General features: G+C 45.6%; 1 protein-coding gene and 1 pseudogene across 3 annotated transcripts; both read right to left on the bottom strand.

Moving 5' to 3' along the window:
• Nucleotides 1-17512: 17512 nt before the first annotated feature.
• LOC310689326 (vomeronasal type-2 receptor 26-like) lies at nucleotides 17513-50669 on the bottom strand. 2 transcript variants are annotated; one of them, XM_083466892.1, is made up of 5 exons: nucleotides 50545-50669; nucleotides 23944-24768; nucleotides 23564-23791; nucleotides 18880-19006; nucleotides 17513-18726 (listed from the first exon to the last, which is right to left on the bottom strand). In XM_083466892.1, exons 2-5 carry the CDS (start codon nucleotides 24703-24705, stop codon nucleotides 17828-17830), a joined length of 2016 nt encoding a protein of 671 aa, XP_083323018.1. In that variant the 5' UTR covers nucleotides 24706-24768; nucleotides 50545-50669; the 3' UTR covers nucleotides 17513-17827. The 2 variants fall into 2 exon arrangements, with proteins under 2 accessions (XP_083323018.1, XP_083323019.1); XM_083466893.1 differs by lacking the exon at nucleotides 50545-50669 and adding an exon at nucleotides 26030-26495 and having other exon boundaries at nucleotides 23944-24152.
• Nucleotides 46537-50554, bottom strand: LOC310689327 (vomeronasal type-2 receptor 26-like; annotated as a pseudogene). Its single transcript, XR_014530116.1, has 4 exons — nucleotides 49650-50554; nucleotides 49327-49554; nucleotides 48378-48504; nucleotides 46537-47512 (listed from the first exon to the last, which is right to left on the bottom strand). The product of XR_014530116.1 is annotated as a vomeronasal type-2 receptor 26-like (transcript).
• Nucleotides 50670-57817: the final 7148 nt, after the last annotated feature.

The following is a 57817-nucleotide window of genomic DNA, read 5'->3' as shown; positions in this document are numbered from 1 at the left end:
AAAAGATCAAAGACTGTTTATGTACACCACAGGTGCTGCAAGGACTTTGCTGGCCCCAAACTGGAAATTAAAGGAAGTTCCTAAGATTGCGGAATGCCAGACGAAAGTGATTGACTATGTGGAATTAGCCAAACTGACGGGAAGAATTTGGGATCAGGACAATCAGAGATTCCAAGAAAATTGGAGTAAATTTATTGTATATTTAAAAGATAGCTGTACAAATTTAAGGACACTAGCAGGACTGAAGTAACTCCTACAATGTAGATGAAAAAAGTGAAAAGATAAAATACGTAAATGGATGTGATATGGGATACCAGCTGAAGAGAGGGAGGGAAGTCACAAGCTTGGCAGAGCTAAAATGGTTTTGTGTTGATTAAAGTATTGTAAGAAAGAATATGTAAAGTGTTAGCGGAAATTCAAGGGTCCTCTTGGGCAAATGAAGACACCGACCAGAGCAAGTCAGAGCAAAACAGCAGCCAGTAGGCTCGGTCTTTATTTTGAAGGACTGTCGCGACAGGACTCCCACCGCCCACAAGGTGAAGCAAAATGGAAGCCCCGAACAATGGGAGACCCTAACTTTTATTGACCACTAATCCCCTTGACTACACCCCCAGAATTACATCATATATACATCATGATTTTATTAAAGGACAGGAGGAGTCAAGGAGGAGCTTCCCAGGTAATCCGAGTATCCTGACACCTGGCGGAGACCACCTCTCCCCCTCCCCACATGAGTCATTTCCGAAAACAAAGGAATGGGCGAAGTTTCCCTGCCCCCTGAGGGGGATCCGGTCGGGGTCCTTTGTTGGAGTCCGTATTGAATACACTACCGTATGCAGTTTATTGTGTTCTTGATAGCTTTTCGTCTGAGCCCTTCCCGATGGTTATCAAGGCAGCCCCGCCATCCGGAGAAGGGCCGCTGTGTACGTGACTGCACGGTTCAAGGCTTATGGCCGATCAATCCCAGCTCACCCCCCTTTGATAGTTCTTGTAATATGCAGTGAAATAAAAGTGGTCCGGTGAAAATCCATTGTACGGCTGATTTTTGGTGAATTTATAAAGAATATAGTCACTGAAGTTCAAAGTACTTTCCTCTTTCGGAAACAACTTGCAACATTTTGATTAGATCAGTCATGGTTCATTGAACTCGGAAACAATGAATCGGGAGCTGTCAAAGGTGAGGGAACAGACGCTCGCGGCCTGCAGTACCAGCGTGGCCGCCGCAAGGGGCGCTGTCCGATAATGCTGATTGGCTGAGGCGGCCGCCGATTGACAGCAGATCTCGGCCGCCCGGTCTACTCACAATAAGGATAGGCGTTCGCGGAGTGCTGTGGTGTGAAGCTGTCAAGCCGGCGCTTCCTTATTTACGGAAGGCCTTTAAGGGATGGCCCTCTAAAGGGACACCTCTGGGCTGGGGAGGGAAGATGCGTGTACGTGTGAGTGTGGTGCTTGTGCGAACACGTGTTAGTGTGGGGGGGGGGGCGATTTCCGGCGACAGTTCCCCCCTTCGGAGATAAGATTGCGAAGGTAGGAAAACCGCGCAATCCTTCTCTCCGCACAAATCAATAGAAATCTGACATGCCGTACCTAGAGTCCTGGTTCTGGAAGTCCTGCAAGGGTCCCATTTCGATGGGAGTCGGTGAAATTCCTGGAGTCGATGATCTGTAGGTGGCGGTAGATCGCGGGTGAAGGGTAGGAAGACAGGAGCCGCAAGTTTGACAGCACATTGGGAAGCAGTGGATTGCACAGCAGAGGAAAGCAATGCAGATGGCGACAGCGATTAGTATTAGAAGGCCGTTTCCTAATAGTTGTTTTATCCAAGCGGATCCGGGTAGCCAGCTCCAGAATTGTGTGTCAGACAAGCCCTCATGCTGGATATCCCGAAGCCCTTCCGTTAGTTTATGGATGTTATTGAGATGACCTGTGATGTTCAAGGTCTGGTCGGAGACGTGTGTGCAGCACTCGGTTCCGACAAGAGCACATACGCCTCCAGTCGACGCAAGGATGTAGTCCAAAGCAAGGCGGTTCTGTATCGAATTTTGCCTGACCTCTGTCAGTTCCGTCAGAATAGATTGAGTGGCTGCATTTGATTCTTCCATAAAGTTCAGTAGTATGTCTGTTAATTTGAGGATGTCAACATGGTTGGAGCCTGCTCCGTACGCGGGGAAAAGGGCTCGCCCGTAGGTTTCTCCGTTTGCCGCCACATCGGAGAGTTCTGACAACTCTTTTGCCCTCTTATTACGCATCCTTCCGGGGGGAAGTTTTTGGGTTACCCGGATCCCCGGAAGAATTAGTCCAAGGTAGCAGGTGCCCTGGGAGTGGGGGCTGGCCCATACGTAGCCACGGTGGCCGCAAATCCAGAACAACCCTTGGAGGCACGGGTCTATACGACCAGTGAGGAAGGTGCGGAAAAGACATTGGGAAGTTGGGGACGGGTCCCAGAGTTCGGGTAAGCCCATTACACGTTTCCATGCAGACAGTAGGTTGGGATGGGAGGAGGGGTTGCCTTGGTACCATAGGGTAACTTTTCCGGTCAAGGTAATGTCTATAGTGTACTTACAGGTGCTCTCGCCGATGACTTTGTCAGTGCCGCTGAACCTCCGGCAGAGATCACCTGTTGTAGGTCCAGTTAGGTAGATGTACTGGTGAGTGAAATTGACGGCAGTCAGGTTCCAGGACTGTACATCAGCGGAGAGGTGTTGTTGGAGGGTAAGGGGCACTCCGAGGAAGGGCAGGCCGCTGTGGAGATGAGCAGGAGCATTGGCACAGATCCAGCATTCACTGGCGGCTGTTTGCTTTGCGATCTGAGAAATTAGTTTCACATAGGTGTTGGAGTGCCATGTGGACAAAAGGTCATTATTTGTGGGGTTTTCGGATATTGACAGTTCCCCCCTTTGTCGAGGTGCGGTGCCTGCGGGGTGTAGTGGATCCTGACGAAGTAGATAAGTGAGATTTGTAGTGAGTCCGCCGCAACGTTGAGGTCCGGTGGTGTCCCATTCAGTTGGGGGTGTAGTGGAATAATGCCAGCCTTCCAGGTACGCCTTGCCGTCCCAGTTGGAGGCTAGTCCAATATCCCAAATGCAGCAGTATCGTCGGAGGCAGACTCCTTGTAAGATGGTTTGGCGGGGGGCGGAATCTACCCTTTGACAGTAGAATCCGTGGATTATGCGGTCTGTTTGGTGGTTCTGGTCAGTATAAACTGACTCACCGCCACCATTGTCAAGGAGAGTCCAGTTAAGCGTTTGCTGTGGTGTACCATCGGAGAAGAGTACATAGGAACCATTGAGGCAGTGTGCACGGTTCCAAGGGCCGTCTCTGGTGAGAATGAGTTTGCCAAGAGGCGTGTAAGAGGGTGAGCGAATAAAAAGTTCCCATGCTTGGTGTGCTGCAAGGACCGGTGATATGGAGTGTCGAAGGAGGACTCGAGTCTCAGGCAAGCAGAACTCAAAATCTCCAAGGCGGTCCAATGTTCCTCTTTTTACCATATCAACTATTCCGAAGTCTAGATATTTGTGTTCAGTTTGTAATCCAGGGCAAGAAGCATGTGTGATCTTGGTGGTTTGAGAGGAAACGGTGGTGAGAAGAAGGATTGGCAAGGTGAGTATGGTGATGGCCGACATCGTAGCAGAGGTAGTCGAGCTGTCAAACGGAGAGCTGTCAAGTGGGGAGCGGTGGAGCTGTCAAACGGAGAGCTGTCAAATGGGGAGCGGTGGAGCTGTCAAACGGAGAGCTGTCAAATGGGGAGCGGTGGAGCTGTCAAACGGAGAGCTGTCAAATGGGGAGCGATGGAGCTGTCAAACGGAGAGCTGTCAAGTGGGGAGCGGTGGAGCTGTCAAACGGAGAGCTGTCAAGTGGGGAGCGTTGGAGCTGTCAAACTGCACGTGTTTTACGGAGTTTGAGGCGAATTGGGGGTTGGTTGTTGTGGTCGGGTGCTGGGATGATTTCGGAGGTCCAATGGGTTGATGAAGACGGTTGGTCGGGTCCGGTCTGTTGGGCTCGATTCGTGCCCCGATCTGGTCCGGTCTGTTGGGCTCGATTCGTGCCCCGAGCTGGTCCGGTCTGTTGGGCTCGATTCGTGCCCCGATCTGGTCCGGTCTGTTGGGCTCGATTCGTGCCCCGATCTGGTCCGGTCTGTTGGGCGTCCTCTGTATCGGAGTCGTTGTCCGGCGGCCGGTGCGGGGTGCTGTATGGTGAGTCGTCCGCGGCGGGTTCAGGTACGGAGGCAGGTTTACAGCGGGTATGATGTAACCAGGCTGTCTTTTCTGCTACCTTAACGGAAGTCGGAGTGGTTAAAAGTATTTGGTAGGGGCCCTCCCAGGTGGGCTGTAGGGGTATCTTATGATAGGTTTTCACTAGTATCCAGTCCCCTGGTTGGTAAGGGTGGACATTTTCGTCGAGGGGGATGTTTTGGCTTGAGGCAGCGTATTTGTGGAGAAGGATTAGCTGCCTCTGGAGTTGTATTACATATTTTGTTAATTCTGACTCGCCCACCTCTAGTTCTGATGTTGGGTATTGGGTATTATACACTGGAGAGGGTCGCCCAAACAATAGTTCATAGGGGGACAGTTTGAGATTGCCACGGGGGCATGCTCTAAGGTTGTGAAGGACTAATGGAAGAGCATTAACCCATTTGATGTCAGAGTCTTTACAAAGTTTCCCAAGTTGCGATTTTAGTTGCTGGTTCATTCTTTCAACCTGTCCCGAGGAAGGGGGGTGGTATGGGGTATGTAGTTTCCATTTAATGCCAAGGGCAGTAGCTACTTGTTGTATTACATCCGAAGTGAAGTGTGAGCCTCTGTCGCTGTCTATGTGTCGTGGGATTCCGAAGCGGGGTATAATCTCTTGTAATAGGATCTTCGCAACGATGTGTGCGGTCGCTTTACGTGTTGGGAAGCATTCCACCCACCCGGTCAACTGGTCAATAATCACTAGGGCATGCTTATATCCTTGGCAGGGTGGTAGATCTATGAAATCTATCTGAAGACTTTCGAAAGGAACGAAAGCCCATGGCCTGGCCCCTGGTGGGCATCTGGCGGTATGTTTAGGGTTGAAGCTTTGACAAGTATGACAGTTCTTAACGGCAGCCTTAGCGGCAAGGGCAAGGCCTGGGGCATACCAACAACGTTGAATTGTGTCAATTAGTTTGTCTCTCCCCCAATGAGTACGTTGGTGTAGAACTCTTAGGTGTTTAGGTACCCATAGCCTGGGCATTATGAGTCTTTTATCTGGAAAATACCAGACGCCATTTTCTAAGTGGGCTCCCTGTTCCTGCCACCTTACAATCTCCTCTGGGGTCGCAGTTTTGTACATCTCAGTGAAGTTTATATCTGATAGGACTTGTGGTCCTTGGAACTCATTATCTGCAGAGAGGGGCTGAAGTGCGGCTTCTTGTGCTGCACTGTCAGCGCGCCTGTTCCCTGTTGACACTGGGTCCCTGCCTTTTGTGTGTGCTTTGCAGTGCACCACTGCAATAGCCTCTGGAAGATGGATAGAATTCATGAGGCGTTGTACTAGGGATGCGTGGGCGATCTGAGTACCTGCAGCGGTTAAGAAACCCCTCTGCAGCCAGATTTGTCCGGTAGCATGCACTAATCCGAAGCAATATTTCGAGTCTGTGTAGATGGTGATCCTTTGTCCTACCTATCCTTTGTTCACAAGCTCTGATTAAAGCGATAAGTTCAGCCGCCTGTGCGCTGTATTTGGCATGGACGGGTCGGGCTTCTAAAGTCTCAGTATCAGTAACTATGGCATATCCACTCTTTCGTTCACCTCCCACGACTTTGGAGCTCCCGTCCGTATACAGGATGAGGTCAGGTTCTGTTAGAGGGAGGTAATCAAGATCTTCCCGTGGTTTTTCTACATGACGGACTACCTGGGAGCAATCGTGATGTGGGGTGCCATCATCAGGGAGAGGTAGGAGGGTTGCAGGGTTAAGTGAGTTGACCCTTTTTATGGTGACGTTAGATGGACTGAGGAGAATCGCCTCGTATCTATTTAAACGTTGTATTGTAAAGCGCTGGCAGCCTTGCAAGCTGAGGAGGGTAGCAACAGCGTGGGGAACGTTGACTGTTAGATCGTGTCCTAGTACAGTTTCTTGTGCCTTCTCTAGGAGCAGGGCTGCGGCTGCCACGGCTCTAAGGCATCCTACGTTTCCTAGTACGGTCGTGTCTAGTTGAAGGCTATAATAAGCAACAGGCCTGTTCCTCCCCTGGAAGGGTTGTGTAAGGACGCCTGAAGCTACTCCTTTATTCTCATGCACGAATAGGGAAAAAGGTAGTCTATAATCCGGGAGTCCGAGGGCAGGGGAGGACCGCAGTTCTTTCTTAATAGATTCAAAGGCTTCAAGCGCCTCTGCGGACCACTGTAGTTGGTCTGGGGCATTGTCGTGGGTCATTGCTGTAAGGGGGCGGGTGAATTCCCCGTAGCGCGGAATCCATGCCCGGCAGAACCCACTCATTCCGATGAACCCCCGGAGTTGCCTTTTGGTTTTTGGTAAAGGTAATTTGGTTATGGCCTCAATTCGGTCCGTAGTTAGTGCTCGCGTACCCTCCCCTAGGATGTGGCCGAGGTATTTTACTTCCTTTTTGCAGTATTGTATCTTTTTTGGGGATACTTTGTGTCCCTTTTGTGCCAGTATGTTTAAGAGAGTTATGGTGTCATTTTTGCAGGAGTCTAGATCCCGTCCACAGAGTAAAATGTCATCAACGTAAAGCCTGAGGGCGGAACCGCCCGGCAGAGTCACGTCTGATAGATCTTGGTGTAATATTGATGAAAAGATCGCTGGGGATTCCACATATCCTTGGGGCAATCGGGTCCACGTTAACTGCCCAGTCTGCCAGGTGAAAGCGAAAAGGAATTGGCTTTCTGGGTCTACAGGAATGCTGAAGAAAGCGGAGCATAGGTCTATAACAGAGTAAACCACAGTTCCCTCCGGAATGGTGCTTAGGAGGTGATGTGGGTTAGCGACTACCGCGTGCCGGGGAATGACAAAAGAATTAATGAGTCTAAGATCCTGGACTAGGCGCCATTTGACGGGGTTTGTGTTGGGCTTTTTGACGGGGAGAAGGGGGGTGTTGCAGGGAGAGGCGCAGGGGACTAAAACTCCCATCTTCAAAAACTCGTCGATCATTGGAGTTAATCCGTCTATTGCGTCTGGAGGAAGGGGGTATTGCTTAGTACAAGGAAAGGGTAGGTCTTTTCTATAATTGATCTTGACTGGCACTGCCGATTTTAAGAGACCAACGGAGGTAGACTCGGTTCCCCATAAGGAAGGGGAGACGTTATTTAACAATTCGGATGGAAGGTCCATTGTGGTGTTATGAGCTTCCTGTAAGACTCCCTGAAAACTAAAGATGGATTCATTTGGCATGTGTAGATATATCCCTTCCTGGCCACATTGTATGGTGGCGTTTAATTTACAGAGCAGATCCCTCCCCAATAGATTGACGGGGCTAGATGTCAACAAGAAGGTATGTTTAACAGACAACGGTCCCACGGAAACCTTCGCCGGTCGGGAAAGAGGGCAGTTCCGAGGGATTCCATCCAGTCCCATTACGGTTCTGGTTTCTTCCCCGGGTGTCAAATGGCTGTTAGTGAGGGTGGAGTAAGTGGCTCCCGTATCCAAGAGACAATCGTAGGACTGTCCATCGATTTTCATGGTGCAGATTGGGTCGGAAGATGACAGTTGTAAGACGGGACAGAGGAAGGAGAAAGAGGCGGGATCTGCTTCTAATTGTCAATGTGGTTGATACTCGTCCATCACCATTTCATGTGCTGAGTTGATGGTGCGGCTGGCCGGCTTAAAGGGATTCTGAGGATCTTGAGCGAGGTTCCTGGTTCTCGGTTGCGGAGGGGGAGGGCCCGCACGATGCTGTGCATGGGTCATGGGTTGAGTGGGTCCATAGGGAAGGTTTGACTCTCTGGGATTGGGGTAGAGAGGTTCTTGGTAGTCTGGCCTGTAAGTTTTAAAGTCTCTATAGTCAGGCTTTGCAATTTCCGGTAAGAGGGGGCAAAATCTTTTTATGTGCCCTACTTCCTCACAGTTATAACAAATACGGCGGTCTCGGGAGTCGGTTCCCCTCGGTTTGCCTTTGTCTTTAAAAGGGGGGGCCCCTCCAGCATAAGCTAATACTCGTGGGGAATCGGGCTTCTGATCTTTCTTTCTCCGCTCGTCTCTAGAATTAAAGACTGACTTGGCGATGGAAAGAATTTCGGTTATAGTCTTCCCGTCGTACCCCAGATGCGAGTTTAGGGCTTTCCGTATATCTGCCGTTGCCTGGTCTTTGAAGAAGCCCTTGACAATGACTTCATGCTGGGGACTTTCCGGGTCTATCCCACCCCAAGTTTTGATAGCAGAGACTAAACGGGAGTAATAGTCGGACGGGTGTTCTTCGGGTCCTTGAAGGACGGCTTGGACCTTTGTCCAGTTTACAGTTCGCTGGCCAGCAGCTTTTATTCCATCTAGGATGGCCTTCTTGAAAATTTTTAAACCCCAGATGGCATCGTCGGTGTTGTAGTCCCAGTCCGGGTCGTTAAGTATCGTCTGGGCGGTTAATGGGTCCATCGAGGCGGGGCGATTTGGTTGGTAGCCTTCCCGGGTTAGAGCCTCCCCCGCTTTTACTAATATTTCCCTCTTCTCTGCCTCGTTAAAAAGGGCTCCAAGCAACATATGTACATCTGCCCAAGTAGGATTGTGAGTGGAGAAAATGGTGGCCACCTGGCGGTGACACTTGTCAGGATCGTCTCTTAAGGAAGGCATCTTGTCGGACCAATTCATCAAGTCCGAAGTAAGAAAGGGCTGATGAGTAAAGACCATACGGGGTGGGTCTCCTGCCCTGGCTGGGGGTATAGGCAATGCTCGCAGAGGGAAAGCACCTTCTATTTCTCCATTTTGCAGAGCATCCCTGTTTCTAGTTCTGCTAGAGACAGGTCCCTCTCTTCCCTCGTTTAGAAGTTGCCCGTTGAGCAAGGGTCCAAGATCCAAGTTTACTTGGTCTTCTCTCAAGTCGGGAGCATTTGAGGTAAGGGTAGGTGGCGGGGCACTTGACATATTTTGTGAAGGAGCAGCAGCGAGTGGGTCCGCTACACTTGGTCTCAATCCTGCACCTTGGGGAAGGGTAGCGGTTGTTGGATTTGTTGCGTTTTCTCCCGGTCCCGCACCCCTTCCGCCGGTTCCTGTCCTGTCTCCTGCCCCTGGTCCTGGCAATCGGGGAGCCCGTGGTTCGGGGTAGTAAAAAGGGACGAGGGTCCTATCCAATTGTTCCTCCTGGGCTCTAATCTCATCATATGGAGGGGGTCTAGTTGGTTTCAAAACTGCCATCTGACGGGCGATCTGAGCTTGTTGCCGTTGAAATAACTCGCGGGCTTCAACAAAGGCATTTAGGTAGTATAATTGTCGGGGTCTCTCGTCAGCCAAATGAGACTTAAGTGCTTGCATTCTTATGAGATTAAAGGAACCATGAGGTGGCCATTGAGAAGGTGGTTCCAGGTGGTGGGTAAAAGCGACCCACGAGATGTTACAGAGATCTCTCAGTTTGGACTTTGAGAGTCCCTTTCTCCCTCTCAATTCCTTCCAGTTGAGGAGGACGAATTGCAGAGGGGTATCGGAATCCTCTCCGGAGCGGGAAGGCTTCATAGAAGCCTTGTCGCTAGGAGGAGTCCAGTCAGAGTATTTAGAAGCGTGGGCTCCCATTACTCTATTCCACAGATATGGGGTTTGCTAGCGATGTACACTACAGGGGAAAAGAGGGACAGACAAGAGAACACACACACACACGGAGAGGGGAAACAGAGAAAAAAAATAGTATTCTTTCAGTAATTTAGGGACCTCAGTTTGTATCTATTGAATTTCGGTCCTACCTACCATTGATCTGTAGCTAACCTATCATCTGTAACTCCAAAATATCAGCCTTGAACTCACGGGTCTCTCTCTCTACCCGATATACAGACACAACTCCTAAAGTTCCACTGCAGTACTGCTTACACAACTGGTCCTAGTGTGGGGTCCCAATTCATGAGCCACCCCTTCTACCCTCCACGACAGCCTCCTGCCTAGTCTTTGAGACTAAAATCGGAACCCCTACTGGACGCTTGCGCAGTGCAATGCCAGATCAAGGTCCGAGAAAATGATAGTTTGGAAAGGAAACAAACGACCTTGCGTTCTCACGTACCCGGGTCATCCCTAACAAAGGTCGCCAGGCAGGAGGGGCGGCTTCGTTTGCATAATAGACGAGAAAGGAGAGAGAGGGAGAGAGCGAGAGCTTGGATGGACGCCTCTGGACGACTCCGAGAGAGGGACGTCAGAGAAATAATTTAGAGCCACGTTTTCCCGGATTCAATTCCAAGACGGAAAACGGGGGAGAAAAGGGACAGGTAGATTAAGGCGTACCTGGACGACTCCGAGGGGTAACGCCGGAAAACAGTAAAGGGTACCACAATTTCCCCGGTCACACACCGCGTAAGAAATTGAGGGGAGAGAAAGAGAAAGGTTTTGGCGTTCCTAGACGACTCCGAGAGGCAACGCCATACAGTAAAGTTCCGCGACCTCCCTGGCCACTTTCCGAAGGGGAGAATCGGGTTAGAAAAGGGTAAAGTTAGAGCGCACCCGGCCGACTCCGAGGGGCTACGCCAGAAATGAAAGAAGGAAAGTCTGGCTGTCGTGGGGTCGTTACTTTCCAACCCCCCTCCCAACGTGTTTTACTTCAAACCATACTCACGTTCGAAGTTGTCCCCCGCAGATCCCGGGATCCTTTTCTTTTAGCCGGCTTTTACCTCGCCTTTGCTCTCCCTGGTCGGGCTTCTGGTGACGGTTGATTACCGCCCGCAAAGAGGAGGCAGGGAGAGGAAGAAAGGGATCCTCAGGCTAAGGTAGCCCGGTGGCGCCCGATCCCCTCTATCTCCCCTCTCACCTTTACAGGAGAACCAAGTGTCCCTGAGTCGCGGTCGCCAACTGTTAGCGGAAATTCAAGGGTCCTCTTGGGCAAATGAAGACACCGACCAGAGCAAGTCAGAGCAAAACAGCAGCCAGTAGGCTCGGTCTTTATTTTGAAGGACTGTCGCGACAGGACTCCCACCGCCCACAAGGTGAAGCAAAATGGAAGCCCCGAACAATGGGAGACCCTAACTTTTATTGACCACTAATCCCCTTGACTACACCCCCAGAATTACATCATATATACATCATGATTTTATTAAAGGACAGGAGGAGTCAAGGAGGAGCTTCCCAGGTAATCCGAGTATCCTGACACCTGGCGGAGACCACCTCTCCCCCTCCCCACATGAGTCATTTCCGAAAACAAAGGAATGGGCGAAGTTTCCCTGCCCCCTGAGGGGGATCCGGTCGGGGTCCTTTGTTGGAGTCCGTATTGAATACACTACCGTATGCAGTTTATTGTGTTCTTGATAGCTTTTCGTCTGAGCCCTTCCCGATGGTTATCAAGGCAGCCCCGCCATCCGGAGAAGGGCCGCTGTGTACGTGACTGCACGGTTCAAGGCTTATGGCCGATCAATCCCAGCTCACCCCCCTTTGATAGTTCTTGTAATATGCAGTGAAATAAAAGTGGTCCGGTGAAAATCCATTGTACGGCTGATTTTTGGTGAATTTATAAAGAATATAGTCACTGAAGTTCAAAGTACTTTCCTCTTTCGGAAACAACTTGCAACATTTTGATTAGATCAGTCATGGTTCATTGAACTCGGAAACAATGAATCGGGAGCTGTCAAAGGTGAGGGAACAGACGCTCGCGGCCTGCAGTACCAGCGTGGCCGCCGCAAGGGGCGCTGTCCGATAATGCTGATTGGCTGAGGCGGCCGCCGATTGACAGCAGATCTCGGCCGCCCGGTCTACTCACAATAAGGATAGGCGTTCGCGGAGTGCTGTGGTGTGAAGCTGTCAAGCCGGCGCTTCCTTATTTACGGAAGGCCTTTAAGGGATGGCCCTCTAAAGGGACACCTCTGGGCTGGGGAGGGAAGATGCGTGTACGTGTGAGTGTGGTGCTTGTGCGAACACGTGTTAGTGTGGGGGGGGGGCGATTTCCGGCGACAAAAGAAAACAATAAAAATGTATTGGGGGGGGTGAAAAGAAAAAATCTGGTAACCTTATCGTAGAATCCTAGAATTGCAGAGCTTTAATAATAATAAATAATAATAAAATTTTATTTATACCCCGCCCTCCCCAGCCAAGACCGGGCTCAGGGCGGCAAACAACCAATAATAAAAACAAGTTGATTAAAATACAATTTAAAAGATTACGATACAACACTAAAACATTAGGATGCAGCCTCTTCACAGGACGTGAAAGGAAAAAGAAAGAGGGAGGGAATCAAATTGGCTCCAAGCCAAAGGCCAGGCGGAACAACTCTGACTTACAGGCCCTGCGGAAAGAAATCAGATCCTGCAGGGCCCTGGTCTCATGAGGCAGAGTGTTCCACCAGACCGGAGCCAGAGTTGAGAAGGCCCTGGCTCTGGTTGAAGCCAGTCTAACTTCCTTAGGGCCCGGGACCTCTAGTCCAAGCCCCTGGGATGGAGGAATCATAGCTCCAGGTGCTCTGACCTTCATTTATAAACCTCCAAGGAAGGAGAGTCCACAGCCTCCGGAGGGAGACTGTTCCGCAATATTTCCATGTGGACGGAAGCCATGCTCAGTAGACGTGCATATTCCACAAAAGGAATTTGGTTCCCTGAAGGTTTGCGCTTTCCTTTCCAGCAGGGGGCTCTCAGTGCCAGGCTCTTATCTTGCGTATAAGCAGAGTCCTACATTTGCGACAGCCGAGCCTCAAAGAGATTTACATCAAGAGTCTTCCTGCGCCTGACATTTATTAATCCGGCGGCAGTTAACAAACGGGTAATAAGATCTTTATTAGGCATTCCTTGGGCTTCTAAAGAAAAATAAGGTAATCATGCTATTTGGGGATCTGATTGGACTGGGGATTTCATCATCTGGTTTATGGTCTGGAAACCTTTTTCCTAATAGGGAACAGTCTTTAGAAAGCACCAGCAAATGAGGTGCAGGGAGCCAGGAAGATTGCAATCCTGATAAGCTGAGCACACCAGGCTCCCTCCTGCCCAGGAACCCAGAGAGGTTTTATTTTTTGTGGGGGGGGGGGTGTTCCCTCCCTTGGCCAGAAACAGGAGCAGCAGCTTGCAGGGAGAAAGCTCTGTAAAGCAGGAAACTCCATCCAAGAGTCACAGAATCATAGAGTTGTAAGGGACCCCCAAAGGTCATCTAGGCCAACCCCCTGCAAGGCAGGAATCTCAGCTCAAGCATCCATGACAGGTGGCCCTCCAACCTCTGCCTAAAAACCTCCAAGGAAGGAGAACTCTGAACAAAGAGCTGATTCCAGTAAGAACATGCCTTATAGCAAGTCCCAACACTGGTCCGTTGAGCTCAGTATTTATACTGTTATGGATGAACATAATTGCACCCCCTTATAAAACCCATAGAATGCATGTAGAGGGCCTTCTTGGTGGTGGCACCCTCCCTGTGGAATGCCCTCCCATCAGATGTCAAGGAAATAAACAACTCTCAGATTGAAGAGGAGGAAAAGATACTTGCTGAACAGGAGGAGCAGAAAGGAGGGCTGGCCGAAATGCTACAGAAGACAAATGAGAGCTGGGGACCTGTCAAGACGACTTCAGGCTCGACCAAGGTGAAAGCTGGACTATTTGGGACATACGGATTTAAGAAACAGAGCTGGAGCTCCACCTTTAAACAAGTAGACCTGGCTGGAAGAATCATCGCCAGTATTGAGAAAGTACCTTTTCGAGTGTGGGTGTTAAACATAAGAGACTTCCAAAGAAGCCGTCTGAAAGGGACTGAGAGGGATTTGAGAGCCTCGGACGTAAGGTCACCAGGCTAAAAAGATGGACTAATGGCTTTTGGTTTGGGATTGAAACCGGGGAGAGAAGGGTAGGGTTTGGAAGTCCAAAGGGGGCCTGATCTTTATTTTGCAGTGTAAAAATTTTATGTTGTTTATTATTATAAGCATGGGGAATTCGTGGATGGGAACTAGGGTCAACCTTAGGAAAAGTATTTTCTTTTTTGTTTTTTCTTTCTTTCTCTACATATGACTAAGGTATATAACTTAAAAGTTACTGAATAAACTGAACTAAATACAATAATGAACTAAGGGTTAAACCGATTATAAAGAAGTATATTAACAAATTATGGTTAAGACACTAAGGATAAAAACTTGCTGAAAAAATAATTGAAGCTGGAATACAAGAAGGGGAGGTGTGGGGAAGTCATGAAAGGAAGTTACTGAAAATGAGACTTAAAAGGTGGAATCTTTTTTTTGTTTTGTGTGTTTTTCTTTGTTTTCTGTTTTGTTCTTTGTACCTTTTGAAACTTTAATAAATATTATTTTTTTTAAAAAAGGAAATAAACAACTCTCTGACTTTTAGAAGACATCTGAAGGCAGCCCTGTTTAGGGAAGCTTTTGCTATTTGATGTTTTATTGTGTTTTTAATATTTTGGACTCACAGCTGTCCATGTAGGCACAGGTCAATTCTGTGTCCAGGGCAGCTGTCTGCTGGCTCCATCTGGTATGCAGGATGTGACCCTACCTGCCCGCGGACTGTCTCTCCAGAGTGGTACATGCTCTAGTTATCTCCCGCTTGGACTACTGCAATGCGCTCTACGTGGGGCTACCTTTGAAGGTGACTTGGAAACTGCAATTAATCCAGAATGCGGCAGCTAGACTGGTGACTGGGGGCGGCTGCCGAGACCACATAACACCGGTCTTGAAAGACCTACATTGGCTCCCAGTAAGTTTCCGAGTGTTGGTGCTGACCTTTGAAGCCCTAAATGGCCTTGGCCCAGTATACCTGAAGGAGCATCTCCACCCCCATCGTTCAGCCTGGACACTGAGGTCCAGCTCCAAGGGCCTTCTGGCGGTTCCCTCACTGTGAGAAGCAAAGCTACAGGGAACCAGGCAGAGGGCCTTCTCGGTGGTGGCGCCTGCCCTGTGGAACGCCCTCTCATCAGATGTCAAAGCGATAAACAACTACCTGACATTCAGAAGACATCTTAAGGCAGCCCTGTTTAGGGAAGTTTTTAATGTGTGACATTTTAGTGTATTTTTGGTCTCTGTGGAAGCCGCCCAGAGTGGCTGGGGAAACCCAGCCAGATGGGCGGGGTACAAATAAATTATTATTATTATTATTATTATTATTATTATTATTATTATTATTATTATTATTAATATTCTGTTGGGAACCACCAAGAGTGGCTGGGGATGCCCAGCCAGATGGGCGGGGCATAACAAACAAACAAACAAACAAACAAACAAACAAACAAACAATTTACATAAGTGCATTCAGTCCACCATGCTGAAATCAGGCAATAAACCTTCATTTTCAACACAGCCCGAAAAGTGACCATTCAGAAGCCACTCCTTTTGTCAGCCATCCAATCCGAAACAGCGCTAGCAGGCCCTTTAGAGTTAAAATCCCCTTAAGGAAGAGCGGCCTCTACAGGAGTGGCTGTGTAAAGAGCAAATTCTGCCGAGAAAGAGCTTGTCAACACTTCATCCATCACACATCAGCGGGTCCAGTGGAGAAACGGGCCTTGTGGAAATCATCCAATCAGCCCGTGAAACTCTTATCAACGGAAAACACTGTAAATGTTCAAATAAACCGTTTTATTTGTACAAAAGAGTAGAAACTCAGCCTCCAAAGCCATGGCTGGAGTGGTCCTGAGCCCTTGGGCTGGTCAAAGCGAGAGGAGCCATCATCCCCAAAGCACAAGAGTGCCAACTCGGACCTCTCCCTCTTGGCTGCCAGAGGGCAAGGCTGGACCAGATGGACAGGCAGAGAGTCACCCACTCACAATCAGGGACTATTTGCACAAGAGACTGGGCCAAGAGAAATGAACTAACGTGACTGTCATGTAAAAGAAAACAGGAATCCTTGCTTCAAGGAGGAAAGATGAGCAATACACTGACATCTTGACTGAAAGGTGACAAGCCAAGGACTTAAGTTTCTGTCTATCACAGAACCATTTTGTGACATGGCATGGCATTTAAATTGTGTTTTATGGAAATGTTTTTGGGGAAATTGTAGCTTTTAAAGGGGTTGCACACCTTTGCCCGGGGTCTCTTCTTTTCGCTTGCTGGGGGGGGGGTTGCAACAATAAAGATGGGGCTTAATAGCTTCATATACCTGGCTGCAGTCTCTTGGATGGTTCTGACTGGCAAAAGGACCTCCCAAGATCACCAGATCGCAGAGTGGAATGTGCTGTACTCAGTGATCCTCTTTTTTGTGATAGCTTTTTAAATTTTTCATAAATAACCAAAATAAAAACAACAGCAACAACACAACAGAAGATAAAGGGGGTGGGGAATCATATGCGAAATTTTAAAAACCATATTCTTTTTAGTAGACTTCCCTCCCCCTCTTGGTTTCATTATAATAATAAATAATAATAATAATAATAATAATAATAATAATAATAATAATAATTTTATTTATATCCATCTCCAATCATTTATATCCAATCCATCTCTCAGGAAGAAGTCCTTGAGGCAATGGAGATCTTCACAGACTTGGCAACGGGTCAGGGCAGCTCATGTCCTGGAGTTGCACATGTCCGCTCCTCTCCAGGGTTTTCCCCAAGCAAGCAGAGACTGCGCTTGTGTGAAGTCCTTCTCTTCTCCACCCTTTTCCTGCCTCTTCTGGTTCTGAGAGACCAGGAGGGAGGGGAGTTTGTGGCTGCAGGAGGGGGAGCCTGACTCGCCTCTGCCTCTTGGCCTCCCTCTTCCCTCCCTCCGGCTTCAGCTTCGGCCTCTGATTCTGGACTGCCCTCTCCACATACTCTCCCTGCTCACTAAGCCCTGTTACCTTCTCAGCTTCTGACCCCTCTTTTCCTCAGTCTTCTCGCTCTGACCTCCCTTCGTTGTCCCACCGCCTCTCCCCAGGCTCTCAGCCTCCTGCCCTTGATGGTTCCCCAGCTGCTTCCTCCCATCATTTCAGACAGAAGATGAAAATGAGTCAGGCTTTGGGGAATCAGATTCATCGGCAGCAAAGAAGCAGCTAAAAAAAGGAGAGTTCTTACCCATTAGTTTATTCAATAATCACGAGAGACAAAGGAATGTGGTCTCTCTCTAGAAATGGCCCTGCTCAAAGTAAAGTCCCCCCAACTTTGCCTCCCCTATCCTGTGTTGGCCAATCTGAGCCTTCAGCAGCTGATCTCTCTGTTCCACTATCCTCAATGCCTGCCTTGTCTTGTGAGAAGGGTGTGTGTGTCAGGAATGCTTTCCAAAGACACTGAGTCTGTCAGCTGTCTCTCGCTGGTGCTTCTTCTTCTTCCTCTTCCAATCTTCCCCAGCTTCTACCCTCTGCAGCCTCTGTTGATCAGAACAAAGAAAGACATGACTGCCTGTGTCAGTGTCTCCGACAGAGAGAGAAACGAAAGCAATAGGAAACATAAGCATCCTGTGAACAGGACATGCGCAGACTCTCTGACTCACAAAGCCTGCTCCCTCTTAAGGTGGAACGGAAATATCCTAACACTATGCCCTTCTGCATACAACTGATCCAAATCCATACTGTCCTCCAGAACCAGCCAGGATGACCCAGATGAGGATCAGGAGCAGAAACAACAACATGACGTTTAAGGTATCTTGTTGGAATCAGCCTGTGAAAAAGATTTTCAGTCCAAGAGCTTGTAGTCGTGGCAGTTATTATAGGTTCATTTTCATCATTCATGACTTATGCAAAATAAAGAGAGATTTATATCGATGGAGCGTTAATCCAAAAACTACTATGTGTGTTTCCTTTCTGCAGTGCTGGGTTGAATCAACATGGAATACTGTAAGAATCCAATGCCGTCTTAAGTCCTTGTGGTCAGGTGCTCCTTTGTATTCAGATCAGGCCTCAGCAGAATAACGTAGCACTTGGGAAGGAAGATGCAGCCCAGGAGCCCAGCACTGGAGGCCAACATAGAGAAGATCTGCACGGCCACCATGTACTTCCCCTTGGTGCTCAGGTAGGTGGGCACAAAAGACACCCAAACACTGCAGAAGACCAGCATGCTGAAGGTGATCAGCTTGGCTTCGTTGAAGGACCCAGGCAGCTTCCTGGCTAGGAAAGCCACCGTGAAGCAGGTGGCAGCCAAGAAGCCCAGGTAGCCAAGGGCAACATAAAACATGGCCACAGAGCCTTCGTTGCATTGCAAGATGATCTCTTCCACCTGGGAGTGCATGTCGGGCTCTGGGAATGGGGGAGAAGAGCCCAGCCAGATGGTGCAGATGAGAACTTGCACACCAGAACAGGAGATGACAATGGAGGTGGCCAGACTCTTCCCTAGCCATCTCCTCACCCTGTTCCCTGGCCTTGTGGCCAGGAAGGCCAGCACCACCGTGATGGTCTTGGCCAAGAGAGAAGAAACAGCAACGGAGAAGATGATGCTGAAGGCCGTTTGTCGGAGAAGGCAGGTCGCTATTCTTGGTTGCCCAATGAAGAGGAAGGAGGAAAAACAGGAAAGCAGAAGGGAGGCGAGCAGGATGTAGGAGAGGTCCCGGTTGTTGGCTTTGACTATTGGGGTTTCTTTGTATTTAATGAAGATTCCTAACACAATTCCTGCTGTAGAAGATAAGAAGAGGACAATGGAAGCTAAGGTGATCCCCAGGTGGTCTTCATAAGCCAGGAAGGTGATAATCTTGGGGACACATTGATCTCTGACCTTGTTTGGATGCTGATCTTCTGGGCATTTGGTGCAACGTTCTGCATCTGAGGAAGAGGAAAAGAGTGGCTTCAGCATCCCTTACATCCATGACCACCTGCCCTCCAGAAATAAGAATGTGTAAAGAGTGGCAAGCAATTCTTTGTTCCTTTTTTGCAAGGGGCAAAAATCTTCCCTCTCTTGTAATCCTTCTCACCCACCTTCTTGGTTGGACATGGTTCCTTCCGCACAAGGATCACAAGCATAGCAGCAAACAGGCTTTCCTTCTGGAACCACCTTTGCAAATCCAGGTTGACATATTTTGCTGCACCTGGAACGAGGCACGGCCTAACCATGAAGATAAGAAGGTACAGATTAGAAGGGACCAGCTGGTTAAAGGGATACAGGTCAGAGCTAAACAGTACAAATTGAGGGCTTTTGCAGATGACTTGGTACTTACTTTACAAGAGCCAGACACTAGTACGAAAAGGGTTTTAGAATTAATTCAAGAATTTGGTCAAGTTGCAGGATTTAAGCTGAACAAACAAAAAACTAAGGTATTGGAGAAAAATCTAACAGTTATTGAAAGGGAGAGGTTCCAGAATGAAACAGGATTAAATGTGGTTAAGAAGGTGTAATACTTGGGGATTAATATGACATCTAAGAATGTGAATCTATTTAAAGATAACTATGAGAAATGCTGGACAGAAGTAAAAAAAGATCTAGAAATATGGTCAAATTTGAAGCTTTCCTTGTTAGGCCGAATTGCTGATATTAAGATGAATGTATTGCCTAGAATGTTATTTTTATTTCAAACATTGCAAATTGTGGATAAGATGGATTGCTTCAAGAGGTGGCAGAAAGATATTTCGAAGTTTGTCTGGCAGGGCAAAAAACGCAGAATAAAATTCCTGATGCAAAGGAAAGAGGGGGGTTTGCCCTGCCGGACTTAAAACTGTACTATGAATCAGCAGCCTTCTGCTGGATGAAAGACTGGCTACTTCTTGAGAATACTGATATCTTGGATTTGGAAGGTTTTAATAATGTATTCGGATGGCATGCATATATATGGTATGACAAGGTTAAAGCTCATAAAGCTTTTAAAAATCATATTGTTAGGAAAGCACTATATAATGCACTGTCAATGAATTTTGACAGTTTGGAAATGACCGAATAGGATCTCTTTTCCCCCTGACCCTGTCCACTTTTTGCACAGAAGCATCTCTTTGTTCGTTTGTTCATGCAAGTTTTATATCACACATTTATATACAATTCAGAATGGTTAGTACAACCTTTGTTGTTGTTTTTTTTATAAAATTTTTTATTAGTTTTACAAACTTTTTTTAAACAATACAAACATATAAAAAGACATACAAACACGTATAGTTTCATAACCTTTTTTCATAAAACCTTGTTTCTCAGACTCCCCCATACCTCCCCTTTCTGCATCCCGATGTCCAAAATTTTTAGCAACTTGGTTAGTACAACCTTTGAAGGAAGTCTGTAATGAAATAATGGGTGGGAAAAGGGCACCAGAGTCGTGGAAAGAAGCGTATATTACACTTGTACCGAAAACAGAGACTGAAAGGACGCAGCTTAAGAACTATCGCCCCATATCATTGCTCAATGTGGATTACAAAATCTTTGCAGACATTTTGGCTAAAAGACTAAAAAAAGTGTTAATGGAAGAGATCCATAAAGACCAAGCAGGCTTTCTCCCGGGTAGACATTTGTCTGATAATGTGAGAAATATAATCAACATTTTAGAAAAATTACAAGTGAACATAAATACTAAGGCAGTTTTGATATTTGTGGATGCAGAGAAAGCCTTTGACAATATTTCTTGGAGTTTTATGAAGAAGAACCTACAGGGGATGGGGGTAGGCCAAGGCTTTGAAAACGGTATAAGTGCAATTTATTCAGAACAAAAGGCTGAATTAATTGTAAATAACGTGGTGACGGAAGAATTCAAGATAGAAAAAGGGACACAACAAGGCTGCCTAATCTCCCCATTGCTTTTTATATCGGTTCTGGAGGTCCTGTTGAATATGATTAGAAGGGACCAGTTGGTTAAAGGTATACAAGTCGGAGTTAAACAGTACAAGTTGAGAGCATTTGCAGATGACTTAGTATTGACGTTACAGGAGCCAGAATCTAGTACTAAAAGGGTTTTGGAACTGATTCAAGAATTTGGTCAGGCTGCAGGATTCAAACTGAATAAGTTAAAAACTAAGGTTTTAGAGAAAAATCTAACACCGATTGAGAGAGAGAGGTTTCAGAATGAGACAGGTTTAACAGTGGTTAAGAAAGTGAAATACCTGGGGATTAACATGACAGCAAAAAATGGGAACCTATTCAAAGACAACTATGAAAAATGTTGGGCTGAAGTGAAAAAAGATTTAGAAATTTGGTCAAATTTGAAGCTTTCACTGCTAGGCCGTATTGCTGCGATAAAAATGAATGTATTGCCTAGAATGTTGTTTTTGTTCCAAACTTTGCAAATTTTGGACAAAATGGACTGTTTCAAGAAGTGGCAGAGAGATATCTTGTGATTTGTCTGGCAGGGCAAGAAGCCTAGAATAAAATTTAAAATACTAACGGATGCAAAGGAAAGAGGTGGATTTGCCCTGCCAGACCTTAAACTTTATTATGAATCAGCAGCTTTTTGCTGGTTGAAAGAATGGCTGCTTCTTGAAAACTCAGACATTTTGGATTTATAAGGTTTTAATAATGTATTTGGATGGCATGCATATTTGTGGTATGACAAGGTCAAAGCACATAAAGCATTTAAAAACCACATTGTCAGGAAAGCATTAATGTTTGGGTAAGATATAAGGACTTACTGGAAAACAAAACCCCAAGGTGGCTGTCACTGATGGAAGCGAAAGCTCAGAAAAAGCTCAATATGGAGGTCAGATGGCCGAAATATTGGGAAATTTTGGAACAAGAGGGAGATAGACTGAAATTGCAGAGTTTTGAGAAATTAAAAAACAAAGTGCGAGACTGGCTTCATTATTATCAGATAATGGAGGCATATAATTTGGACAAGAAAATTGGCTTCCAGGTGGAAAAATCAAAATTAGAAACAGAATTGTTAGAACCCAAAACTAAGATTTTGTCAAAGATGTACAACTTGCTGTTGAAATGGAATACTCAGGATGAAACGGTGAAATCTGCTATGATTAAATGGGCACAAGATGTTGGACATAACATAATGATGGCTGACTGGGAACAGTTATGGACCACAGGTATGAAGTTTCCGGCATGCAATGCCTTAAGAGAGAATATTATGAAAATGATATACAGGTGGTACATGACCCCAGTCAAGCTTGCAAAAATCTATCATTTGCCCGATAACAAGTGTTGGAAATGTAAAGAAACTGAAGGTACATTCTTTCACCTTTGGTGGACGTGCCCAAGGATTAGGGCTTTCTGGGAGATGATCTATAATGAAATGAAAAGGGTATTTAAATATACCTTTCTGAAGAAACCAGAGGCCTTTCTCCTGGGCATGGTCGGCCAATTGGTGCCAAAGAAGGACAGAACTTTCTTTATGTATGCCACAACAGCAGCAAGAATACTTATTGCAAAGTATTGGAAGACGCAAGATCTACCCACCTTGGAAGAATGGCAGATGAAGGTGATGGACTACATGGAACTGGCTGAAATGACTGGCAGAATCCGAGACCAGGGAAAAGAGTCGGTGGAAGAAGATTGGAAGAAATTTAAAGACTATTTACAGAAATATTGCAAAATTAATGAATGTTAGAATGATGTCAGAGTGAAGTTAAGTGGTTTAAGCAGCAATGTTATAAAGGTGTATGAAAAATGGATTATTAACAGGTAGAACTCAAAGTTATATTAAGTTAAAGGATTAAGATAAAAACAAAGAGGGAAAGAAATTGCTGAATTAACTAATTGAATTGGAATACAAAAAAGGGAGGTGTGAGGAGGTCAGGGAAGTAAGGATATGAATATATGATATGGAAAGATTGATGTGTTTTCTTTTTAAATGTCTTTTAATCTTTTTTCTGTATTTTGTATTTTTCTTTTTTGGTATTTTTATTTTTGTTTTCTCTTCTATTCTTTTTATCTATGTAATTTTTTTTCTTTGAAAACTTAATAAATATCATTTAAAAAACAACAACAAAATGTTGGTGCTGATCTTTAAAGCCCTAAACGAACCTGGCCCTGTACACTTGAAGCTGTGTCTCCTTCCCCTTTATCCAGCCCTGACCCTGAGGTCCAGCTCCGAGGGCCTTCTGGCGGTTCCCTCCCTGTGAGAAGTCAGGTTACAGGGAACCAGACACAGGGCCTTCTCAGTGGTGGCACACTCTCTGTGGAACAACCTCCCATGGGATGTCAAGGAAATAAGTAACTAGCTGACTTTTAGAAGGCAGTCCTAGACAGAGAAGTATTAAATATTTGAGGTTTTATTGTACCAATTGGCTGTTCAGGGCTTTAATGTGGTTTTGCCAAACTTTAGGATTCAGATAATGTCCCACATGCCAAACCACAAGGTACACATGCCTGGGTATAAGACTTAGAGAAAGAGGTAGAGAAAGGCAGCCTCCTTTGATACTGGGGTGTGTGGAAGGTGTGGGAAGGAGAGAAAGAGAGAAGTGGAGAAAAGAAGAGAGCTGGGTGCTGCGTTCTTTCCTCCCCAGGTGGACTGAGAGGGACCTGGCTGGGAAACATAGTCTGCCTTTTCTCAGGATGCCTGGGCGCTAGCGCATTCTTGAGCCTCCAGATTCCTCTCCCCTCTCAGCTGCTGTGGCAAGAAGGAGCAGCGCTGGCAGCTGAAACTGGGTGGAAAGGACACCATTGGACCCCCTTTTGCAGGAGTGGTTCCAGGAAGAGGATGAGCAGGATCTCCTAGCCTTCTTCCTGGGTAACATCCCCTACCTTGTGAAACTTCTCAGGCCACTCAATGGCTTCTGGGTTGATGGTGAACTTGATGCCAGTAGATGCCTCTCTCCTTATACTGCCAATCTTCACTAGAGCACGAGACTCATTGGGAAACATCACCCAATTCATGATATCAAAGTCAGGAGGCAGCTCCCAATTCTCATCCAAACACATTGTGCCCCTGGAAGTATTCAAACACTGGATTTCTTTTAAGAAAGGGTGGAGCTGGAATGACAGGGAAAACAGCAGCATTTTATTGTTCCTCAGTTGAAGCAAGTGGATCTCCAAAATAACATTAATACAAATAATAAATAAGATTAATACAAAAGGCAATAAAATCATTTTCCTTTTAAAAAACAAATTGCCTAAGGAAATACCTGCCATGGCTGAAGCCTTCCCTGTTCCCATTTGGCTCCTTCTCCCACCATCAGCATTCGCCGTGGTCTAGATGAAAACGCAGCATTTAAGGCCTGGGCTGCTGCTTGAACATTGATGTAAGTGCCATAGCTGTCTCCAGACAGAGCGCTCTCAATCTCCTCTTGGGGCAAAGACTCCCGTTCCTCCTCCTCTCTGCATCTTATCCAGCCTTTCGGGGATAAAACATGCTTGGAATATGAACAGTGAAATGCTACACTCCAAAAAAGGAAAAAATTACGGAACAGTGATTCATCATAACCCTGTTTGGTGCTCCTTATCCTGGTCTTAATTGCGAAAGAGAGAGAACCTTGAATGTACTGGATGTACCTAGGAGGGAAAGTCAAGCTAACGTTGATGTCCTGGAAAGCAGTTGTGATCCAGACTGTTCCCGGTATTTCCTTCTTCCAATATTCCTCAATACTTATACATGTTTCCATTATTAAGAAAATTTCCTTTGTATCAGTTACATAGCAAACAAATACCCCGACTTGTCTCCTGTTGATAACAGCTTCACTTGGGTCCATTAGTTGATATAAATCCTCTTTTGTATATATTTTTGAGAAGGCAATGCAGATCCCTCTTCTGATCATCAGAGGTGTCATAGTCCTCACGAACTTTTCTCCACTGTCATTGTCTGGAGCCAAGAGACCAATCCAGTTCCATCCGAAATGGAGGAGCAACTCCACGATCCCCTGGTACTGACTTTCCTCTTTGGGGAGCATCTGGTAGAGGAAAGGGAACTGTGTTTTATCTTCAAGAACCTGGGTTCTGAAGCCATAACTAAGCTGGTGAGAAAAGGAAAGAGTAATTGTTTAGCTTTTAGGGTAGGGAGTAGATATTTAGTAATCTAAAATGATTGATATAAGTTGTGCTGGTGGGCCCAATGGGCATTTTATTCCGAAACATCTGGTGGTGTCAGGAACTGTTCAGATGAGAAGAAGAGGTGGAGACCCTCAAGGGAGGGGGCAGAGGAAGACAGCATGGAGCCAGCTTTGTGGTGGTGGGAAAAGGACACAGCCCAGAAGACGAAAAGAGCTGGGGAATGTTGGAAGGTGAGGAACAAGGGCAAGGTAGCAGATTCACCAGCCCTGAAGAGAGACAGGAGTCAGATGCAGTGGAGACAAGATCTGAGCCAGTTGAGACTACGTCCCTTGGGAGCCTGCTAGATCTTCCTCCTTCCTCTAAAACCAGGCGTTTCACCCACATCACAGAGCAGAAAACGACCCCGAGGCAGAAGGGGTCCCTTGGCCGCCACCGTAGGCAGCAGGAGGGGTCTGATATGCAGAAAGCAAGTTGGGCAAGGAGGAGTGGGCACACTGGGCAACACCTTCAGCCTGGAGGGAACATACTTTGTGGTTCTCTGTCTGTTTCGTTTGATACTAAGAAGTGAAGGGATAAAGACGCTCTCTGCCTGCCTGGTTCAACTTGCCAGTACTTTGCCTGTCAGCTCCCTCCCTGTCAGGTGGGGGCCAAGTAGGAAAAGGCTCGGTACATTCAAAAAAGAATATGGTTTTCACTCCATTTATTATATTTCTGTGTTGCTTTTCATTCACAAAAATCACAAAGTGGCTCATGAACAGCAAAAACGTAATAGAACATCACAAATACAACATAATTCATATAGAATAATTTACAAATCATCAGTAAAACAATTATGTTCTATAAGACACTCTTAACAAAACAACAGTACAATTTCAACAAAAGTAACATTATATGATTAACAAAATAGCACAGTATGTATAATCTATGGAACAATATTAATACCCTCAACAAACCAGCAACCAGAAATGAACTGTGCACTCTTGAATTCATGCACCCAGTCTCCCCACCGCAGGACTCATGATCTCTCTCTCATTTCAGTTCACTAAAAGACACATGCAGATCATGTCCATGGCAGCAGCTCAGGGCTGGAAGGTGGGGCAAGGCAGGTGGGAGAAGCCTTGGCCGGATGGCCAGCACATAGCTCAGGGTTTCCCCCCTTAACTCCCCCCAGGAGAAAGTAGAGTTTCCTCCTGTGTCCCTCCATGCCCCCTGTGCCATTCATACCTGTGGGATTTTGTAGATGCCTGACATGGTGGAAATCTCCTTTGAGATGTCAGAATCACTCCTTCCAAGAACAGCCAGAAGGGGATTCTCTTCTCCGCAGCGATAATTGGGAATGTTTCTTCCGCTGCCTGCAAGCAGCTCTAGCATGGCATCTGAAGTCATCCTGGCATCAAAATAGTTCTCATAGAGGTTGTAGCCAAGGGTGATGTTGGGTAAGAGCCTGAGATCCCGGTTGATCTCCTGGATGGTGAACAGGAAGGAGAAGATGTGCCAGTAGAACTGAGATGCGTCGCTGCAATGAATGGACCAATTTAAAAGACTCAAACCCTATTCACAGTTGAATGATAACAAAATATTATCCACAAAGATTAGTCTCTATTAAATTATCTTATTGCATTTATATCCAACCCTTTCCTGCCAATTATACAATAAAGATTTGGAGATTTGTTCTCCAATCCAGGAGTGTAGAGGTGGTGTTTTGTGACCAGTGGGTTAGTTAGTCCAAGATCTCAAAACAACTTTACTTAGAAATGAGGATGAGAGAATGAGAGAAGAAGAAGAAGAAGAAGAAGAAGAAGAAGAAGAAGAAGAAGAAGAAGAAGAAGAAGAAGAAGAAGAAGAAGAAGAAGAAGAAGAATTGTTCTTTTTTTAGAGATCTGACTCCATAGCATGGGAGTCTTCTGACTTCTATTGTTTATTTCTTCATTTTGTAGAAAGCATATCTTTCCCGCTCTTCAGTTAACAAATGTCACCTGGAAGATCTTAGCATTTCATTCTCAAAACTGCTACATTCCTTAAAGACAATTCTGATGAAGCAGTTTATAAATTGTACAAATAGAATAGTGATAAATCCAAACTTGGCACCTTGGAAACTGCCTGAGTTTTATGCCATCCTCACCTCCTTCCTGCAGGTGGGAAAATCCAGGGGATCCCTTTGATCCCTGACCAGATTCTCTTGCATTCTTGTGTCACCAACCTGCAAGATGCAAGGCAATGGGAGAGGCTTCGGGGGGAATCTTTTACTGGACCCCACCTCCCATCAGCCCCGGTGGGGCGGCAATTGGGTTGTTGTTTTTATTTTTCTCAGGTATTTTGTGGTTTTATATCTTGATTTTATTCTGTGAACTGCCCTGAGACTCCCGGGTATAGGGATATCTATAAATTCAAACACCACCACCAACAACCATCAAGGCCAAGGGTTGGTCAGGCAAGAGGGGGTTGTAATCCAGCGATCTCTGGAGGACCCCAGACTCTTGAGAAAGGGGCTCTCTCCTTCAGAGATAGGGACCAGGGTCCCTTAAGGACTTTGACATCCTTCTGTAAAGAATTACTTACTCCACAATCCTGGTGAAGGGTGTCTGGGAGAAGACATAGGGATCATATTCTAAGAAATCTTTTGGAGATACGATTCCACCAATGAGAAAGTCTCCAGGCCGGTAGTAATTGCGAGCATCAGTTTCAGACTCCCCAGCCGTGAGATAGGGGCTCTCTCCTTCAGAGATAGGGACCAGGGGAGGTTAAAGACTTTTACATTTCTACGTAAAGAATTACTTACATCAAATGGTTGGTGAAGGGTGTCTGGTTAAAGACATATGGATTATGTTCCAAAATATATTGTGGAGATACGATTCCACCAATGAGAAAGTCTCCAGGTTGGTAGTAATTGTGAGCATCAGTTTGATCTCTCATCAGATTCAAGGGGCATTTTGCCTTCTGATTCACACAGACTCCTTGGGAGCAAATTAGCAGCAGGAGCAGCAGGGATCTCATCCTGGCTCTGCCTCCTTCACATCTGCTACGTGTGGCTCCTCTTCCTTCCTGACCCAGCCAAGCAGGAGAATCACAAGACTCTCGCAAGACCAAAGCTGCAGTGGCTTTCCTGGGGTGGGGTGGGTGGGGCTCAGCTCTGGCTTCCCTCTTCCCCCCAGCCCTTCACCTGCTCCAAATCTTGTCTCACTCTGTCTCCAACACAGGATCTATCATCTGCAACAACTTTTTCTTTTCCAGTCCTGGTACAATTAATAATGTCATGCTGTTGGTGCTTCAGATGCAATCTCCAGAAATATCTCTTGGCTTTTAGAAGAAGAAATCACTATGATTTTGATAATTATAAGTGGAAGAAATTTCACCTAGATAACTTTCTGGTGCCTTGAATCCTCAAGCAGCAGCTGCAGAGCTGGAGGAAAACATGTTTGCAATGCTGCTCTAACATTTGGCATAAATCAAGGGGGGGGCAGAGTTTGGCCTGTTGCAGGAACCCCTCCCCCAACCATTCAGTTGCACAAGCACTACACACACACACACACACACACACACACACACACACAAACACACACCACTTCCTTTAATAAACTTTATTTGAAAAGCCTTCCGTAAATAAGGAAGCACTTGAATCGTAAGTCTATCCCCACGGAAGCCTGTTTGCTATTTTCAATACAGGTAGACCAGTTCCCTATGCAAATAAACTGCTGCGCTCCAGCCAATGAGTGTAACGGAATAGCGCCCCTTGTGGCGACCAAGCAGGTACTGCAGGGCCGACGTCTACCTCTCAGTAACTATTGACAGCTATGCATCTGGGTTTAATTGACCATGACTTGTCCTGTCCGAATGTATCCAAGTGTTTCCTCTTGGAGTGAAAGTGTTTTTACCTCTGTAGTGTTTCTGTTATAAATTCAAAGAAATTCAGCTGTACATCGGATCTGTACCGTTCCACTTTTGTTCTGCACCTTGGAAGAAGGACTATCAAAGGGGGAGGCTTGACATAGGGCAGCCATAAGCCCCCAAGCGTCTGCAGCGAGCCCACCCCAGTGGGCGTGCCCACATTGATGGTGCCCGAAAGTGGACCATTTTGCTTACAAAGAACTTGCATATGGAAGTGGATTCAGTACAGACCAAAACAAAGGACAGTGACCAGCCCTTCCCTCTGGGAGCAGGAAACTGTGAACTCCCTTTGTCCTCTGGAATGTACTCATGGGGAGGGGGAAAGGAGGAACTGGACAGGTGACAGGACACTCAGGTTACCACCTCAACCCCTCCCTCAGCCCCTCCTTTTTGTGATGTATCAATGATGTAGTCATGATGTAGCGTTAGGTGTGTAGCATGGGGGATTAGTAGCTAATAAAAGTTGGGGTCTTCTTTTGTTTGGGACTTCCATCTTGCTTTGTCTTGCAGTGAGTTGGAGTCCTGTCAGGATAGTCTCAATAAAGACCAAGCCTACTGGCTGCTGTTTCGCTCCAATTTTCCTAGTTGGTATCCTTGCTTTTTGTCCAAGGGAGCCCTGGGATTTCTCCCTTAACAGTTTGGCGGCTGTGCTCAGGGACTCTTGGTTCTCCTATGAAGACGAGGGGGGAGATAGAGGGGATCGGGCGCCACTGGGCAACCTTAGCCCAGGGATCCCTTTTCTCTCCCTGCCTTCCCTTTGTGGGAGGTAATCAACTGTCACCAAAGGCTCAGCTAGGAGGAGCAAAGGCAAGGTCAAGCTGGCCAACTAAGGATCCCGGGATCCACGAGGGATGTTCCTAGGACGTGAGTATGGTTTGAAATTAGTGCACTGGGAGGGATGTGTGTGGAAGGATAACATCTCCACGACAACCAAAGCTTTCCTTTTTTCCCCACTCCCCGACCTGATCCCTTGGAGTACGGCCAGAGAAGGTCATGGGAAACCTTTTTCTCTCTCTCCTCGACCTGATCCATCAGAGTTTGCCCAGAAAGGGTTGTGGAAAACTCACCACTTTCCTGAACGATACCCTTCGACCCCATCCTTCGGACTACGGCCAGAGAAGGTCGAAGGGACTTTACCTACTCCTATACTCTTCTTTTCTCCTTAAATCAAACGAAGCCGCACCTCTGGCACGATGACCCTTGTTGGGATGACTCGTGTACATGAGAACGCAAGGTTGTTTGTTCCTTTCCAAACTTTTGTTTTCTCAGGTCCCAATTGTGGGATGTAAACACAGGAGCAGTCAATGACAACATTCCTAGAGTGTACATGTTACAACATGGGGAGGGATGTCTGTCCAGCAAGCAGGTAAACTTCCTGGGGACGGACTTCCTCCGCATGTGACCAGAGGTTGGTGTGGCCTCACCTGTGCAGGTAATGACAAAAGCACAGGGCAGGCAGCCACTCTCTCTCTCTGCCATCTTCCTTCGATGAGGAAACATCTAAGGATGCTCTCTTGGCTCCCAACCAAGAGAGGGGATAAGGACTATATCTTGCTACAAGATAGATTCTGAATGTATATAACCTTTTTAAGCTGTCTGCCTTCTGGGATCATATTGTGAACAGAACGTGAGTAAACTCTTTTATGCTTTTATGAAGACTGTGTCGTGTCTTGTATTTTAAGAGGGAACAAAAGGGGAAATTACCAGAGTAATTATTATAGAGGTTCTAGCGAACCTGTGCACACATTACCGTTGCAAACTTAAAGGGGAATGTCTATAAACTCTGCTGATATTTTGGGAACTAGTTAGCACAAGTTGGATAAGGATATAATTAGTCAATATATCCTCTCCTGCATCCCAGAACATTCCCACACCAATCTGGCATTGCGATGTACAAGTGTCCACTAGAGAAACCCGAATCTAGCATTTGAGTTCAGGCAGAAGGTTGTTGTGGACGGTAGAGCGGGAGGTTCACCGAAGAAGACAGGGCCCCGCACTAGGATTAGTTTTATGAGCAGCTCTGAGTGAATTCTGGATCTGTGGTTTTTCCGGGTTAAGAGACCTGTGGTTTGCAGGCCAGTTGCCTGTGGTTTTAATTGTATGCAGGGATTGCCTGGTTTTAGATTTCTGCTAGCCTTCTCTGGTCCAATCTGTCGGAGTTTGCCCAGAAAGGGCCACGAGGGGACCTGAGTGTTAGACTGAATACTGATAGGACATTCTTTTCTCTCCCCACCTCTTTGTCCCTCTCTTGCATCTGTTTGTGTATCTCCTTGTATAGTTTGTTATTGAGCAACCCCCCCTCGGTATAAAAGGAAAATTGGAGCTCAACCTTCTAAGCACCATAGCTGGACTCCTCCTGGCAACAAGACTTCCATGAAGCCTTTTTGCCCCATAGAGGATTCTGATACGGCTCTCCAGTTTGTCATCTCCACCTGGAAAAGTTTAAAGGGGCGAAAGGGTCTTTCCAAGTCCAAATTGAGAGACCTTTGTAACTTTTCATGGGTGGCTTTTATCCATCACCTAGGGGCAGGGTCTCAATGGCCACCTCAAGGCTCTTTTAACGTTACGAAGATGCAAGCACTTAGATCCTACTTAGCTGATGAAAACCCCCGACAGCTTTACTACCTAAATGCCTTCGTGGAAGCCCACAAACTCTTTAAATGTAAGCAAGAACAGATCGCTCGGCAGATGGCTGTACTGGGAACCGCCAGACCCCCTCCTTATGATGAAATCAGGATGCAAGAGGAACAGTTAGATAGGCCCCTCATCCCCTTTTACTACCCTGAACCAATGGGACCCCTGCCATCCGGACCAGGAGCCAGAGCCAGAGCCGGAGCCGGGGCAGGAGCCATAGACAGCCCGGGGAATCTTGCCCCTGATCTCTCCCAAAACCTACAAATCCCAGCTCAAACAACCTTCTCCAGAATGCGCCAGCTAATCCTGACCCGAATGCTCTGCCTGCGGGGGCTCCTTCAGATGAGGAAGGTGAAGAACCGCTCTCTAGGAGAACTTGCCACGGAAATAACTTAGTCAATGGAGAAGTAGAGGCCGTGCTCCCCCTCAGAGCACTACCCATCCCCCCGGCAAGAGCAGGAGACCCGCCTCACATTGTTTTCACTCACCAGCCTTTCCTCACCTCCGATTTAATGAACTGGTCGGATAAAATGCCTTCCCTCCGAGATGACCCCAATAAATGCCATTGACAAGGAGCCACTATCTTTTCCACTCATAATCCGATGTGGGCTGACGTGCACATGTTATTAGGAGCCCTTTTTTGTTTTTTAAATGATATTTATTAAAGTTTCAAAGAAAAGATTACATAAATAAAAAGAAAAAAAGAAAAAAGAAAGAAATAAAAAAATACAAAATACAGAAAAAAGATAAAAAACACTTTAAAAACACATCAATCTTTCCATGCCTTACATTTAATTTCCTTGCTTCCCTGGCCTCCTCACACCTCCCTTTTTGTATTCCAGTTCTATTAATTAATTCAGCAATTCCTTTCCCTCTTTGTTTTTGTCTTAATCCTTTAACTTAATATATTATAACTTTAGATTTTCACCTGTTAACAATCCATTTTTACATACACCTTAATAACATTGCTGCTAAAATCACTTAACTTCATTCTGACATCATTCTAACATTCATTAATTTTGCAGTATTTCTGTAGATAGTCTTTAAATTTCTTCCAATCTTCTTCCACCGACTCTTCTCCCTGGTCTCGGATTCTGCCAGTCATTTCTGCCATAGGAGCCCTTTTTAATGAAGCTGAGAAGAGGGAGATACTGGTAAAGGCAGGGGAAGCTTTGAGCAGACCTGACTATCAAGCAGACAGACCCACTGATATGCCCCCTTTGACAGCCCAAAACCTCCTGAATGACCCTGCCTGGGATTATAACACAACTGGGGGTATATGGGGTTTGAAGATATTTAAGAAAGCTATCCTGGATGGCTTGCAAGCTGCAGGACAGCAAACAGTGAACTGGACTAAAGTCCAAGGCGTCCTACAAGGACCCGATGAACACCCTTCCGATATTATACCCGATTGGTGTCCGCAATCAAAACCTGGGATGGGATAGACCCTGATAGTCCACAACATGAGGTTATTGTTAAGGGATTCTTTAAAGACCAAGCCACAGCCGACATACGGAAGGCATTAAATGCACACCTCAGCTACAACGGGAAAACAATAAATGAGATCCTCTCTATTGCCAAGTCAGTTTTTAATTCAAGAGATGAACGAAAAAGGAAGGACCAGAGGGAAGAATCCCCACGAGTGCTAGTTTACACAATCGGGGTTCCCCCTCCTAGGGAGAGGGAGAAGGGAAGACGACATGAACAGCCAGACAGACGTGTCTGTTTCTATTGCAGTGAGGAAGGACACATCAGAAGGAACTGCCTATTATTAACCGGGCACCAAGAATCCAGGCCCGGGAGATCAGACTATAGAGAGCCAAGGAAACTGAGGCTGGACTACAGGGAACCGGCTAACCCCGGGCTCAGGGAAACTCCCTGATTATGGGTCCTCCTAAATGCAGCCCCAAAGGGCGCTTCCTCCTCCTTTACCGCAACCTAGGACTCTCCCCAAGAACACCAATCCTTTCAACCATCCAAACCGCCCTGCAACCCTTCCCACGAAATGGTAATGCAGCAATACAATGATTATTGACAATCAGAAGCAGATCCCGCCTCTTTTCCTTTCCTTTGTCCTATTCTACAACTATCACCCTCAGATCCTACAATCTTACGACTGTCTGCTAGACACGGGGGCCACCTATTCTACTCTCACAAATAGTCACTTGACCCCAGGAGAGGAAACCAGGACCGTAATGGGACTGGACGGGATTCCTAGAGTTTGCCCCCTTTCCAAGGCTGCCAAAGTGTCAGTTGGACCTTTGTCCATTAAGCACACTTTTTTTTTATTAACTTCTAGCCCCGTCAAACTAAATGCCACCATCCAATGTGGAGGAGGGGATTTACCTGTATATGCCCAATGAATCTATCTTCAACTTCCAAGGAATCTTACAAGAGACGAATAATAAAGATCTGGATCTTCCCCCTGAGCTCCTAAATGGGGTCCCCCCCCGGCTGTGGGGAACTGAATCCACATCGGTTGGAGTCCGCCACCCCAGTAGAGGTGAACTACAGGAAAGTCCTGCCTTTTCCCTGTACCAAACAATACCCATTACCAAAGGAAGCAATAGAAGGACTTACTCCGATGATAGAGGAATTCTTTAAAATGGGAGTTCTAGTTCCCTGCGCTTCCCCTTGTAACACCCCTTTGCTCCCCATCCACAAACCCCACATGAACCCTGTAAAATGGCACTTGGTTCAGAACTTGAGACGTATGAACTCCTTTGTCATTCCCCGCCACGCTGTGGTGGCAAATCCTCATCACCTCCTGAGCTCAATTCCGGAGGGAACTGTAGTTTACTCCGTTATTGACTTGTGTTCCACTTTCTTCAACTTCCCAGTGGATGTAGAAAGCCAATTCCTCTTTGCCTTCATCTGGCAAGCCGGACAATTAACATGGACGCGGCTGCCCCAGGGCAGGAATCTCCAGCAATCTTCTCCGCTATACTATACCAGGATCTGCTAGACGTCACCCTCCCAAAAGGGTCCGCCCTCCTTTTGTACGTTGATGACATCTTACAATGTGGGCGGGACTTGGAATCTTGTAAACTGGACACCATAGCTCTTCTCACGGCATGAGCGCATAAAGGACACAAGGTATCCCCAAAGAAAAGACAGTATTGCCAAAGGGAAGTAAAATACCTTGGTCATGCCTTAACAACAGACAGGATAGAGGCCATAACAAAACCAAGACAAAAAGGCAACTTAGAGGCTTCATTGGAATGAGTGCGTTCTGCCGCGCCTGGATCCCCCGATATGGAGAATTCACCCGTCCCCTCACCGCCATGACTCATGATGATGCCCCAGAACAACTCATGTGGTCTGCAGAGGCACTTGAATCCTTTGAATCCATCAAACGGGAGTTAAGGTCCTCCCCTGCCCTCGGGCTCCCCGATTATCGGTTGCCCTTCTCCTTGTTCATACATGAAAATAAAGGAGTGGCCTCAGGTGTCCTCACACAGCCATTCCAAGGAAGGAACAGACCAGTTGCCTATTACAGCCTCCAGTTAGATACCACTGCAACGGGGAATGTGGGGTGCCTCAGAGCGGTAGCAGCAGCTGCACTACTTTTAGAGAAGGCACAAGAAACTGTAGTAGGACACGACCTGACCATAAATGTTCCCCATGCCGTGGCCACCCTCTTTAACCTACGGGGGTGCCAATGTTTCACCATACAGAGACTAAATAGGTATGAAGCCATGCTCCTGAGCCCCTCAGACGTAACAATCAAAAGGGTAAATTCCCTTAACCCAGCGACTCTCCCCCCTCTCCCTGATGATGGGTCGCCACACCAAGATTGCTCCCAAGTAGTTCGCCATGCTGAAAAACCATGTGAGGATCTGGACTACCTTCCCTTGGAAGATCAGGACCTCATCATAGATACAGATGGGAGCTCCAAGGTAGTGGAAGAGGAGCGCAAAAGTGGTTATGCAGTAGTAACTGATACTGACATTCTAGAAGCACGCCCCATTCATGCCAGATATAGTGCACAGGCTGCAGAACTAATTGCCCTTATCGGAGCCTGTGAAATGGGGGCGGGACAAAGAATTATGATCTACATGGACTCGAGATATTATTTCAGACTGGTGCATGCCTCAGGTCAAATTTGACTCTGGAAGGGTTTCTTAACAGCTGCAGGCACAAACATTGCCCATGCAACTTTAGTCGAGCGCCTGGTGAACTCTACACACCTTCCCGATGCCAAGGTGGTGGTGCACTGTAAAGCACACACAAAGGGAAAGGATCTGATCCCAGTCAGAAACCAATGCGCTGATCAGGCAGCACAGGAAGCGGCTTTATGGCCCCTACCACCGGACAATGGATTCCAGGGAGCACAATTACCTTCTGATGTTGATTTCGAACTAATGTATAAAACAGCGACTCCAGAAGAGCTAGAGGGATGGAGGGAATAGGGGGCTGCTTTAAAAGACGGCATTTGATACCTTCCCGACAAAAGACTCTTGATTCGGAGACTCTGTGTGCCAAAGCATCTAAGAATATTACACCAATGTACTCGTTGGGGAGGGGACAAGCTTGTGGATAGTATGAAATGCTACTGGTATGCGCCAGGACTAGCCCTCGCTGCAAAGGCTGCAGTTTAAAATTGCCATACCTGTCATGCCTTCAACCCAAAGCACGCTGCCAGAACCCCACCGGGAGCTAGACCATGGGCTTTTGTTCCATTTGAAAGTCTGCAAGTGGACTTCAGGTTGTGGCAAAAGCCTTGTTACATGAAATCATACCACCTTTCGGGGTCCCAAGGCACATAGAGAGCGACAGAGGATCCCATTTTACATCGGATGTGGTCCAACAAATAGCCAAAGCATTGGGAATTTAATGGAAAGTGCATACCCCGTACCACCCACCGTCCTCCGGCCAGGTTGAAAGAATGAACCAGCAGCTCAAGTCACAATTAGGGAAACTTTGTGAAACCGCCGGATTGAAGTACGTCAATGCTCTCCCCTTGGTACTACATAACATAAGAGGGTGCCCCAGGGGAAACCTGAACCTTTCTTCATATGAGCTACTCTTTGGGAGACCTTCCCCTGTGTACCACACCCAATTTCCCCCTTCTGAACTAGAGGTGGGAGAATCAGAACTAACTCAATATGTAATCCAGCTCCAGAAGCAATTGATTACTCTCCACAGGTTTGCAGCTGGGAGTCAAAATATATCCCTGGACGAGAAGATCCACTCTTTCCAGCTGGGCGACTGGGTATTGACAAAGACCTACCACAAGGTGCCGTTGGAACCCACCTGGGAGGGACCCTATCAGGTATTACAGACTACCCCCACTTCTCTTAAGGTAGCGGAAAAGTTGGCTTGGCTTCACCACACTCGCTGCAAAGCTGCCCTTCCACCCACTGACGCCACAGACCAGGACGACATCCCTACGATCTACGCCACCCCACCACAACCCAAGGACGACAGCGATTCCGAAGACCTCTCACAGACTGGACCAGTTCGGGGCACGGATTGAGCCCAACAGACCGGACCAGTTCAGCAGACCGGACCAGCTCCACCTACAACGACCCACCGAACATCCGAAATACTTCCCACCGCAGACGATCAAGGGAGACTCCCAATTTGAATCCGACTACTACAGTGGTGCCCCGCAAGACGAATGCCTCGCAAGACGGAAAACTCGCTAGACGAAAGAGTTTTCCGTTTTGGAGGTGCTTTGCAAAACGAATTTCCTATGGGCTTGCTTCGCAAGACGACAATGTGTTGCGAGTTCCTGCGGGTTTCTTTTCCTCCCCCCCCCTTTCTAAGCCGCTAAGCCACTTATCAGCTGATCCGATCAGCAGATAAGCCGCTAAAAGTCGCTAAATAGCGCTAATAGCGCTAATCCGCTAATCCATCAATGGGCTTGCTTCACAAGACGAAAAAACCACTAGACGAAGAGAATCACAGAACGGATTCTTTTCGTCTTGCGAGGCACCACTGTACTGCCTTCCTGTCCAGCCCCTGACATCTGCCTTCCAGTGTGTTTCCTTGGGCTGCCACATAAACTTCTGCAGTTGGTCTCTCCTTGTCCAGTGCTCATTAATGGTTCCTTGTCATCCTGGAAGGAGTGACAAGTGGTGTCAGGGGTCAGGGAATCCGATCCCTCCCACAGAGGCAGCCAAGAAGCAGGTAAACAAGAGGAGTAATTTATTCCATAGTTCACAGAGAGACACGGAAGAATGCAGTCTCCCTAAGATAGTGGCATTGCTCCGAGTCAAGTCGTCCCCGTCCCCCCCATCTCTCCTCTTCTACGCCACCCCTGTGTCGGCTAATCTGAGCCTTCTGCTTCTGAGCTTTCTCTTCTGCTCTCAATGCTCGCCTGGTCCTGGAAGAAGGGGGTCAGGAATGACCAGCTTGTAAAACACATAAGGGGACTGCACTCCCAAAAGCAAAGCAGACATTTAAAACAATGTACAGCAATGGCTTACATGTTAAAAAATGCGCCAAACACGTAAACACATAAAATCTTTGGGAAAAACTAGCATAGAAAATTGGCCCAGAATCACCCGTGGATCCGAGTCTGGGGATTTTCTTAACGGACTAGTTGTATCGGGGGATGGTCTGTACCTACAGATCTGTAGACAGAATCTGGCAACCGTCCAGGTCGTCTTATAATCTTTAGCTAAAAGGAGAAGATCAATTTTGTGTTTTTCCGGGAGGTCAGCAAGCCTCTTCAGCAAGTGGTCCATAGTATTTCTACGTGCCTCATTATAGAAAGGACATCTAAAAAATAGATGTTTGGGGCTTCCTATCTCCCCCAATGGGCAGGCACAAAGTCTCTGGGCATATGGGACTTTTTTGAAGGACCCTTCCAGGACCGGGAAGGGCAGAGCTGAGCTTCTGGCAAGTGTAAAGGCCCTTCTTGCATTTTTGGATACAAGAAAATAGAGAGATGCTGCCGGTTTTTAGAGTTTTGTAGTCGGAGCACCTTAGGCAGTCCTGTTGTCTCTCACTGTCTATAATTCTTTGCCTGACCGTGGCTTTTGATTGGCGCAAGCCCAGGCTTAAAAGGGCTTGAGGGGCAAAGCCCAGTTTCTGAAGAATGTTCAGGACAGCCAGCCTGACTGGAACTGGTCGCAAAGGATCAGTGGAGCTATACCAAGGGGGAGCAGTTTCAGTGCCAGCCATTTATATATTGAGGTTAGGCTGATATGAACCTCAACTCTCATCATCCCCGTTTCTAGTCTGACCCAGGCGTTTGAAACACATCTGGGGACTGGTAGAAGGGCTCTAAGAAGTTTGGATTGAACTCTCTTGAGGGGGAAGAAAGCAGAGGAGGGCGGGCCGTCTGCAGCTGAGCTCTCTGTTCCACTATCCTCAATGCTTGTGAGAAGGGTGTGTGTGTCAGGAATGCTTTCTTTCAAATCAGAACCAGTGAAGGCGGTGAAGGTCCTGTGTGAGTGCCTGGAGGCGGTTGGAGGATGGATGGCGGCTAATGGATTGAAGTTGAATCCTGACAAGACAGAAGTACTGTTTTTGGGGGACAGGGGGCGGGCTGGTGTGGAGGACTCCCTGGTCCTGAATGGGGTAACTGTGCCCCTGAAGGACCAGGTGCGTAGCCTGGGAGTCATTTTGGACTCACAGCTGTCCATGGAGGCACAGGTCAATTCTGTATCCAGGGCAGCTGTCTACCAACTCCACCTGGTACGCAGGATGAGACCCTACCTGCCCGCTGACTGTCTGGCCAGAGTGGTGCATGCTCTAGTTATCTCCCGCTTGGACTACTGCAATGCGCTCTACGTTGGGCTACCTTTGAAGGTGACTCGGAAACTACAACTAATCCACAATGCGGCAGCCAGACTGGTGACTGGGAGTGGCCGCCGAGACCACATAACACCGTTCTTGAAAGACCTACATTGGCTCCCAGTACGTTTCCGAGCACAATTCAAAGTGTTGGTGTTGACCTTTAAAGCCCTAAACGGCTTCGGCCCAGTATACCTGAAGGAGCGTCTCCACCCCCATCGTTCTGCCCGGACACTGAGGTCCAGCGCCGAGGGCCTTCTGGCGGTTCCCTCATTGCGAGAAGCGGAGCTACAGGGAACCAGGCAGAGGGCCTTTTCGGTGGTGGCGCCCGCCTTGTGGAATGCCCTCCCATCGGATGTCAAGGTGATGGACAACTACCTGACATTCAGAAGACATCTTAAGGCGGCCCTATTCAGGGAAGCTTTTAATATATGATATTTTAGTGTTTTTTGGTTTCTGTGGAAGCCGCCCAGAGTGGCTGGGGAAACCCAGCCAGATGGGCGGGGTACAAATAATAAATTATTATTATTATTATTATTTCCAAAGACACTGAGTCTGTCAGCTGTCTCTCCCCTGGTGCTTCTTCTTCTTCCTCTTCCAATCTTCCCCAGCTTCTACCCTCTGCAGCCTCCGAACTATGCCCTTCTGCATACAACTGATCCAAATCCATACTGTCCTCCAGAACCAGCCAGGATGACCCAGATGAGGATCAGGTGCAGAAACAACAACATGACGTTTAAGGTATCTTGTTGGAATCAGCCTGTGAAAAAGATTTTCAGTCCAAGAGCTTGTAGTCGTGGCAGTTATTATAGGTTCATTTTCATCATTCATGATTTATGCAAAATGAAGAGAGATTTATATCGATGGAGCATTAATCCAAAAACAACTATGTGTGTTTCCTTTCTGCAGTGCTGGGTTGAATCAACATGGAATACTGTAAGAATCCAATGCCATCTTTTTTTAAAAAGTAATATTTATTGAAATTTTACAAACAATAAAAAGTTTCAAAGTTTAAACATAAAAAATCAGAACAAAGAATAACCCTAATAGAAGAAAAAAGAGCTACAAAGATACAAAAACAAAACACATGAAAAATGCAAAATAGAAAGCAGTTAACAAAAGAAAAAAGAAAAAAAATCAATATTTTCATATCTTATACTTCATTTAGTAGTTTCCTGACCTCCTCACACCTCCCTTTTTGCATTCCAGTTCAGATATTTAATTCAGCAAGTCCTTACCCACTATCATTTATCCTTACTCAGCATCTTAACCTATTATAAATATATATTTTTCACCATTATCAATCCATATTTACATATTCTTATTAATCTTTTTACCAATACCGCTTGTTTTCCATCCTACATCCCTTTAACATTCATTAATTTTACAGTATTTCTGCAAGTAGTCTTTCAATTTTTTCCATTCTTCTTCCACTGCCTCTTCTCCCTGATCTCGGATTCTGCCAGTCATTTCTGCCAATTCCATATAATCCATCACCTTCATCTGCCATTCTTCCAGAGTGGGTAGATCTTGTGTCTTCCAATACTTTGCAATAAGTATTCTTGCTGCTGTTGTAGCATACATAAAGAAAGTTCTGTCCTTCTTTAACACCAATTGGCCAACTATGCCCAGGAGAAAGGCCTCTGGTTTCTTCAGAAAGGTATATTTAAATACCTTTTTCATTTCGTTATAGATCATCTCCCAGAAAGCCTTAATCCTTGGGCACGTCCACCAAAGGTGAAAGAATGTACCTTCAGTTTCTTTACATTTCCAACATTTGTTATCGGGCAAATGATAGATTTTTGCAAGCTTGACTGGGGTCATGTACCACCTATAAATGATTTTCATAATATTCTCTCTTAGGACATTACATGCCGTAAATTTTATACCTGTGGTCCACAACTGTTCCCAGTCAGCAAACATAATGTTATGTCCAACGTCCTGTGCCCATTTAATCATAGCAGATTTCACCGTTTCATCCTGAGTATTCCATTTCAACAGCAAGTTATACATCTTTGACAAAATCTTAGTTTTGGGTTCTAACAGTTCTGTTTCCAACTTTGATTTTTCCACCTGGAAGCCATTTTTTTAATCCAAATTATATGCCTCTCTTATTTGGTAATAATGAAGCCAATCTCGCACTCTGTCTTTTAGTTTCTCAAAACTCTGCAATTTCAATTTGTCTCCTTCTTGCTCCAAAATCTCCCAATATTTTGGCCATTTGGCCTTCATATTGGGCCTTTTCTGAGCCTTTGCTTCCATTGGTGACAACCACCTTGGGGTTTTATTTTCAAGTAATTCCTTATACCTTGTCCAAACATTAAACAGTGCTCTGCTGACAATATGGTTTTTAAATGCTTTATGCGCTTTAACCTTGCCGTACCACAAGTATGCATGCCATCCAAATACATTGTTAAAACCTTCTAAATCCAAAATGTCAGTGTTTTCAAGAAGCAACCATTCTTTCAACCAGCAGAAAGCTGCTGATTCATAGTAGAGTTTAAGGTCTGGCAGGGCAAACCCCCCTCTTTCTTTTGCATCAGTTAATATTTTAAATTTTATTCTGGGCTTCTTGCCCTGCCAGACAAATCTAGAGATGTCTCTCTGCCACTTCTTGAAACAATCCATCTTGTCTAAAATTTGTAATGATTGGAACAAAAATAACATTCTTGGCAATACATTCATCTTTATAACAGCAATTCGACCCAACAAGAAAGCTTCAGATTTGACCATATTTCTAAATCCTTTTTAACCTCCGTCCAACATTTTTCATAATTATCTTTAAACAAGTTCCCATTTTTAGCTGTCATATTAACCCCCAAGTATTTAACCTTCTTAACCACTGTTAAACCTGTCTCATTCTGAAACCTCTCTTTCTCAATCATTGTTAAATTTTTCTCAAGGACTTTAGTTTTTAACTTATTCAACTTAAATCCTGCCACATGACCAAATTCATGGATCACTTCTAATACTCTTTTAGTACTAGATTCTGGCTCCTGTAGTGTCAATACTAGGTCATCTGCAAAAGCTTTCAGTTTGTATTGTTTAGCTCCGACCATTATGCCTTTAATCAAACGGTCCCTTCTAATCATATTTAACAGAACCTCCAGGACCGAAATAAAAATTAATGGGGAAATTGGGCAGCCTTGTCGTGTCCCTTTCTCTATCTTAAATTCCTCTGTCACCACATTATTAACTATTAATTTAGCTTTTTGTTCTGAATATATTGCACTTATACCATTTTCAAACTCTTGAGCAACCCCCATCCCCTGAAGATTTTTCTTCATAAAACTCCAAGAAATATTGTCAAAGGCTTTCTCGGCGTCCACAAAGATTAAAACTGCTTTAGTATTAATGTCTTCTTGCAACTTCTCCAAAATGTTGATTATATTCCTCGTATTGTCAGACAAGTGTCTACCTGGGAGAAAGCCAGCTTGGTCCTTGTGTATCTCTTCCCCTAATACTTTTTTTAGCCTTTTAGCCAAAATATCAGCAAATATTTTGTAATCCACATTTAGCAGGGATATGGGTCTGTAGTTCTTAAGTTCTGTCTTTTCAGACTCAGTTTTCGGTATAAGTGTAATAAATGCTTCTTTCCACGACTCTGGTGCTTTTTCCCCTCCAAAATTTCATTGCAGACCTCCTTTAGTGGTTGAATTATCCAGTCTTTCAAAGTTCTATAGTATTTTGAGGTTAAACCATCCGGCCCTGGAGATTTTCCCAACTGCATATTCTGAATGGCACCTTCTACGTCCTGTTCCGTAATTTTGTGATTCAACATTATCTTATTTTCTTGAGAGATTTCTTGCAATCCATTTGTTTTCAAAAACTGGTCTATATCAAACTCTTTCTGGGGTCCTTGTGTATATAATTGTTTAAAATACCTCTGGAAGCATTTTCTAATTTCCGCTGGATTCTGAATGTTTTTCCCTTCCACTTCCAAGTTGGTAATAGTGTTGAGTTTTTCTCTTTTCTTCATCTGCCAAGCTAACAATTTCCCACATTTATTTGCTGATTCAAAAGTCCTTTGTTTCATTTGTTTAATTTTCCATTCGATTTCCTGATTTATCATCTTCATATAGTGCACTTGATGTAACTTTATTTCTCTCAGAATCTCTTGTGAATTGGGTTTCACTCTCAGTTTCTTCTTGCCCTCTTTTATTTTTTCCAATTTTTTTTCTTTTTTCTCATTTTGGGCTCTCTTCTTTAATGAATTCTGTTGGATCAGAAACCCCCTCATAACTGCTTTACTTGCGTCCCAGACTACTCTTTTTTCCACATTAGTTTTTAAATTTATCTCAAAATAGTCTCTCAGAGTTTTTTGGGCCTTCTTAATCACCTCTTGATCTCTAAACAAGGTGTCATTCATCCTCCATCTGAAGGAACCAGTTGGTGTTAGTTTCATCTCCATTTTCACGGTATTATGGTCGGAGCACGTTTTAGGGCAGATCTCAACTTTCCTAATCTTCGGTGCCAGTCCTCTAGTAATCCAGATTTGGTCAATTCTTGTCCATGTCTTTTGGGCTTCAGAAAAGAAGGTTCCCTCTCTTGCTAAGGGATTCCTAATTCTCCAAATGTCAGTCAAATCCATATTGTCAGTCAATTCAAAAAAGGTTTTTGGTAGTCTACCATTTTTAGTAACTACCTGTCTCTGCGACTTGTCCATGTTTGTGGATACCACTCCATTCATATCTCCCATCAAAATAATGTTATAGTCCATATAGTCCAACAAAGTCTCATGCAGCTTTTTATAAAATTCAGATTTCCCCTCATTTGGTGCATAAACTCCAATTATCAAAAAATTTTCTCCTTGTGTTTGAATTTCAATTGCAATAAATCTTCCTTGGTCATCTTTGAAAATAAATTTCAGTGATAGGCACTCTTTTGCATAAATAACTACTCCTCGCTTTTTAACCTTGTCTGATAAAATAAATTTTTGACCCAGTCTCTTATTAATCAATATTTTCCTATGTAGCCTTATCACATGTGTTTCCTGCAGGCTAATCAGGTCCAATTGCTCCTTTTTCAATAAATGAAAAACTTTCTTCCTTTTCTCTGGGGAATTAAGTCCATTAATATTCCAACTTAATAGTTGCAGAGACATGATGTATTTAAATTATTTCCCTCCAACTGCTCCCAGTAGCTCCTCTTGTTCTAACGGTGGTATCACTTTCTGTAGTTTGTGCAATCCCAAAGGTGGTAATGCTTTGCCTGATATTCCTGGCCGTAAGGCTCCTGGTTCTCCTTCCACTCCTTTTTGCAGGTCTTCTTTGTGGTCTCTCAGAAATTTTTCTTTCTCCTCCATTGATCTTATTTTGAACTTTTTACCTTTAAAGGTAAAAGATAGGCCTTGAGGGAATTCCCACCTAAATATGGTTCTATTTCCTTTCTGCAAGGTCACCAGGTCTGTATAGTTAGACCTGAGATCCAGAAGTTGTTTCGGGATGTCCTTAAATATCTCCACTCTTGAGTCCTGAATTATCAAGGTATTCTGGTAATGCAGGTTCAATATTTTGTCTCTCTCCTCTTTTGATCGAAGGGTGATCAAACAGTCTCTCACCCTGTTCTTTCTCCCTCCTCTTCCAAGTCTGAAGGCCTTTAGTATCTTAAAGTCTTGCTTATCACCCAGTTTCCAAAATCCTGCAAATTCCTGTGTCAAAAAGTCACTTAGATTATCTTTCTCGAGTTCAGGTACCGCCCTGACCCTTAAGTTGTTCTGCTTCTCCTTCAATTCAACCATAGACAAAAGCGCCTGGTGGGCCCCAAGCTGCGACTGGTGGGCCCCAAGCTGTTTACTTATCGGAATTATCTTTTCTTCTACTGCCACTGCTTTTTCTTTTGCTTCCTGGGCTGTCTTTTGATTTGATGCTGATTCTTGCAACAGCTTTTCAATTGATTCTGTATTCGAATTCACCTTCTGGCTCAAATTGTTAATACTTGTAGTGTTTTGGTCAATTTTATTTGTTGCTTCTGTAACTTGTTTACTTAATTTATCCAGAGTTTCATAAATCTTACTTAGAACTGAAGTGAATCCCTCTTCTGATATCATCCCTTCCCCTTGTGGTGCAGGAGGGCTAGATGCAGATGCTCTACGTTGCTGCGTTATTGCACTGGTCTGTTGGTGTCTAACCTTGCCAGATCTTCTGCATACAACAGATCCAAATCCATACTGTCCTCCAGAACCAGCCAGGATGACCCAGATGAGGATCAGGTGCAGAAACAACAACATGACGTTTAAGGTATCTTGTTGGAATCAGCCTGTGAAAAAGATTTTCAGTCCAAGAGCTTGTAGTCGTGGCAGTTATTATAGGTTCATTTTCATCATTCATGATTTATGCAAAATAAAGAGAGATTTATATCGATGGAGCATTAATCCAAAAACTAATATGTGTGTTTCCTTTCTGCAGTGCTGGGTAGAAGCAACATGGAATACTGTAAGAATCCAATGCCATCTTAAGTCCTTGTTGTCAGGTGCTCCTTTGTATTCAGATCAGGCCTCAGCAGAATAACGTAGCACTTGGGGAGGAAGATGCAGCCCAGGAGCCCAGCACTGGAGGCCAACATAGAGAAGATCTGCACGGCCACCATGTACTTCCCCGAGCAGCCCCTTGTAAGGTCATGTTGGCATGGATGTTAAAATCCCCCAGGACAACCAAGCTAGGTGTCTCCAGGAGAACATCCGCCACGACCTGAAGCAGCTCGGGCAGGGAATCCTTGGTGCAGCAGGGAGGTTGGTACACCAAAAGGAATCCTGTACTGCCCCTATTGCCCAACTTCCAGAACATGCACTCAGAGAACTGGGTCTTCCCAATAGGATGCCTGGTTTTTATATATGCTGGAAGCCACGCAGGGTGGCTGGAGAAACCAGTCAGTTGGGAGTGATACAAAGGGTACCTAGGTCTTGAGGCCCTCAAAATAAATGTTAAGCAAATTGGTGAAGCAGCAAAGAGTTTATTGACTGCATACGTTCTTGCAAGAAGTGGGTGTCCAAAAGCAGGCACACCCGAAATTAGCAAAACACAAGCTTATACCCCCTTTTCCCAAGCTCAGGGTCCCTCCCTTCTTTCCCCATTGGCTGGGGACGCAGAGGGTTTACAGCCTATCACGGCTGCCTGTTTAAAATACTAAGACGCCCGCCTTTGTTAACATTGCCCATTACCCTTAATTCTGACGACTTCTCATATTTGTCTTTCCCCTTATATGGTCTATGCTTTCAGCCTTTTACACATTACCTCAAACTATAAAGCCACATCCTGAGCACTAGTGGGTGTAGCTGAGTTCAATAATAATAGCAATAATAATAATAATAATAATAATAATAATAATAATAATAATAATAATTTATTTTTACCGGCCCCCAGCCATTTTACATCTACATCTGCTGATGCATACAGATAAGTTGCAAGCTGCCTTGTTTTTCTGTCGTTCTAACCATAATCCGTTCTAAACATAAACTTTAATCCAAAAACAACTGTGTGTGTTTCCTTTCTGCAGTGTTGGGTAGAATCAACATGGAATACTATACAAATCCGATGACATCTTAAGTCCTTGTTCCCAGGTGCTCCTTTGTATTCAGATCAGGCCTCAGCACAATAACGTAGCACTTGGGCAGGAAGATGCAGCCCAGGAGCCCAGCACTGGAGGCCAACATAGAGAAGATCTGCACGGCCACCATGTACTTCCCCTTGGTGCTCAGGTAGGTGGGCACAAAAGACACCCAAACACTGCAGAAGACCAGCATGCTGAAGGTGATCAGCTTGGCTTCGTTGAAGGACCCAGGCAGCTTCCTGGCTAGGAAAGCCACCGTGAAGCAGGTGGCAGCCAAGAAGCCCAGGTAGCCAAGGGCAACATAAAACATGGCCACAGAGCCTTCGTTGCATTGCAAGATGATCTCTTCCACCTGGGAGTGCATGTCGGGCTCTGGGAATGGGGGAGAAGAGCCCAGCCAGATGGTGCAGATGAGAACTTGCACAGCAGAACAGGAGATGACAATGGAGGTGGCCAGACTCTTCCCTAGCCATCTCCTCACCCTGTTCCCTGGCCTTGTGGCCAGGAAGGCCAGCACCACCGTGATGGTCTTGGCCAAGACAGAAGAAACAGCAACGGAGAAGATGATGCTGAAGGCCGTTTGTCAGAGAAGGCAGGTCGCTATTCTTGGTTGCCCAATGAAGAGGAAGGAGGACAAACAGGAAAGCAGAAGGGAGGCGAGCAGGATGTAGGAGAGGTCCCGGTTGTTGGCTTTGACTATTGGGGTTTCTTTGTATTTAATGAAGATTCCTAACACAACTCCTGCTGTAGAAGATAAGAAGAGGACAATTGAAGCTAAGGTGATCCCCAGATGGTCTTCATAAGCCAGAAAGGTGATAATCTTGGAGAGACATTGATCTCTGACCTTGTTTGGATGCTGATCTTCTGGGCATTTGGTGCAACGTTCTGCATCTGAGGAAGAGGAAAAGAGTGGCTTCAGCATCCCTTACATCCATGACCACCTGCCCTCCAGAAATAAGAATGTGTAAAGAGGTAAAGAGTGGCAAGTAATTCTTTGTTCCTTTTTTGCAAAGGGCACCCTTATATCTTACATTTCCTCGAAGGAGGCAGAGGTGGTGCACAAGGCTTTTCTCATTATGATCACCACAGCAACATTGTGTCAGGCGGCCGCCAGCAACTCCTTCTGCTCAGAAATGTACAAAGACAAGGGATGTTCGTACCACCCATTTTTTATTCAGCATATACAGAGAGAGGCTATAGAACCCAGCCTCTTGGATAATGGCGTCATCCCAAGTGAATCTCCCCCCCCCATCTCTCCCACTTTGTCATTCCTCATCCTCAGCACCTCTACAGGTGCTGATGTTTGCCCTCTGCCTTTGAGCTCTTTGCTCTCCGGCTTTCAAGGCTTGCTGGGTTCAGGAAGGCTTTCTAAAAACATTGTGTCCTTCAGCCGTCACCCTCCTGGTGCTTCCCCTTCCTCCACCTCTCCCCTTATTCCCCAGCTTTCCCCCTCATCTGCCTCTGAGCTCCCTCAAACCCCTGTTGTAATTCTGAACTGTCTTCATCTTCTCTGGTCAGAAGGGGGAGGCAGTCTCCACCATTCCTTCTCTGCCCAGGCCCTGACAAATGGTGATCTAGGATCTACTGAGAGGCAAAGACTTCTCCACATCAACTGCATTCTATGTTTTCTGCATAATCCTGAAGACACGTCACTTCACCTTGACCTTGTTAAGGCAAATACTTTTCTGTTGCTTCCATGCAATGCTTCCGGTAGTGAGGTCAGAATGCTTCCTCTCTTGTAATCCTTCTCACCCACCTTCTTGGTTGGACATGGTTCCTTCTGCACAAGGATCACAAGCATAGCAGCAAACAGGCTTTCCTTCTGGAACCACCTTTGCAAATCCAGGTTGACATATTTTGCTACACCTGGAACGAGGCACGGCCTAACCATGAAGATAAGAAGGTGCATGGAGAATCAATAAAAATGATACAGGGAGAGGGAAAGTAGGTGCAATAGGGGTATTTGTGTGTCTGGATTTCACCCACATAGTTTGGTAATCACCCAATAGGATCTCTTGTCCCCCTGACCTCATCCACTTTCTGCATAGAAGCACCATTCTCCAGCCCTGACCCTGAGTTCCAGTTCCTAGGGTCTGCTGATGGTTCCCTCCCTGGCAGAAGTGAGGTTACAAGGAACCAGGCAGAGGGCCTTCTCATTGGTGGCGACTTCCATGTGGAACAACCTCCCATAAGATGTCAGGGAAATAAATAACTAGCTGACATTTAGAAGGCAGCCTGGCACAGAGAAGTATTAAATATCTGAGGTTTTATTGTACCAATTGGTTTTGCCAAACTTAGGATTCTCCCACATGTCAAACCACAGGGTGCACACGCCAGGGTGTAAGACTTGGGGGGTTACAAAAAATCAGCCACCTTTGATGCTGGGGTGTGTGGAAGGTGTGGGAAGGAGAGAGAGAGAGAGAGAGGAAGGGAGAAGAGAAAAGAGAAGAGAAGGAAAGAGAGCTGGGTGCTGCTTTCTTTCCTCCCCAGGTGGACTGAGAGGGACCTGGCTGGGAAACATAGTCTACCTTTTCTCAGGATGCCTGGGTGCTAACGCATTCTTGAGCCTCCAAGATTCAGCGCTGGCAGCTGAAACTGGGTGGAAAGGACACCATTGGCCCCCCTTAAAGGTCATTTGGCAAAAGAGGCTCCAGGAAGAGCATGAGCAGGATCTCCTTGCCTTCTTCCTGGGTAACATCCCCTACCTTGTGAAACTTCTCAGGCCACTCAATGGCTTCTGGGTTGATGGTGAACTTGATGCCAGTAGATGCCTCTCTCCTTATACTGCCAATCTTCACTAGAGCACGAGACTGATTGGGAAACATCACCCAATTCAGAATATCAAAGTCAGGAGGCAGCTCCCAATTCTCATCCAGACATATTGTGCCCCTGGAGGTATTCAAACACTGGATTTCTTTTAAGAAAAGGTGGAGCTGGAATGACAGGGAAAACAGCAGCATTTCATTGTTCCTCAGTTGAAGCAAGTGGATCTCCAAAATAAGATTAATGCAAAAGATAATAAAATCACCTGCCATGGCTGAAGCCTTCCCTGTTCCCATTTGGCTCCTTCTCCCACCACCATCATCCGCCGTGGTCTAGATGAAAACACAGCATTTAAGGCCTGGGCTGCCGCTTGAACATTGATGTAAGTGCCATAGCTGTCTGCAGACAGGACTCTCTCAATCTCCCCTTGGGGCAAAGACTCCCGTTCCTCCTTCTCTCTGCATCTTATCCAGCCTTTCGGGGATAAAACATGCTTTGCATATGAACAGTTAAATGCTTCATCCAAAAAATGGATAAGAAGACTGGACAGGGATTCATCGTAACCACGTTTGGTGCTCCTTATTCTGGTCTTAATTGCAAAAGAGAGAGAGCCATGAATGTGCTGGAAGAGTGTAGGAGGGAAAGTCAAGCCAGTGCTGATGCCCAGAAAAGCTGTTGTGATCCAGACTTTCCCCCCTATTTCTTTCTCATAATCCGTACATATTTCTATTATTAATAATATTTCCACTGTATCAGTTACATAGCAAACAAATACTCCAACTTGTCTCCATCTTAAATAAGCTTCACTTGGGTTCATCAGTGGAATTAAATCCTCTTCTGCCAATATTTTTGACAAGGCAACGCAGATCCCTCTTCTGGTCATCAGAGGTGTCATAATGCTCACAAACCTTTCTCCACTGTCATTGTCTGCAGCCAAGAGGCCAACCCACGTCCATCCGAAATGGAGGAGCAACTCCACGATCCCCTGGTACTGACTTTCGTCTTTGGGGAGCATCTGGTAGAGGAAAGGGAACTGTGTTTTATCTTCAAGAACCTGGGCTGTGAAGCCATAATTAAGCTGGTGAGGAAAGGAAAGAGTAATTGTTTTGCTTTCAGGAATGGAGTAGATATTTAGTAATCTGAAATGATTAATATCTAACCACAGTTGTGCTGCTGGGATCAATGGACTTTTTATTCTGAAACAGCTGGTGATGTCAGGAACTGTTCAGATGAGAAGAAGAGGTGGAGACCCTCAAGAGTCATCCAGGGAGGGGGCAGAGGAAGACAGCATCACTTCCGGGTTAGCGTGATCGGCTAATGGCGGATTCCCTCCAAGCTCCGGAGGGAATCGGCTCTGTGGAAGATGGGTTCTGCCGCGGCGGCGACGCGGGGACCCTTAGAAACCGCAGGCGCTGAAGCCTGTGGACTTGGTGACTCGGCGGGCACCATTTGCGCCCCCGACCCGCGAAGGAGCCTTTTAAAAGGCTCCGGAGCGGGGGACGGGGAGAGGCGTGGTGCTGAGAGTGGACCGCTACTTCTACGGAGCAAAGCCACATGCCATGGTTGGAGAGCGCTGACTTTTCTTGAACATTTGGACTTTTAAAGTAACAACCTGTGAGTAGTACGGAAATTGGAATTTAAAAAGTTTTTTCTCTTGAATCAGGCACGATCGGGGGAGGTGTTAAAAGGAAGTCTGCCCCCCCCCGGCTTGTAGATAAATTAAAGCAAGAAATATACAGCTAAGGTCGAGAGAACATTCTTCCTTTTATTGGATAAAAGTTACTAATTTCATCACTTGGCAGTATAAGTAATTTCTCTGGAGGATAAGAGTCGATTTTAAGAGCTGAAGCGCAACCCCCCGGGACCCGGGAGTGATCTGCGAGAGAGCCTGTTGAGGAGACATAAAGAGTTTGACAGCTGTCAAATTAGCTGTCAAAGTCGGGAAAGAAAGGAAAGTGGATTTCTGTTATCTTTGCTGGTTATTTCTGTTATAACCTGATTTTAAACTGTTGAAACAAAGAAGAAAGAAACAAACTAACTTGACTTTTGGATTCGAGTTGGAAGGAACACTAAGTAAAACTAGAATCCCTCTAGAGGGGTTCTGAGTCATTACAATGGCTGCAGATGGAAAAATACAGGCTGAGCTGGATAAAATGTTTTTTCTCTTGGGAAAGTTACAAGGTCAGAGTGAAGTTTTGGCTACAAATGCTACAACTTTGAACTTAAAAGTAAACAATCTTGCTGAATTTGCCAAGGACTTGACCCAAGGAACCTACGCAGCTGAACAAGAAGAGATATGTGTTGTTTCAGAGGAGGGGGAAGGAGGAGCTGAAATGTCGCAGATGACAAAGGAGAGCCAGAGGCCTGCTAAGACGGACATTAAAGATAACAAGACCTGGATGATTAGAATTTGGTTTGAATCGGAGAACGAAGAATGGAGGGATCTCCTTATGGGGAGATCTGAAGACCTATGGATTACAACTCTGATCAAGCTGAAAGTTGGAGCTTTTGGGACATTTGGGACATTTGGACTTAAAAGCAACAAGAAACAAGATTTGGGCTCCACCTTTGAATATGGAGGTCTGGTGGCAAGAAACTTAGATCTTATTATAGAGCTTCTCCGAGACTTGATGTTTAATATAAAGGACTATCAAAAAAACCGGCAGAGTGGAACTGAGAGAGATTTGAGGGCCTCGGACGTGAGATCTCCAGGCTGATAGTTGACAATTGAGAGACATTTTTTGGGGATCGAAACCGGGGGAGGGGGGTGGAAGTTTTGGAATCCAAAGGGTGTATAATCATACTTTGTTTATTTGTTATTTTCTTGTGTAATTAATATAAAAATTGGGAATTTGGTGGAAGGGAATTAGGGTCGACTTTAGAAAAGGGGGTAAATAGTGAGTATCGTTGTTTAAATTGAGGTTTATAAGTTAAAATTGGTTAATTAAGATGAATTAAATTTAATAATAAATAAGGTAAAACTTAGGGATAAGAACTTGCTGAGCTAACTATTGGAATTGGAATATAAGTAGGGGAGGTGTGGGGAAGTCAGGGAAGGATGTTTAGAAAATAAGGATCTGAAAGTATATTTGTTATTTGTGTTGTGTTTTGTGTTTTTATGTTTGTCTAAAAATTTGTGAAAACCCAATAAAAATATTATTAAAAAAAAACCAGAGGAAGACAGCATGGAGCCAGCTTTGTGGTGGTGGGAAAAGGACACAGCCCAGAAGACAAAAAGAGCTGGGGGACTTCCGGGTTAGTGCCTCCGGTAATGGCTGAACTCCTCTGATCGGGAGGAATTTGCTTCGTGGAAATTAGGGTCTGGCCGCCACGGCGAAGGCGGGGACCCACCAAAAATCACAGGCGGGAGAAGCCTGTGAACGTGGGATTCAGCTGGCACCTTTTGCGCCTCCCCTACTCGCGGGGAAACCCGGTTTCGGGGATCTGGAGCGACGTGGGGTGAGTGGCGCAGTGCTTCGAATTGACTGCTTCTTTCACGGAGTGAAGCCGCATTGTTGTTGCCGGAGAGCGCTGACTTTTTCCTGTGGACAATTTGATCTTAAAACAACTACCCATGAGTAGAACGGAAAATTGGATTTTTAAAGTCTTAATTTGGCACCGAAATGGGGAGGTCTCAAACAGGAAGTCCGCCTTCCCCTTTTGTATATAGACTGAAGCAAAGAGGCTGCAAGCTAAAGCCTTGGAAAGTCTCTCATAAAGGATTAAACTTCCAGCAGCTAAAATCATCAAACCCCCCTTGGAAGCAGGAGAAGAGGGGGGAAATTTTAGATCGCGTAAGCCTGCAGGAGAGAGTGAAGAAACTTAAATTACCGCCGCTCTGAACCTGGAAACGGGCTGCCAGTAAGACTGAAGTTTTGGATATGCTCATTGACTGTGAATAGATCGTTTGTTGACAGTAAGTTAAAGACGAGAAATACATTGTTTCCATTGTCTCCTTCTGTGTTTAAAAAGGAGTAAAAGTAATTGAAAATTGAAACTAACTTTATTGTTTGAACTGTGCTTAAAAGGATTGATACAAATAGAAATTGTTTCCCCCTAGAGGAAGCTTTTGAAATTGTTACATGAGCTGAGCTGGGGAAATTTCCACCTGCAAGATAAAACTGTGAGAATCTGGGATTGACCTTGAATCGTTAAGAATGTTGACAGAAGAAGCCTTAGTGGTTGCATTATGTAAGATTAATGATTCACTGGAACAGCTCCATAAGAAGATGGATGCGAGGACTATAAAAATTGATAACTTGGAACAAAAAGTGACTAATTTGGGACAAAAAGTGAATATTAATACAGAAACTACTCAGGAATCGATACAGGGATCTATTTTGACATGGCAAATTGAGGAGAAGGTGGGGGAGAAAGTGGTTGTTGTGGAACCTAAAGCTGCACAAGTGGAGAGGGAGAGAGCCCCAGCCTTACAGATGCAATTTGATGACTATAAGTTGATGCCTTTTAAGACTGAATTTAGAGAAAGTCAGACTTTGAGGATTGGAGCCCCGCTTGGACTGAAGAAGGAAAGTTGGATAGATCCCTTCATGCAGGGATTTATTGACCTTTGGGACCTGGACTTGGGTCAGGAGGAGACTGGAGTTGTGGGGACCGCCAGACTTGGAGGAACTTTGAAATACAACTGGAAATATCTTTTGAATTTCAGTTTTAACTATGGAGATTTGGCTGACTTGTCGAGAAGGAATAAAAACATTGCTAGATGGGAATTTCCCGGAGACCTACTTTTTAGCATCAAAGGAAGGAAAATAAGAACAAGATCAGGAGAAGATAAAGTAAAGTGCATGTATAAATATGAAGAAGACTTGCAGAAGGGACTTGGAAAAGATTTAAGAGCCTTGGACAGAAGATCACCAGGTTGATGGACTATATGGAATTGACGGAAATGACTGGCAGAATCCGAGACCAGGGAGAAGAGATGGTGGAAGAATACTGGAAAAAGTTTAAAATCTATATATGGAAATAATGTAAAATTAATGAGTGTTAGAAAAATGTTGGGAGGGAATTATATGGCTTTAGTAGAAATGTTTTAAGGAATTAAGCATAAATAAGTATTATAGTATTAATGGAAAATAAGGTTAAAATATGTTAAGATAATCACATGACAGAAAATAGAGAAAGATGGAAAGGATTTGCTGAAATAATTAATAGAAATGAAATACAAAAAAGGAGGTGAGAGGAGGTCAATGAAACAAGGGAATGAAAGAGAGGATATTGAGATGGTATGATGTGTGTTTTTTGAATTGTTTTTGCTTTTGTTTTGTTTAATGTGTTAATGTTAATGTTGTGTTGTGTATTGTTTATATATTGTACTGTATTGTTTTGGGGTTTTTTTGCTTTTTTGCTTTTTCTTTTCTTCTCTTTCTTCTTTTCTTTTCTCCTTTTTGTAAGGTTTAAAAGTAATAAATATTATATTTTTTTTAAAAGGAAGACAGCATGGAGCCAGGTTTGTGATGGTGGGAAAAGGACACAGCCCAGAAGACAAAAAGAGCTGGGGAATGTTGGAAGGTGAGGAACAAGGGCAAGGTAGCAGTTTCACCAGCCCTGAAGAGAGACAGGAGTCAGATGCAGTGGAGACAAGATCAGAGCCAGTTGAGACTATGTCCTCCTTCCTCCTTCCTCTAAAACCAGGCGTTTCACCCACATCACAGAGCAGAAAACGACCCAGAGGCAGAAGGGGTCCCTTGGCCGCCACCGTAGGCAGCAGGAGGGGTCTGCTATGCAGAAAGCAAGTTGGGCAAGGAGGAGGGGGCACACTGGGCAACAGCTCCAGCCTGGAGGGAACATACTTTGTGGTTCTCTGTCTGTTTTACTTGATAGTAAGAAGTGAAGGGTTAAAGATGCTCCCTGCCTGCCTGGTTCCCCTTGCCAGTACTTTGCCTGTCAGGTGGGGGCCAAGTAGGAAAAGGCTCGGTACGTTCAAAAAAGAGTGTTGGATTTCACTTCATTTATTATATTTCTGTGCTGCTTTTCATTCACAAAAATCACAAAGCGGCTCATGAACAGGAAAAACGTAATAGAACATCACAAATGCAACATAAATCGTATAGAATAATTTACAAACCATCAGTTAAGCATTTACGCTCTGTAAAAAAACTACTAACAAAACAACTCATAAGCTAAACAGCACAATTTCAACAAAAGTAACCTTATATGATTAACAAAATAGCACAGTATGTATAATCTATGGAACAATATTAACACCCTCAACAAACCAGCAACCAGAAATGAACTGAGCACTCTTGAATTCATGCACCCAGTCTCCCCACCGCATGACTGATGATCTTTCTCTTGATTCAGTTCACTAAAAGACACATGCAGATCATGTCCATGGCAGCAGCTCAGGGCTGGAAGGTGGGGCAAGGCAGGTGGGAGAAGCCTTGGCCGGATGGCCAGCACATAGCTCAGGGTTTCCCCCCTTAACTCCCCCCAGGAGAAAGTAGAGTTTCCTCCTGTGTCTCTCCATGCCCCCTGTGCCATTCATACCTGTGGGATTTTGTAGATGCCTGACATGGTGGAAATCTCCTTTGAGATGTCAGAATCACTCCTTCCAAGAACAGCCAGAAGGGGATTCTCTTCTCCGCAGCGATAATTGGGAATGTTTCTTCCGCTGCCTGCAAGCAGCTCTAGCATGGCATCTGAAGTCATCCTGGCATCAAAATAGTTCTCATAGAGGTTGTAGCCAAGGGTGATGTTGGGTAAGAGCCTGAGATCCCGGTTGATCTCCTGGATGGTGAACAGGAAGGAGAAGATGTGCCAGTAGAACGCAAATGTGTCGCTGCAGTGAATGGACAAATTTAAAAGACTCAAACCCTGTTCACAGGTGAATGATAACTAAATATTATCCTCAAAGATTAGTCTCTATTAAATTATCTTATTGCATTTATATCCAACCCTTTTATGCAATAAAGATTTGGAGATTTCTTCTCCAATCCAGGAGTGTAGAGGTACTCCAGAGAATAAAACAGAGTAAGAAAATGAATCTCCTTCTCCCCAAATTTGTGAAATACTGGGAAGTTACTGCAAATGTTTTGCCTGTGCTTTTGCCTCAGGGGTTTGGCTCCTTCAAAGGGGGGCTGTACACATTTCCCAGCTCTTATTCAGAAGGAAAAATGGGGGTCAAGTAGGGGGGGGGTTGTCCAGGGTGACCAGTGGCTTAGTCCAGGATATGAGACCAGGATCTCAAAACATCTTTACTTAGAAATGAGGATGAGAGAATGAGAGACAACAAGAAGGAGAAGTAGGAGGAGAAGAATGAGAAGAAGAAGAAGAAGAAGAAGAAGAAGAAGAAGAAGAAGAAGAAGAAGAAGAAGAATTGCTCATGTTTAAGAGATCTGACTCCATAGCAAGGGAGTCTCCTGGCCTTTATTGTTTTATTTCTTCATTTTCTAGAAAGCATACCTCTCTCTCTCTTCAGCCAACAAACGTCACCCAGAGGATCTTAACATTTCATTCTCAAAACTGCTGCATCTCTTAAAGGCAATTCTGACTAGGCAGTTTATAAATTGTACCAATAGAATAGTAATAAATCTAATCTTGGAACCTTGGAAACTGCCTGAGTTTCATGCCAGCCTCACCTCCTTCCTGCAGGTGGGATAATTCACGGGATCCCTTTGATCCCTGACCAGATTCTCTTGCATTTTTGTGTCACCAGCCTCCAAAAGCAACCCAGGAGCAGGAGAAGGAGAGTATTTTACTTGGGAAGATGCAAGGAACTGGGAGAGGCTTTGGGGGAAATCTTTTCCTGGACTCCAACTCCCATCAGCCCCAACCATCAAGGCCAAGGGTCGGTCAGGCAAGAGGGGAGTTGTAATCCAGCAATCTCTGGAGGACCCCAGACTCCCCAGCCTTGAGAAAGGGGCTCTCTCCTTCAGAGATAGGGACCAGGGGCCCTTAAGGACTTTGACATCCCTCTGTAAAGAATTACTTACCCCACAATCCTGGTGAAGGGTGTCTGGGAGAAGACATAGGGATCATATTCTAAGAAATCTTTTGGAGATACGATTCCACCAATGAGAAAGTCTCCAGGCCAGTAGTAACTGCGAGCATCAATTTTATCTCTGATCAGATTCAAGGAGCATTTTGCCTTCTGCTTCACACAAACTCGATGGGAGCAAATTAGCAGCAGGAGCAGCAGGGATCTCATCCTGGCTCTGCCTCCTTCACATCTGCTACGTGTGGCTCCTCTCCCTTCCTGACCCAGCCAAGCAGGAGAATCACAAGACTCTCGCAAGACCAAAGCTGCAGTAGCTTTCCTGGGGTGGGTGGGGCTCAGCTCTGGCTTCCCTCTTCCCCCCAGCCCTTCACCTGCTCCAAATCCCGACTCACTCTGTCTCCAACTCTTTTTCTTTTCCAGTCCTGGTACAATTAATAATGTCATGCTGTTGGTGCTTCTGATGCAATCTCCAGAAA

Source organism: Podarcis liolepis (assembly GCF_965112155.1).
Source record: "Podarcis liolepis genome assembly, chromosome: 12".
In the NCBI taxonomy this organism is placed as follows: Eukaryota; Metazoa; Chordata; class Lepidosauria; order Squamata; family Lacertidae; genus Podarcis; species Podarcis liolepis.
Note: the sequence above shows the minus strand (reverse complement) of the source record. Positions and strands in the feature narration are given on the sequence as shown.

Excerpts from the sequence above, each read along its gene's own strand:
- LOC310689326 (XM_083466892.1), bottom strand. The coding sequence starts at position 24,705 with ATGCTCCCCAAAGAGGAAAGTCAGTACCAGGGGATCGTGGAGTTGCTC. Across the intron at positions 23,792-23,943 it reads GAAGGCTTCAGCCATGGCAG|CTCCACCCTTTCTTAAAAGA; the intron begins GTATTTCCTTAG and ends CTGTCATTCCAG. Across the intron at positions 19,007-23,563 it reads GGCCTGAGAAGTTTCACAAG|GCCGTGCCTCGTTCCAGGTG; the intron begins GTAGGGGATGTT and ends CTTCATGGTTAG.